A 66,433-nucleotide genomic window follows, 5' to 3' on the forward strand; every position below is an offset into this window, starting at 1 on the left:
GTGTTTACATCTCGAAAGTTGACTTGAACATGTTCTAGAAGTCCTCCCAATGACCAATGGGAGATTGTAAGCAAGAAACAAAGGTGGGAGAGAGTATATTTATTTCTTTGTAATGTTGGAAGCTGATGTAAAACAATCTCCATTGCCATGGATATGAATGGTGGAGTTCTTGATAGTCCAAATTCCTCCTCCATTGGAACGAAGGAAGGAAGAAGACAACTCAATTCCCCTTTCAGCTCACCTTCTTGTACCCATGCATGCAGTCATTTTGGTTGTTCTGAAAGGGCCAAAGCTTTCGACTATGCCCGGTTCTAGGGGTGGCTTCTTTACCTTACCCGCCCTACACCACATACCTTTAGAACCTGACCATGCACCGAAATAGAGTAACCTAATAATAAGATCAGGTCGCCGAGGCATATAGAATGTTTCGGTTCTGCAGCATATTTTGTATCTCTTATGAAGTTTCTCCCGTTCTTGCTTTATTTGTCATCTGATAATTGCTGGAAGTTTGGGTATATGGTTGGAAGTATTTATTCTTGGTTCGCCCCTTATTTTCATCCATTACGGCAGGCGTCGACCACAAACTTAACCTAGTGAATGTGGTAGAAATTGGGGGTAGTCTTTATGGCGCACGTAGTGGTAGTTATTCGTGCAAGTCGGGTGAGAAGGAGGATTTTCTCTCTCGAACCCTATTGGGGGTGGTTTTTATGGCACACGTAATGGCAGTTACTCGCGCGAGTCGAGTGAGAAGGAGAACTTTCTCACTCTCGCCCCCCCCTATCTAGTCTAGTAAGTAAGGTTTTGACAGCGGGGGAAGATGGTAAGAAAAAACATCAAAAAAACCTAGCTCTGGGGGATGGGGGATTTGTCGAGTTGTATCAAGTTCAGAATAACAGATAACGTTCGAGCTTATTTATTCTAAAAGATTTATTTAATTGAAACTAATGAGTTCATAGAGATATGTGTTCTTTTTTTTTATTAATGTGTAACATTTAAGATCTTGATTTTCTTTTTCTAAATTTGATTAGAAATCATATGATAAAAATGCCAAAAATGAAAAAGGAGAGAGAAAGGAGAAAGGCGAAAATAACCTTCAATAATTGATCATGGAGTTGCCGCCAAACCATCAAATATAAAGGGGCAATTTGGTCAACTGGCAAGTCTTATTGAAATTTGGTTAATTTATTACATTATTGATCGATCACAATTAATATGCTCCAATATTTATTTTCACACCAAAGTAATAAATATGGATAGATATTTTTGGGAAATTATAGAATTAAAAAAATTATAAAAAAAACACTTTTTTTTTTTTTTTTTATAAATAAGTTATTAATTACTTTTTTTTTAATTTAGTTTTATTTTAAATTTTGGTGTTTTTATTTCATTTATTTGATAAAATTATTGGCATTATAAAGTGTTTTGTTTCTTTAATTTTTTATTATTTTTGACACGTTTTAAATTTTATTAATCTAAATTATAGTACATATTCCTAAATTTTATATTTTAATTATACCTCTAAAAAACGATTAGTACTCTATTTCATAAATATGTTGGTTTTTTTTTTTTAAGTTTTAAAAAATATTTCGTATATAAATAAAATCATTAATACTAATTAAAGCTCTCCGTAATGGTATGATATTGTCTACGGTGGAGCTTGCCCAAAAGTTTGAGCATAAGTGTACATGGCTTTGCTTTGGGCTTGCGGGCTTGTCCAAAAGGCCTCGTACTAGCTCACATGGCTTTGCTTTGGGCTTGCGGGCTTGCCCAAAAGGCATCGTACCAGCTCACATGGCTTTGCTTTAGGCTTGCCCAAAAGGCATCGTGAGCTCAGCTCACATGGTTTTGCTTTAGGCTTGCCCAAAAGGCATCGTACCAGCTCACATGGCTTTGCTTTAGGCTTGCCCAAAAGGCCTCGTTTTTTTTATTATAAACTCATGATCATTCCCTAGCGGAGGAGGTGGGACTTTCATGATCCAACCATGTCTATTGAAGTGTGGTAAACAAATTTCCTAATTAATTTATTTGAGGAGGAGAAAAAAAAAAAAAAAAAAAAAGAGGGTTAATTGTGGAGCGTGGTATACACGCGCTTCTCCCCGCGTGAAAGCAGCACGTGTTTTGTTTTCCGTTACTCTCGTTAGTTCCCGCTAAAGACTTGTTCCAGGATCGCCCACTTCGAAAACCCGACTCTCTTCTATTTCACCGTTCTTCTCCCAAATCCTTCTTCCATCTCTCTGAATCTTACTCTTTCACAGGTTAGCTGTTGCAGCCATGGATGAAGAATACGACGTCATCGTTCTTGGTACTGGCCTTAAAGAATGCATTCTCAGCGGCCTTCTCTCCGTCGATGGCCTCAAAGTATTCTCTCTTCTCTATTATAACCTTTTTTTTCTTTTAATGCTTCTGTATCAAAATCAGTTTCGAATACAATTTTTTTCGAATCTCTGCTTATCCGATGGCTTTAGGAAGAAATTGCATGTGGTTTGTGTGAAATGTAAATTCGTGGTATTCGATTTAGGAAGGTACATATGTTGAATTTGTCGATCGTTGTTCGGTTTTGAATTTCGGTGATCCGTGAAATATATCTGTTTATGGACTTGGCGTTTGGTAATCTGGTGATGTTAAGCGAAATATTCTTGCATCGTTGATATAGTAGAGTGATTCAGCTCCCGAGGCTTCGAATAAATGTTAACCATGAAGCAATTTTCTTTCACTTCTCGCTAATGGTTTGAGGAGCTTTGTTCGCTATTGTTTTGTGTAATTAATTTTTGTTCATCACTGCAGAGTTTTGGTGTTTTGAGTATTAACCTTGAGAAGCCTTGTTTTTATGATCTTTTTTTATTCCAATCATAATAATTATTTGTTTGAGAATTGAACAGTATTATGTCCATGCCTGAATCTTTTTCTTTTGAGTTGCTGGTTTTTTTTCCCCAAAGTATAGCTCAGAATCATTTGGGAGTATTTTTGAAAACAGAGTTTCTGTTTTTGATAAATGATTTTTCGGAAGTAAATTTTCCTAGAACAATTCTAAAATCATCTCTTCTCTGATTTTGAAGAACGGTTTCAAGCGCACATAATCTTTTGTTTCATTGTTCTTAATGAATATTATAAGAAACACCAAAGGAAGAAATTATTTCCGGAACACTACTTTTGGGACATTTCCTTGTCTAAGAAAAAGTTCCATACCTGCTCTGGTCTTGAACACGGAGACATCTATTTTTCCCACCCTTGATTTTGTGATTAAACCAGTAATCTTCTGGAACAGGTACTTCATATGGATAGAAATGATTATTATGGAGGAGCATCGACCTCTCTTAATCTCATACAGGTTTATTATAATCAAATTCATGGTTTAAGTTTTCACTTGATTAAAGTCATATTCCCTTGGTCAAATTTTCTGTTCTTATATTACATATGTTTCTCTACCCTCCTACAGCTTTGGAAACGTTTCAGGGGGAATGATAAGCCTCCTGAACAGTTGGGCATGAGCAAAGAGTACAATGTTGATATGATACCCAAGGTACATTACGAAATTAAATAAAGAGTACAATGTTGATATTAAACAGACTTGATTTCTAAAAAGAGAACTAAAAACAAATTGGTTATCAAAAGGGACTTAAATGTTAAGGTCGATTTGAGAGCTTCTGTCCATTTTTTCCTCCATAGTTCATGATGGCCAATGGTGGTTTGGTACGAGTACTCATCCATACAGATGTTACCAAATACCTACACTTCAAGGCGGTTGATGGTAGTTTTGTGTACAACAAGGGAAAGGTAAGCTGAGTGGTTATAGAACGCTCCCCTATCTTTGTTTCTTTCTTAATAGTAACAAGAAACGTTAGGCTGTTCGTGTATCTGAGCGTCTTTTTCGTTTCTTTTCAGATTTACAAAGTTCCAGCTACTGATGTTGAAGCTCTGAAGTCACCACTGATGGGACTTTTCGAGAAACGTCGTGCTCGAAAGTTCTTCATTTATGTTCAAGATTATGACGAAAAAGATCCAAAATCTCACGAAGGTTTAGATTTAACCAAAGTTACAGCTAGAGAACTCATCACGTGAGCATGTCTTGTCCCCCATACTAGTTTATATACTAGAATTGATGCCACTTTTATTTAATTTGAAGAGTGTCTTTTCATTCATTCTCCTGCATTTGGTATTGCAGGAAGTATGGGCTAGAAGATGATACAATTGACTTTATTGGGCATGCTTTGGCACTACATTTTGACGATAGTTATTTGGATGGTCCAGCATTCGATTTTGTGAAGAAAATGAAGGTAAAACCGTCTTTTATGCTTTGTACTCTTTTCTTTCGTCTTAATATATGTTCTATAATAAGAAAAGAAAATTGGAAGTCTTGCACTGCATTAAACTGGTAAGCTGTTTGTATTCAAAGGAATTGGCATTTGTTGTATATAGCTTTACGCAGAATCTTTGGCACGCTTCCAAGGAGGATCTCCCTATATCTATCCACTCTACGGACTTGGAGAGTTGCCTCAGGTATGTTTAGAGTTTAAATCTTTAATATCATACAAAGAAAATTTTCTTATCTTATTATAACATTATTGTCAGGCATTTGCCCGTTTAAGTGCCGTTTATGGTGGAACTTACATGCTCAACAAGCCAGAATGTAAGGTAAACTGAAGAGTGTACCTCGCTAACAGTTCGCTTGTATCCTAAGCTCTGTAAATTTCTTGATCCTCATCATGTTCGCCATAAATCATTGATTACTATGTAACTTAAAATCTAAAAGTAACCCCTTTTGAGATTTATTGATTTTCGAATAACAGGTCGAGTTTGATGGCGATGGGAAAGCTTATGGTGTGACTTCCGAAGGAGAAACTGCTAAATGCAAAAAAGTTGTTTGTGACCCATCGTATCTGCCAAACAAGGTACTCAACATCCAAAAAGTATTAACCAATGGTTTATTGTGTCGAGTCAAGTTCATTTGTTATGAACCATTAGCCAGGAGGCCAAAGACTTATATGTACATATATGTATATATCAATTTGGACTGGTACCACGATCTCGTCCTAGACAGGCAGACTTAATTTTAACAGGGCACGGTAACAATGAAAATGGTTCATTTTTAGTAAGATTATAAGAGCAAACCCTGAACCAAAATAAGTTATTATTATGGGAGTATATACAATTACAGAAAGGATGTTCAGTACCAATTCTTATAGTACTATTCGGGAATTCGGTGAGCCGATAAATTAATTCTTGTCGATGTGTATTTTTTGGGTTGTCCACCTAAATCCAAGGCTGATATAGATGCATATATATTTATATATATGGTAGAGAACTCATTATGTTTTATCTGCCGATTTTGCTTTCTTGATTCAACAGGTTCAGAAGGTTGGAAAAGTAGCTCGTGCAGTTTGTATAATGAGTCATCCAATCCCGAACACCCATGATTCTCATTCAGCTCAGGTTATCCTACCGCAAAAGCAACTTGGCCGTAAATCAGACATGTAAGTGCTATGCCAAAACATTACAAACTACCTAGATGCCATTCTTGATGACCTCTTGTATTTCATAAAATTGGGGGGCAATATAATCCCTACGCAAGAGTTATCCTACCTAACTTTCAGGCATTAAGATATGTCTTAGACGTGGATGATTATCATAAAAAATTCCCTAACATATCATAAGATTAAATCCGCACTTTTTCAAACCCAGAAAACAAATGGAATTCTGAATTTATCGCATACCTCTTCTGATTGATCTATACCATACTCTCTCGTAAAATGATACACACTAGCTAGCCAGTGATACATCATAACCACATAAAGTAATGGTTTGAAGTCTCATAAACTAATTAGTTGTTTTCCTTTTTCTTTTTTCCTAGGTACCTCTTCTGTTGCTCATACGCACACAACGTTGCTCCAAAAGGGAAATTTATTGCTTTCGTTTCCACAGAAGCAGAGACTGACAATCCTGAGATAGAATTGAAGCCTGGGATTGACCTCCTTGGACCTGTTGATGAGATATTCTATGAAACTTATGACAGATTTATTCCCGCAAATAATCATGAAACAGACAATTGCTTCATATCTATGGTAAGTTCAAAAATCTATTTCTTCCATTCTCATAAAAGAAATTGTTGGAGACAAATGGAAAGCATAGATACAAAACCGAACATGCAATACTGAAATAACGAACGCCTTTTATTTGGCCGTTTTCTGGATGTTAAATACCATTGGATGAGTTACTTTTTATTGGCACTAGAAGCCCATCACATTATGGCAAGGTAACGTTTTACCGTTTAATGAATCTTCCACTTATTTGATGGGATGGTTAAGAGATTATCTATGGTTAAACTCTTCCCAACTTATCAATGGATATAATCCTTTTGGATATGAATAGTTTATCAGTCGCGTAGATGTTCTTATTTGGACATCTTGTTTTGGCTTTATGTTCTTAATTTCCTAGCGTGGATATTGACACACCTTTGGTATTCGATGCATTGTGCAAGCAGGATTAGTTGGATTAAACCACTTTGATTTTTTTTTTTTTTTTTTTTTTTTTCATTTCTGTTTAACAAATCAATGGTTGAGATTCAATCTGTTTATATTCTCCACTTCGACACGTTTTGGTCTTAATGCAGAGTTACGATGCAAGCACCCATTTTGAGTCTACAGTAGCAGATGTGCTTGCGATGTACAGCAACATCACTGGAAAGGTACACAACAATCATTTTGAAATAGTTCAAATTCCTTTTGGCAAATATTTGACTAGAATTTTCAGATAATTTCTGCAAAGCATTTTCAAAAAAAGCAAAAAAGTTATGAAAAATGATATGTTATTTGCTAAATGATTTGAAACGAAATCCTCTGGTATGATATCTGCCAACAACTCTCTCTTAAATTGTGGCAGGCTCTCGATCTTTCTGTGGATCTCAGTGCTGCAAGTGCTTCAGCTGATGATGATTGAGATATATATAATAATTGCGTCAATTCTTAAGAGCAAAGGCAACATTTTTGTTTGATTGTTTGATTGTTTCTAATTAATTTTTTTTAGCAAGCACTTACTGCATCCGAGTGTGTTGCTGATTTCATTAATGGATTCCCAATATATATATATATATATTCAGATGTGGATTCCAATGCATTACTGTCTTCCTTAAATTTCAGAGATAAGTTTCTTTATGCTTCCTAGTGGCTGCCATTACCTATATGGGCTTGTTTCTTATTTATTGAAAATTTTCTAGTACCTCCAAAACTTTCCGTATTTACTCTTCTAAACAACTTTTTCTATAAAAATAGACACCAAAATTATGTTAAAATAAGTAAATATTTCCTCGCATATAGGCTTTAAGGACATCGTGGCATAACCGTCGAGGTGAAGTAGGGACCTAAAAGATCGAAATGGAACGATACAAAGAGATGAAAGGTATGATCCATGAATATACCGTCGAGGTGAAGTAGGGACCTAAAAGATCGAATGGAACGATACAAAGAGATGAAAGGTATGATCCATGAATATACCGTCGAGGTGAAGTAGGGACCTAAAAGATCGAATGGACCATGAATATACCGTCAAAGTGAAGTGGAACGATACAAAGAGATGAAAGGTATGATCCATGAATATTGGTATGTATATTCCAAAAAATATATATATATATATTTAATTCCTAATTTATTTTTCTAATTCACGGCCTCTCATAATTTATTTATTTTTTTTTTTTTTTTGATTCACCAGCTCTGGTAGGTTTTTAAAAAGGATCCATTAATAAAAAAAATTTAATATCCAAAACTGAAATTGATTTTTTTTTTTTTTTTTTTTTTTTGCCAAATACTTAAAATATTTCATAGAAGTTAGAATTGTTCAAATAAGATGATCCACTAAAGCTATTAATTAACACACTTGGTTTATTTTAAGTAAAATTTTTTGACAATATAGAAAATGCAAATTTTCTGTATTATTATTATTTAGTATGCATTATAAAAATTTCCCGTTATAGAAGTAAATCCCTCCTGAATTCCAAGGCACTCCTTAATTAATTTTAATTAAGGGGATTCCCTGAATTCCAAGGCACTCCTTAATTAATTTTAATTAAGGGGATTCGTCGTTCCAAGGGAAATAAACTACTAAAAAAATTTCGCATTTCTATATTTGAATAAAGAACTCAGAGCATTTAAATAAAAAGTAAAAGGACGTGATACTGTTTACATGTTGGCTTTGACCTCAAATTTGATTGTGAATGAGGTTTCAAATGATGCCACCAATAGTTTTTAGTTGGAATCAACCGTGCCACCAATAGTTTTTAGTTGGAATCAACCGTTCATCACGGAATAAATGACTCACTGAGTCGAGATCACTAACTAATACTAATCTAATACTAATAGAATAGAAAAGAACGGTCTTTTCTGTATACTTTCCCCGGTTTCGTTGCTACTACGGGCTTTACGCAATCAATCGGATCATATAGATATCCCTTCAACACAATATAGGTCATCGAAAGGATCTCGGAGACCCACCAAAACACGAAAGTCAGAATCTTTCAGAAAATGGATTCCTATTCGAAGAGTGAGTATAATGATCCTAACCTTCGATACAGTTGAATTTTCGCATGTCTTTTACTTTTTACGGAGCTATACCACATCTATTTTTCATCAAGGTCAATTCAATAAAATATTTTAGAACAAAAGAAGGTTCTTTCTTCGATTAATTTCTAATCTCTCTAGTGAACCTCTCAACAGAATTCGAATCCATATGAAGTCCTGACTATCTCTCAGAGAAAAAAGAACGAATGGATTTTGTAGGATTCTCGAGAAATTCTTCGATTTCTTTCGGAAGCGGATGATTATTCATCTACTTCTCACGTTTCGTGAATAGCCGGGACATTGGGGAATATCCAGAAAAATATTTAGGAAATCGATCTAATTCTATTTCTGTTCGTTCCCTTCGAAAAAAAGGAAGGATCTCAAAGATATGTATTAGAAATTAAAGTAATATTTATTTAATGAATTTTAATAAATTGAAAGTTTACGATAAGTTTCTTGATATGTTGTAGATAATGGAAGTCGAATTTGAATACTCGAAAATTTAAATGTAATATAATATAGCTATAATAACACAATTCCAAATGGGGCTAATATGGTCATTTATAGCCCGCACAACATCCTAAATGCTCTCACCCGATCATCTCATCTGTTATCATTCCTATGAATACTGAATGAATAGTCGTAAACTAGACACCATATTGTATAACTTTCGGATTGAATGAGCGGTCCTAGTAAATCTTTCCTTAAATCTGTCACCGGTTCTTTTCTTAAGTTTCCTGAAGTTGAAGGTTTACTAATTTTCTTGAAAAGCTCTCGGTAGAAACTATGATGCTGATAACTTCTAGGGTAAGGGTGACATGGCCTACCCCGAGCAAAATACCACCATTTTTTTAGTTCAACCATTTTAGAGACAGATGAAATCATCCATCTTCAAGATAAGAATTGATGTCATTTTCCACTAAGCTATACTCAGATTGGTCGAGTACAGAACATAACGTATATAACCGATATACCGTTTTTTTTATAGACTTTATCGATATACTCGATATAAAATACGTATTATTTTTTTTATTTTTTATTTATTGTTACAAAGGTATTTTTTTTCATTTTGGCAAAATATTTTATTATGTTTTTGTAATTCAAGAAATTGCTACATTTTCAAAACCCCAATTTTCAACCGTTGAACGTTCAACCAATCAATTGCTTGACAAAGCGCGAATCGAATCCAAGGCAGTTCCGCGTCGTCGTAGTGGAGGAACAGAGATGGACGACGAGAGCGTCAAGGCGGAGGCTCTGCAGATTATAGGAATGTTTCAAGTTCTTCCGAGATTGGTAGTTTTCGACCTCGATTACACTCTCTGGCCATTCTATTGGTAATTTCTCCTCTGTTTTCATCTTTTGATTCACTTTTCCGATTGTTGACTCTGAAAAACGCATGTCGATGGATTTTTTTTTGTTCTTGAATTGTTTTATTGGATTCATTTCTGAGCCGATTGAATGCTGCTGTGCTTTCTTCTGCTGTTAGGGGAGTTTTGGTGAAATGAATCGGCTGTTGTGGTCTATATTTACGTTTGCTTTCATTGTTTTTCATTTTGTTCGTCTTGTAATTTGACTCGAATGAGAAGGTTCTTCTAAGAAATTGTAACGGTAAAAGTCCACGGTTAGTCGATATTGTCCTCTTTAGGCTTTCATTTCGGCTTTCCCTCAAAGTTTTTAAAACGTATCTGCTAGAGAGAGGTTGTACACACTTATAACGAATGTTTTGTTCTCACAATCCACCCCCTTCAGGGCTCAGTATCCTCACTGGCACCTGCTCTTCTCCAATCGACGTGGAACCCCCTAATCCACTCCCTTTCGGGGTCAGCCTTCTTGCTGGCACATAGCCTCGTGTGGATTGTGAGATCCCGCATTAATTGGTGAGGATAACGAAGTGTTCTTTATAAGGGTGTGATAAACTCTCTGTTGACTTGAGTAACGCAAACATTGGTGAGAATCCAATGCCCTAAAAACCTAAGGGTTCCTCCGCAAGGTTCGTCTACGGAGGGTGAGACAAGGCCTAAGATTAGGCTGAAAGGCGTAGTCGATGGACAACAGGTGAATATTGGCCTAACAGACGCGTTTTAAAAACCTTGAGAGAAAGCCCGAAAGAGAAATCCTAAAGAAAATATCTGCAAGCATTATGGATGAAATTCATTCACTAAAGACTTGCTCAATAACCATTTGATTTTTTTTTTACAGTGATTGTCTCTCAAAACGTGAACAACCATCTCTGTTTCCTCATGCCAATGGCATATTATATGCACTTAAAGACAAGGGAATTGACCTTGCCATCGCTTCTAGATCACCAACATCTGATATTGCCAACACGTTTATTGATAAATTAGGAATCAAGTCACTGTTCGTAACTCAGGTGAGAATGCGAATGCATTAGTCATTTTACATTTCTTGTTCAGTTATCAGCTTTGAAGTTTTAGTCTATTTCTTCTGTTTCTTTGTGGAATGAGAATTATCCATTTCTCCTGGTTTGAATGATGTTTTCCCAGCAGTATTCTCTATGATCCTGGCACGAATGAACCTTCAAATATTGTAGCTAAAAGAATGTTTTAGAGCCAGATATTAGGCGGTGTGTCAGCGAGGAGGCTAAGCCTCAAAGGGGGTGGGAGAACGTTGAGCCCCAAAGGGGTGGACACCGGTTGGTGTGCCAGCGAAGACGTTGGGCCTCAAAGAGGGTGGATTGTGAGATCCCATATCGATTGGAGAGAGAAACGAGTGCCAACGAACGCTCGGCCCCAAACAGGGGTGGATTGTGAGATCCTACATCGGAGAGAGGAATGAGTACCAGCAGGACGTTGGGCCCCGAAGGGGAGTGGATTGTGAGATCCCACATCGATTGGAGAGAGGAACGAGTGCCCGTGATGACACTGGGCCCTGAAGAGGGGTGAATTATGAGATCCCACATCGATTGGAGAGAGGAACGAGTGCTAGCAAGGACGTTGGGCCCCGAAGGGGAGTGGATTGTGAGATCCCACATCGATCGGAGAGAGAAACGAGTGCTAGCGAGGACACTGAGTCCCAAAGGGGGGTGGAGTGTGAGATCCTACATCAATTGGAGAGAGGAACGAGTGCCAGCGAGGACACTGAGCCTCGAAGGAAGGTGGATTGTGAGATCCCACATCGATTGAAGAGAGGAACGAGTGCCAACGAGGATACTAGGCCCCGAAGGAGGGTAGATTGTGAGATCCCACATCAATTAGAGAGAGAACGAGTGCCAGCGAGGACGCTCGGCCCCGAAGGGGGTATACTGTGAGATCCCACATTAGTTGGAGAGGGGAATGAAACATTCTTTATAAGGGTGTGAAAACCTCTCCCTAGCAGATGCGTTTTAAAAACCTTAGCCCAAAAAGAATAATATCTGCTAGCGGTGGGCTTAGGCCGTTCCAATGTACTTTATTTCTTCCAGCAACTTTCTCATATTCTTATCAAGGGTCTGATGAGCATTTCTGGCCATTATTATCTTAAATAATCAGCTTACAGCAAGAAATCTTTGCTTATGAACTCTATCCTGTTTTTCATGATGAACATTTCCAGGAGATTTTTGCTAGTTGGACACACAAAACAGATCATTTCCAGAGAATTCATTCGAGTACCGGCGTACCTTTCACGTCTATGCTATTTTTTGACGACGAGGATCGGAATATCGTAACGGTAAAACTCATACTAAACAGTTCAAGGATATCATATCTATGCATTTCCATCTTAACAAAGTTTTGTGATGGCAACAACAGGTTTCAAAAATGGGAGTCACAAGTATTCTGGTTGACAATGGAGTTAATCTTGAGGCCCTGATGCAGGGACTTACAACTTACTCCCACAATGTGAATAAAATTGAGGACAACAAGAAGAAATGGACAAACTACACTCAAAATTGAGGACGGGGTAAAAGAATGACACGGTTTATTTATAGCTTATTCAATGGTTATATTATAATAAAACTATATACGATAAATGACATATAAAGTAAATAGTTGTAATGTAGTAAACGAATCTATATCTGATAAAACTACATATGGTAGATAGTTATACGGTAGATGATTATATTTGGTAAAACTATATATATTAAACTGAATTGGGCAGTGTTTTGAAAATGTATTTTTTGTGTTTTCTGTATTCAATGTATTTTTTATGTTCTCTGTATTCTCTCCTACGGAACTTATTAGGAGTTATCAATATAAATCTTTAGCCTATATTTGTTGCATTTTCTCTTTCTTATTTTGTGTGTTCATCTAGATTGAGTGTGTGTTGTTGTGCGAGATTAACAAAGAAGCAGCCTAGGTACGAGGAGCCTCAACCTACAAAAAAGAGTTTCTAGTCAAAAAGAATAATATCTAGGTAAGAAACAATCAATCAATATCTTTTAAACTCCTTTGAACATGTGAGATTTCACATCGGTTGGAGAAGAGAATGAAACATTCTTTATAAGAGTGTGGAAATCTCTCTTTAGCAGACACGTTTTAGAAACGGTTTGAGGGAAAGCTCAAAGAAGACAATATCTGCTAGTGGTGAGCTTGAGCTTGGGCTTGGACTGTTACAAATGGTATCAGAGCCAGACACCGAGTAGTGTGCTAGTGAGGAGGCTGAATCCCGAAGGGGGGTGGATACAAGGCGGAGTGTCAGCAAGGACGTTGGGTCCGGGGTGAATTGTGAGATCTCACATCGATTGAGGAGGAGAATGAAACATTCTTTATAAGGGTGTGAAAACCTCTCTCTAGCATACACGTTTTAAAAACTTTAAGGGAAAGCCTAAGAACAATAATAGCTAGCGGTGGACTTGAACCGTTACAAAATAACATCATTGAGGACCCAAATATCCTAAACTCTGGAGATCGACCAAATGTGATTCAAAGTGTTCCGAGTTTTCCATACAAATTGAAAAATTGCATCAAAAGCCAGCTTCATTTTAGACAAAATGATAAAAGGTAGGGGACACGTAACTTAGTGTCATAACCAAAATGTTCTGATATCTAATTGTTGTAGCAGTAGCAGAAGCAAGATTGATCATACTCACACACCCACATGTTCGGAGAGAAGAAATTCACCTACAAAAACTATAACTAAAATGTTTATAAGTGTATCTCTCACACTCTCATACTATAAATTCGTCTCAATTGCCTTTTAGACAATACAAAATGACAATGACTCCACACTTCAAAACAATGCTAGACGAACTTTTATATAGGCATAACAATACTAATTCTCATGCATAAATCAAAGCAACATTAATAATGCTCATACAATCATATCAAAATCTGAACCAAAAAGAGTTAAGAACCAAAATCAGGTCTGTTTTTTTCCACAAGACACGTGGCGAGTTGAGATAGGTACAAATATTTATAGAGTTTCATTGTCTTGTTTAATGTTTTTATATATTATCAAAATTGGAGGAATATTTCTCTCCTTGCACTCGAAGATATTCGTGACTTAGGTTAAGTCGGGTTCAAATATTCTTTAAAACTTAACTTAATTGTTCGAATGGTCAACTTTTTAACTCGAACAATCGTTATTAAATAATAAACTCAACCTAATTAAAATATTGTTTGAGTTGATTCGAGTTGTTTATCTAAAATTTTTATTTATTTATTTATTTATTTGTACGATTCAATTTGAATATATATTTTGAAGATCTAGCCGACTATGGATGGGTCAAGACGTCGAGTAAAGTCTTTGTCATCTCCAAAAGCGGGGTGGTTAGGTTCGAGTCTGAATCGATCGGGTGGTCGGACGCAATCTAATAGTAGTATATATTTAGGGGTGAGAGAAGCTAAATCTCTGTCATCTGGCTCCTTCCACGCAAGACCAAATGGTTTACAATAATGCTAAGAAAGAAGAAGATCGAGACCATTCTTTTTGAGACAAAGGGTTTGACTTCTATCGGGTCAGCATCGAGGAAGAGCACACCAACTCGTTGGCTATGTAAAAAGAGAGTGGACTAAAGGGGCTCAGACCGAGAATCATGAAGATGTCGAGCGCTATGCCATACGATCTCAGGATTGTTTCGATTCCTTGACGGTATGTGGGAGAACTCAACCAAGCAATCGGTGGTTCATCAGAAGATTCCATTTTTAAAGAAAGAACTCTAGTGAATGGCTAAGAGGAAGTGCTTCGGGTATTTTTCGACATGGCCTTGATCTTCTAGTGAAGATCCAGCCCCATTTTCAACCAAGAAGCTCAGCTTCTTGCAGGTCCCAATAAGCGGGTAACTAAGGTCTACTCATCTTGGAAAGCCTCACGTTTTCCAGCGAAGACCAGAACCGTCTTTTAAATATTTAAAAATCATTTTAAGAGGGTTGGAAAATAAATTTAATCTTAAAATTTTAATTTTAATTTTAATTTTATTTATATATTTAATTAAATGTACTAGGTTCCTAATTTTTTTTTCTTTTTTAAAAAAATTAATTGATCCATTAAATATGATTTTAAATTTTAAAGACTAAATTTTAAAATTCATGTTGACACGTAACTTTTGTTGAAATTTATTAAATAAATTATATTAATTCTCATGCAAAAAAGAAAAAAGATATTAGGTGGATATATTTTAAAAATAAAATTAAATAATACAAAGAAAATAATATTTTAATCATTAATTAATGTATTTGTTTTTGGATTATACCAGAATTTGGAATATTTTTCGTAGGCTGGCGGATTGGTGATGGCGATACAGCTCAATCGTATGCTAGAATTGCTCCGCTGGTTTTACAATAATTTGTCGCATAAACCACAATTCATATAATCAATCATCATCGAGTTGTGTGTTGAATTTGATCACGCCTTCATCTCGCTCCAATTCATCGAGACCAAGAAGGGAGAGCAATGGAGAAGATCTCAAACACTGATGCTGCAAACGGAGAGCTTAACGATGGAAAAGACGCTATTAACGATGCCTCGGTCTGTGGTTACGACTCGCTTCATCAACTCCTTGCCGCAAATCTCAAACCTCAGATATTCCAGGTCGTTTTTCTCTTCTTTTTTGATCGATTTTCTTTGTGTGGATAGAGTTCACTGAAATATTAGCGATGACGGAAAATTGTTGATGATCTGTTTACGATTCGATTGTTTTTGCTCATTTTTTTCGAGTTCTGTTTGATTCCGTACTTTTAGGCGGTTGATTCTGTGAATCTGGAAATCTTTTCCTACTTTATTTGAGAGATGCTTGATTTTTTGGATGTATTAGGTTTTATCAGCTGATTAAACATTTTGATTCCGAAATTTAGTTGTTAACCGTTGATACTCTGTTTCGGCTAAAGGTTTGAAAATGACCGTGTGAACTCTATCCAAAGGAGAACGGTTTGCTGAGGAGACTTTGTTTTGTTGAAAAGAATTAATCGTAGTCGATTAGCAGTGCTGATATAATATATGTAGTGTATGTACATGCTGTTAGACGAACACGACTCTCCATAATGATATGATATTGTCCACTTTGAGCATAAGCTCTCATGGCTTTGCTTTGGGCTTCCTCATAAAACCTCAAACCAATGGAGAGTGTATTGTTTGATTATAAACCCCATGATCATTCCCTAAATTAACCAATGTGGGACACTTTCATCCAACACCTCCCCTCGAACAAAGTACGCCTCCCCTTAATCGAGGCTCGACTCCTTTGGAGTCTTAGTCTTTTTTTTTACTGCCTTCGAGGAGGCTTGACTCCTTTTTTTTTTTTGGAGTCCTTTGTTCGACATTCGAGGATTTGCCAATCTATTGGCATGACTAAGTTTAGGGCATGACTCTGATACTATGTTAGACGAACACGACTCTCCACAATGATATGATATTGTCCACTTTGAGCATAAGCTCTCATGGCTTTGCTTTGGGCTTCCCCAAAAGGCCTCAAACCAATGGAGAGTGTATTCTTTGATTATAAATCCATGACCATTCCCTAAATTAACCAACGTGGGATACTTTCATCCAACACATGCGACTTCTGAATTGATATAGATCTTTGTTCTGTTAGCATGCTTGTGGTATTTCTTTCTTTGCTTTGATCATTTGAAAATTCGACGAACTTCAAAATTGTGTTGCTAATCCCAGGAAGTTAGCCGGTTGCTATTAGGGCTTAACTGTGGAAAGCCGCTTCAAACTGTTCCTCTTGCAGAGCCTGTGAAGAGTCTTTCTCTAAAGCATGATTTTGACCTCCAGGTAGTAACTTTGTAGGAGTCGTTTCTTAAGTTTCTTTGGTAACTTTGATTATATATTACAGTTAATATTTGTGCTTGCTTTAGTAAGAACTTGATTTGGTTCCAGAGATCTGTTTTTCCAGAAACAATTAGCAATCTCTACCTTTTATTTTGTTGTTTAAACATGATATTGTCATATTGGTTTGTTAAATCACCACTAACAATCGTAAGTAGATGAATTATGAAAAATTTAATCTTATATTCCCCTCACTTGTGAACTTGGAATTCGCCGAAGGTCGAACAAGTGGATACCGATATAAATCGGGAAGAAAATAAAATTATAGAGGTTTGAACACATGACCTCTTGTTCTGGTACTGTAAAGTTATTGATGAATATAAAAAATTAGGTTGATGGATTATGGTAAATTAATTCTTATATCGAAAAACAAAGATGTAGTTCTTAATTTGTATTCATATTCTTCCTAGAGAATCGAGTTCAATATGGGTCGTGTAGTCTTTTTATAACTCACATTCATTGTTCTCTTGCCCTCTCTTTTACAAATACAAAAAGAGGAAAGATCAAAATAATTCAAAAGTATGATAGAAAGTCAGACCTCTTTATGGTCATCCTAACATATCAATTATCCAACAACGGGGAGATGATGCCTGTAACCGCTGCGGCCTCTGACCCTCCATCCCGTCTCATCTTTCTTTGGCTATACTTGTATGTAGCGAGCCATGTTAGCTTCACATGAGAGTCTTTAGAAAAAGGTTAAAAAGGCACTCATCACTCGGCCCCTTTCCTATTCTGCTTTGCCGCCTATTAAGAGAATAGGTCCCGTTGAAGTGGCCCGCCTTTATTCATCTCTAATAGATTTTGATAACATTTGAAAGCCTCTCTGCAAAATAATTACTGTGACCTACTGATCTATGTCATAGAAATTTTTATATTCACCATGCAACATTTATGTGATGAAAGGAGCTTGTGGCCCTTTTTTTTTTTAAAATAAATTTCTATGGCATTTTATTGATGTTTCTATCTATTGTTCTCTTAAATCATTCCAGGCTTTCCGCTTTATTGCTGACAAGGAATCAGTGAGAGTACCTCGAATAGTAAGGGTGGGTCTTATCCAAAATTCTATTGCTCTTCCAACAACTGCCCCCTTTTCAGACCAAAAGAGGGCTATTCTTGAGAAAGTAAAGCCAATTATTGATGCAGCAGGTGCTTCTGGAGTCAACATACTATGCTTGCAAGTAGGTTACCCTGGCCAGCTATCTTCCTGTGTATTTCTACTTATATCTCTTTTTGGGGTTTTTTTTTTTTTTTAATATTCAGACATACATATGTAGGAAGCATGGACGATGCCATTTGCTTTTTGTACCCGTGAGAAGCGGTGGTGTGAATTTGCAGAGCCAATTGATGGGGAATCGACAAGGTTTCTTCAAGATCTTGCATTAAAATACAACATGGTCATTGTAAGTTCCATTCTTGAGAGAGATGTTAGTCATGGAGAAACTTTGTGGAATACTGCTGTTGTTATTGGAAATCATGGAAACATAATTGGCAAGCATCGCAAGGTAACAGTCATTTTGAGTTAATTTTCATGTCACACTTTCTTGGCTGTCGAAAATACTTCGTTTAATGAAGTGTTGCAGAACCATATACCAAGAGTTGGCGACTTTAATGAGAGCACGTACTACATGGAAGGAAACACCGGGCATCCCGTGTTCGAGACAGCCTATGGTAAAATTGCGATAAATATATGTTATGGGAGGCACCACCCTTTAAACTGGTTAGCTTTCGGCTTAAATGGAGCTGAGATAGTTTTCAACCCTTCTGCAACTGTTGGTGAACTCAGTGAACCAATGTGGCCTATTGAGGTTAGTCTTTAACTTGTTCTTATCCATATCTTGTTTGGTCCAGGTAATCATTTCACTTTTAAGTTATACCCAAAAGTCAAACAAAGAAAATGAATGCAGATAATTGTTCCGTTTCCTTTGATTGAGAACTACGAATCACAATGATGCTTCAAACTTTGTGTTAACATTTTTTTCGCCTTTTGGCTTAGATGCTTCAACTTTGTATTGACGTTTTTTCGTCTTTGGCTTAGATGCTTCAACTTTGTGTTAACGTTTTTTCGCCTTTGGCTTAGATGCTTTAACTTTGTGTTAACATTTTTTCGCCTTTGGCTTAGATGCTTTAACTTTGTGTTAGGATTGCACAACAACAAACACTCGATCTAGATGAACACAAAGAATAGGAGAGAGAAAATGTAGAGATTGGTTGGAAGTTTATTTTCTACCGAGAATATGCAAGAAAAAATATTAATTAGAGGTTTATATTGATGACTTCAAATATATACCGTAAGAGAAAACACAGAGAACATAGAAAGTATATATTCTAAGTAGATTTTAAAGCACTCCCTAATGGAATATATATATAAGTTTATTGTATATAGCTTTACCAGGTCATCTACTATAAGTAACTATTTACCCTAGCTCTATGAACATCTACTATAAGTAACTATTTACCCTAGCTCTATGAACGTAGGTTTTTACTATATATGATGTGAGTAAGCAGTAAATAACGTACAAGCAACAACGTTTCACTATGATTGTTGTTTGAGCAGCCTTTTACTATTCAATTTCTACCAACTTCTGTAGAAAACTCATGTCCTTCATCTGCACTGCAATCTATTACCGTTAAATAATGTTGAATGGAATATTCTATGTTTGCAGGCCCGAAATGCTGCAATAGCAAATAGTTATTTTGTTGGATCGATCAATCGTGTAGGGACCGAGACGTTCCCGAACCCTTTCACTTCGGGGGACGGGAAACCGCAGCATACAGATTTTGGTCACTTCTACGGGTCCAGCCATTTCTCAGCACCAGATGCATCTTGCACTCCCTCACTCTCCCGTTCCCGAGATGGTTTATTAATCTCAGACATGGATCTTAACTTGTGTAGGCAGCTGAAAGACAAATGGGGATTCCGAATGACTGCTCGGTACGAGATGTATGCCGAAACGCTTGCTCGGTATCTAAAGCCCGAGTTTGAGCCTCAAGTCATCTCTGATCCTTTGTTGCACAAGAAGGCTTCTTGAAGGAAGTATGATCACTTGGAAAGACTGGAAAAGAAGCCTATATGTAAGGTCTCAACAAGTAAGCTCACTTTCCCTTATGTTTGTAAGCTTTGAACATGTGACTCTTTGTTCTAAGTAAGCAAATGTCGCCTTGCAAAGTGTAGTTTAGATACACAATCAAGCAGCGGAGTGATAAGAACTTTCAATGAATTTAGTATAATAATTAAGGTGATTCCCAATAAAAAAATCATATCATATGACCACATATTTACTTAGCTTATTTGCACCGATCTCATCTTTTATGGAATCGATCCCCTTTTGACCGTATAAGAATATGTAGCATGGCACCTTTCGCTCATCCATTCCGCCGGTGTTGCTCTTCAAGCTTAAAAGCGCTCTCGGAATTAAGCACCTTTCTATTTCCCTGTAAAACAATGTATCCATGGGAAAAAAGCTTGAGTAAAGCAGATTCTTTCTTGTTCACTGTACTGATAAGATTTTTTTTATCGATATAGAACACTCATGTCGATAAAAGGATTTGAGTAAATCCACATCAGTCTCCTCCCAACAATTCATTCTCAAAATCCATATGCCCAGTCCTAATACCTATATTAGGTGGATCGTGATGCAGATATGTTCATATTGGTGATGTTATTGTTGCTGTAATCAAGAAAGTCGATCGCTATGATCATGGTAGCAGCAGTGAAGTAGGCACGGGTATCAACGTCTAATATTTCATTATAGTTCTATGATTCAGAGTATCATTTCCTATTTGATCCCTTTGTTTTCAATGGCTAAAGTGCATGCGAAAAATTGAGTTACAGTCGATTATTTATTCGATATTGTTGTGAGGAATGTTTAAATTTGATGATTCCAACACGTACGATTGACAGCTACTACTAAAAAATGATTGCTCAACACATATATCAATTGAATTCAAGCATTGAAAATCAAACTTACTTGCACGAATCTCCTTTAGGCCTTGATTGCTCCACTTAAACCTTTAGAATCTAGTAAAACTTAAGAACAATGATTATCAATGAAAACTTATTCAATTAGTAAATGCCAAAATTTCTAAACTTTCGTTAGTTGATAGACGTTTTGGTTTAATCCTAATAGAGTCTCACGTCACGGATCGCTATTATTGCATAGATGTATAATTCTTATAGTTCATCAAATCCTATGAGAAATGCTTTAAAGAACTCTTGAACCAGCTCAATGAAAGCGAGAAACACTAAATCGGACCGTAATAGGATAAAAACCCCTTGAACCGGAGGAAAATTCGTTGGAACAGATCCGAGTATGTTGAACCAGTCGAAAATTGCCTTGAACCGACCCAAAATCGGGCCAAAACGTACTCACAATCGGATTGGACTGTTGCAAACCGGTCGAGAATCACCCTTAATCCAATCGAAAGCACGTTGAACCGGGTTGAAGATATGCTGAACCAGCATTGAAACTCGTTGAACCGACGGCGAAGACCCACCAAGAGGATAGCTCCGGCGCAAACTGCGTCTCTGTCAGAGCCGTTGTCAGATTTTATAAATAATTATAAAACTAACGAAGAGAATTTCATCAATCAGAGTGGCGCAGCGGAAGCGTGGTGGGCCCATAACCCACAGGTCCCAGGATCGAAACCTGGCTCTGATAAGAGTGGCTTCCGTTTATTTTTTTTTTTTCTTTTTCTCTTCCTGATTGACATTATTAAATTCCTTTCCAACAATCAGAGTGGCGCAGCGGAAGCGTGGTGGGCCCATAACCCACAGGTCCCAGGATCGAAACCTGGCTCTGTTAAGAGTGGCTTCCGTTTATTTTTTTTTTCTTTCTTTTTCTCTTGCTGATTGACATTATTAAATTCCTTTCCAACAATCAGAGTGGCGCAGCGGAAGCGTGGTGGGCCCATAACCCACAGGTCCCAGGATCGAAACCTGGCTCTGATAAGATTGGCTTCCGTTTATTTTTTTTTTTCCTTTTCTCTTGCTGTCTGATAGTAAAGTTTGTGATCCCTTTCCAAAAATCTGAGTGGCGCAGCGGTAGCGTAGTGGCCCCATGTTCCACAGGTCCCAGGATCGAAACCTGGCTCTGATAAGAGTGGCTTCCGTTTATTTTTTTTTTCTTTCTTTTTCTCTTGCTGATTGACATTATTAAATTCCTTTCCAACAATCAGAGTGGCGCAGCGGAAGCGTGGTGGGCCCATAACCCACAGGTCCCAGGATCGAAACCTGGCTCTGATAAGAGTGGCTTCCGTTTATTTTTTTTTTCTTTCTTTTTCTCTTGCTGATTGACATTATTAAATTCCTTTCCAACAATCAGAGTGGCGCAGCGGAAGCGTGGTGGGCCCATAACCCACAGGTCCCAGGATCGAAACCTGGCTCTGATAAGAGTGGCTTCCGTTTATTTTTTTTTTCTTTCTTTTTCTCTTGCTGATTGACATTATTAAATTCCTTTCCAACAATCAGAGTGGCGCAGCGGAAGCGTGGTGGGCCCATAACCCACAGGTCCCAGGATCGAAACCTGGCTCTGATAAGAGTGGCTTCCGTTTATTTTTTTTTTCTTTCTTTTTCTCTTGCTGATTGACATTATTAAATTCCTTTCCAACAATCAGAGTGGCGCAGCGGAAGCGTGGTGGGCCCATAACCCACAGGTCCCAGGATCGAAACCTGGCTCTGATAAGAGTGGCTTCCGTTTATTTTTTTTTTCTTTCTTTTTCTCTTGCTGATTGACATTATTAAATTCCTTTCCAACAATCAGAGTGGCGCAGCGGAAGCGTGGTGGGCCCATAACCCACAGGTCCCAGGATCGAAACCTGGCTCTGATAAGAGTGGCTTCCGTTTATTTTTTTTTTCTTTCTTTTTCTCTTGCTGATTGACATTATTAAATTCCTTTCCAACAATCAGAGTGGCGCAGCGGAAGCGTGGTGGGCCCATAACCCACAGGTCCCAGGATCGAAACCTGGCTCTGATAAGAGTGGCTTCCGTTTATTTTTTTTTTTCCTTTTCTCTTGCTGTCTGATAGTAAAGTTTGTGATCCCTTTCCAAAAATCTGAGTGGCGCAGCGGTAGCGTAGTGGCCCCATGTTCCACAGGTCCCAGGATCGAAACCTAGCGTTATAGAAGAGTTGTTTCTTTCTTTTCTTTTTTTTTTTGGTCCAAACCCACAGGTCCCGGGATCCTATGAGACCTGAAAATATAGTTTTTGATGAAATGAGTCAACAAATTTGAAGGAAAAGAGAAGAAAAAAAATCCCATATTTTTGTGTTTTGAGTTTCAACCCATAAACATCCTTATCCTCTCTCTTTCTTGGTATAAATACAGACATGAAATCACAAGTTCATCAAATGGGTATGCCCAATTTCGCGTTTTTCCACTCACCCATCTTTTAGTTTCTAGCCTTTCACTCCCCAGATACGGTCTCATCCATCCATGGCTTCCATTTCTCCACCCACTCCTCACCATCTCTTCTTCTCCACTCCCAAATTCCATTCCCCAACTCCATTTCTGAAACCATATTCATCTTCTGCACCTCCTCCGCCATCCCAATTCCATACCATCTGCCACTGCCACAACCCTGATTCTCCCTCTCCCTCTGATCCTTCCCCTCCATGGGGTTGGGGCTCTTCACTTCAAGACCTCTTTCAAACTGCCGTTAGACGCTTCGACTCTCTCGTGAACCACCGTAGCGACGGCGAAAAGGACAATCGTTCTGACGGTGGGGTTCTGCACGAGAAAGATGTGGACGATGATCGGAGCTGGGATTGGGATCGCTGGCGCAAGCATTTTGATGAGGTCGACGAACAGGAGCGCCTCGTTTCTTTTCTTAAGGTTATTTTTATTTTGATTTCCTAGTAATTTGTTCGAGTTTGATGTGTTGTAGTTTGGGTTTTTCTCGGATCTTTGTAATTTAGGTTTTGAAATTATTAGAATTAGAATAAGATGAATGAGTTTTGTGCAATTTAATAGGAAGATAAGGATAGGGCAGTTAGTGGAATTCCGAGGAAAAAGGTTCATAAAGAATATGGCAAGAACAATGAAGAATTCCTTTACTAATTTTGTTTCGTTTTTCCTTTCCTGCGCAGTCGCGTTTAAGTCATGCGGTATATGCAGAGGATTATAAGGATGCTGCTAAACTCAAGGTGGCGATTGCGGCTTTGGCTACAAACGATACTGTTGGCAGAGCGATGTCTCATCTTCATGTTAGAAAATTTCTTACACTGCTCTGGAACATATTTCCAATATTCCAGAAGTATTCATCAGCTGGAATTTGATTTGTTTTTCAACTTGGTTGGATCACCTAAGAACTAGAAGTATTCCATTTATTGCTTCAATGATGTAGTTGTCCTTTTCTTACACGTCCTCTTTTTTCTGTTGTAGAGAGCTATAGAGGAGGAGCGGTATCGGGATGCAGCCTTCATTCGGGACAATGCCGGTGCTGGGTTGGTGAGATATTCAAAGAGTTTGAAATAAATTGCTTGTATTTTAGTTCCCTTTTCGCTGTAATATGTTCATCCCCACCCTCTTTACTCAGTTGTTTGGAACTTGCAATTTGCATATACCCCGAAGACGTTTTGGTCTATCGGTTTTAGAAGTTCATGTAGTTCAAGCTGGGTGTACTTGCTTGTAACTCGCGAACCCTCTCACCGTAGCCAGCCATTTTCTAATGTATTGAGAGTTTTGTAATTAAAATATAAGAGATAATTTTGAATTTCCAGTGATCTTTTTCCAATTTTGTTTACATGTTATGCTGGTCTTCCATGATTGAGTAATTAAACCTCGATACTCCTAAACAATCTGAAACAATTTTTATATTACAATGTACATGTATGATTTTCTCCATTCGGTTTCTTCTTCTTAGGTTGGCTGGTGGTCTGGCACTTCAAAAGAAAATCACAATCCTCGTGGTCTAATTATTCGAATAACTGCTGAACATGGTAGATACATTGCAAGAAGTTACAGTCCTCGGTATGAAGCATTCTTTGTAGTATTGCAGTACTCTCAACTTTTTTTTTCTTTCTCTATCTCTCTAGCAATTATGCATGTGGTTTTTGTTTAACTCTCATCTTGAGGAGGTCATCTACTTTATAAAACCACACCTAATTGTGCTTTAGTTCCTGAATGCTATTCTGCAGTAAGAAAGGGTTGTTTTTTTTAGTGTGTTAATGCTATCTTTGTGGCAAGCTGGTGTGTGGGGTCTGTGCGGTGCGAGAAACAATAGAATCTATTCATCAAGTGATGATTAGCATTTTGCTAGATTCTCAGTTTCTCTCTTGGCCTCGGTGTCTAGGCCTTATTGTAAGTTCTTATTAGGACTTATTTTACTTGATTGGAGCCCCTTCTTGTATTTGGCTTCTTTTTGTGGGTTTTCTTTCTTCCTTTGTATGCCTGTGTATTCTTTTATTTCACCCAATGGAAGTCTGGTATTTCATACAAAAGGAAAGAAGGAGCTATTGTTTTCTGTAAAGTCTCCATGATCCTTGTTCTTAAAGACATTTCATTAATTTACTGCTGCAGCTGAAAATATTGATTTTTTGTTTCTCAACTTTCTCAGGCAGCTTACTACGGCTGCAGATGGTGTTCCCTTGTTTGAGATTTTTCTTAGAGTGAATAAAAAGGGCGAATACAAACAGCAGGTATCTATCTTACAGCATCTAATGTTATGTGCTGTACAAATCAAAATTTTCCTTTCGTATGATTACTAACAAAATATGTTTATTTAAACCAACTGATATGATATGGTGGGCTAGCTGTGAGTGTTGTAGAAAGGGTCCTAGTGTGTTGGTCCAATGAGTTCCGAAATCTATTAAATTAGGCACCTATTAGATAGTTGATTCAAAATTTGGTGGCATCCTGTTTTAGGGTTTAACTTTAGTGGCTGGCAGTCATCATAGTAAGAATATTATTGGCCCCTTGGAAAATGATCGTGCGCTTACAGGAGGATGGAGAGATTGAGGGGGAGATCCTATCATTCTATGCCTCTCTCTTGATTCAACGTATAGAGGCTAGACCCTTTTTGGAAGGATTGGACTAGATTCTATCACTACCCAAGGTTTGTCTACTTTAGATGGGGAGAAAGGGGAGCTTTCTCCCCAGAGGAAATCAAAAAGGTGATTTCGATATTGATAGGAATAGAGCCCTAGGCTTGGATGGCCTTAATATGGCCTTCTTCAAGGATATTTGGTAGAGGGGGACCTTTGGAAGGTCGTTTGTGAGTTTTATGAGAGGGGGGTCTTCAACAACTCCCTTAATGAAACTTTCATCTATCTTAATCTTAAGAAGGATTGAGAAAGAAGGGCGAGAGATTTCATACCTATTAGCCTGGTGACTGGTGTCTATAAAATTATTACGGAAGCGTTGGCTAATAGATTGAGAAATTTCCTCCCCTCTACAATCGTTGAAGCTCAGGGTGTGTTCCTTTAGGGCAGACAAATTCTCAATCAGGCTCTTAATTCTCATAACGTGATTCAAGATTGTAGAGCTTGTAAGAAATAAGGGGTTATCTTTAAGATTGATTTTGAGAAGGCATATGACCACGTGGACTGGAAGGTGTTAGCTAGAAAGGGATAGAGATCCTGAATTGGACTTGCTTTTGTTTTTTGAAATATTCGATACCTATCAATGGTCGGCTGAGGGGTAGGATTGTGCTTGAGGGCTTAGACAGGGGACCCTCTCTCGCTATTCCTTTTCTTGCTTGTGGTGCATGTTCTAAGTAGGATCATCTCAAAAGGTGTGGTATCTAACATTCTTGAAGGGTGTGAACCTGATAAATTATTTAGGTGGGCTGCTTTGGTTGGGTATGAGGTTGGTTCATTGCCTTCTTCACCTGGTCACCCTTGGCATAATTCGACTAGTCGTCCTTAGTGGGATCCTATTGTGGAAAAGATTCTGAAAAAGGTTGGCCTTGTGGAAAACAAGTTTTTTCGCAAAAGGTGATGACTACTCTCATCATCCAATCAGTGAAGTGGTATTCCTCTTTACTTCCTTTCTCTCTTTACAATTCATGTGTCCGTGACTAATACTACGGAGAAGCTTATGAGAGATTTTCTTCGGGAGGGCGTGGAGGAAGGGACTGGGGTTTCCTCTTTTCTGTCTGTTAATTTTTAGATTAATTGGACTTAGTTTCTATGAGTTCTAATTTTTTCAAAAATTAAAGTTTAGTCCCTTGAACTTAGTTTGTGTTTGCTTGATTTTGGATCTTAGTGTTGGTTTTAGTAGCATTGTTCGGTAGATTGAAGTTGTTCTCGAATGATTTAAATCTTGAAAGGTTCCTTTTATTTGAGTATTAGGGTACACTTAGGTACTTAGGTTGAAGCAGTTAAACGTTGAAGCTTTAGTTGGTTCAGTTTCCTTGAGCAAAGAGGGTTAGTATGTGTTAAACGACATTGTTGTCGAACTTCAAGTTAATGAATGAAATTTAGTGTGTTCTCTAATTTAGGCTGAAATTTGGGAGCATTACGTTATTGTTAAGGGTTGACAGGTCTAACGATGTGGCCGTTGTTAGGTTCTATGTCTCTCTTTGGGCGTTGGTGGGTAAAGTTTTACGAAATTATCCTTATATCTTTTTTTTTTTTTTTTATCGGAGCCATTTTTACTTTGGTTTGGCTCCTTTTGTTTGCAACCTTTTTTTTCATCATGGTTAGTTTTAGGTTGAATCACTTAGAATCTGTTTCCAAATGTCATAATGGCTACAATTGGTTACTTAAGGTACTTTTTTGGGATGTTCAGGCTGTGTACTTGAAGCGGAAAGGAGTTTTCTCAGATAGTTCAAATGGTTCATCTAAAGGATTAGATTCACCTAGTCTATCGAATCCTTTAGACCCCGTTGAAGAAAAGGATGATCTTTTCATCGTAGGTGGCGAAGAAGCTGAAGATGGTGACATCAGGAATGGAGATTCTGATATAGCCGTTGGATTTCCCGTCTTTCAGGATATTCTGAGAGATATGATTCCTGGTGTGAAGGTCAAGGTTTTGAAGCTGACGACCCCTGGAAAGATGGACAAAGACATGATATCTAAGGCGATCGAGCAAATAATTGAGGAGGAAGAAGACGAAGAAGAGGAAGATGAAGAGGATGGAGAAAGTGAGAAAGATAGCGATTTTGAAGATTTGGAAGTAGAAGCTAAGACTAAGGATGGCCAACAAGAGAGAGATGCTGAATTGGATGTTGATGACGGTTTCCTTGAAAATCAGGGACGAAACGAACTTGCTGTCAAAATCATTGTTAGCGGCTTAGTGCAGAAGCTTTCTAGTGGGTTTTCTTCTAAAAATGTACTCCGAGTACCTGCGAAGTTAGAAAAGAAGGGACGTTATTCATTTTCTTTCTCTATTGAGAATGATGTGAACAAACAGGAATCGATCGAAAGGGAACTAAGTCCAATGGATAGGAAGTCCAAGCCTCGAGGTCAAAGTAGTATTGACCATGTTATGCTCGATTTAGCCAAATTCGTCGGCAAAGAAAAGATACCGTTGAAGGTCGGTTTGAAATTCTTGCATGTTAATATTGTAGTTGTTGGTTCGTTTTCCAATGCTTAGGTGCCAAATTTTATTACTTATTTACTTTTGTGCATTATGAACTTGTTTTTTCAGGTACTTAAGGATTTGAGTGAGTTAATAAAGGTATCCATCAGCCAGGCACAAAACTATCAACCTCTTTCTGGATCGACAAGTTTCAATCGCATTGAAATACCGACTTCTTCCGATCCTCTAAATGGTATTATTTTTCTACGGTTCTTATTCCATTCAAGTATAGAAAAAAGCTCAAGTGGAAGCATCAACGAGAATTCATTCCTTTTCAGGCCTGTACATCGGTGCACATGGAATATATACATCAGAAATTATTCATCTACGACGCCAATTTGGTCGATGGCAAGAGGACGGAGGAGGGGATAAGGAGCCTTCAAAGCTTGAATTTTATGAATATGTAGAAGCCTGGAAAGTTATTGGGGATCCATATGTACCAGCTGGAAAGGTAATTGGTTTACTTTGACTTTCCATTCAATGTCCTGTGGTATTGACGGGATGGTCATGGTTTTCCAGGTGGCGTTTCGTGCAAAGGTTGGAAAAGGATACCAGCTTCCTCATAAAGGGATCATTCCCGAAGAATTTGGAGTGGTAACTTTTATTCTTAATCGACTATTATTTTAAACCGTTATCCTTATCTGCTCCGTTTTGATCTTCCTCTTTCTCCTCTCTTTACTGAATGATCTTGTGGCACCTTCGTTCTTTTAGATTGCTAGATATAAAGGACAAGGAAGGCTAGCTGAGCCAGGCTTTCGCAATCCTCGATGGGTCGATGGCGAACTTGTTATTCTTGATGGAAAGGTATGGAGTTCTCCATTTTTCTTGTCTTCGTGATTGCTCAATCAACGGCTGTTATCTATTCGGATGATTTTGCTCGATCTGTTACCGAGCTTGAGAGTAATCTATGTTCTTATGCAGTACATCAAAGGGGGACCTGTTGTTGGATTTATTTATTGGGCACCTGAATTTCATTTCCTGGTGTTCTTCAATCGGCTGAGGCTACAAGAGTAGATTTCATTTTATTTTAAACTGAAATCTCAAGTTCGTCCATTCATTTGTGCTTCCATCGATTCTGTAAGGGTAAGATAATCTCTCTAACCTCAAAACATCTTCACTATGCATGGTTCGGGTTCCTTTCGTAACTCGTTAAAATACGCTTTTTATTTTTTGCTCTTTAAATTTATCAAGTTTTTCGACATATTACTAGGAAGTACGAACACACTCCAACACATGTCAGTGATGCTAAACAATGTGTGTCGTAGTTGTGTTTCATGTTTGTGTCGATGCTTGTTAGATGTTTAAAATGTGTGTCGAGGCACTTGTCTAGGTGTAGTTCCTTGGATAGCGAGGGATCGAAGTGAGGCATGCTCACTAAAACACACAGAGATGCCTTAGTGAAAGCGCGCACACACATCAATGTGCTTTCGAGTGTCCATTTTATTTTATTTTTTTATGAGGAAACTCTTTTAAAGACCTCAACTTCCCTGTAAAATGATACCCTTCCCATGTACCAAGAATCGTAGCATTTCACCACATTGGCATGTGGGATTTAAAGGAAGGATGCTCTAGCCAAATGTTCTCTAAACGAAAGGGGTTTGGACCCCATTTTCTAAGACCTAGGTCAGTGATTCGATATCAATCTCGGACCCATCAATTGTCTAACCTCCCCAAAACTTTCTGTAAGGCAACCCTAATCCTCAACCCAACGATTCAAGCTTTTGTTGAAGCAAGAATCTTTGAATCAAAGAAATTAACACCTCCCTATACAAAATTTGGATTAACAAGAGATAAGGCTAGAATTAGATTACCTCTTAAGATCAAAGATCTAAAAGCAAGATTTGGAACCTTGTTCTAAATTGAGTCATTCCACAATCGAACTTGATCCAGGTTTGATTGAATGACTCAGATGCAATCTACCACAAGAATGGCTTGAAACCATAATCGAACTTGATTCAGGAATTAGATTACCTCTTAAGATCAAAGATCTAAAAACAAGATTTGGAACCTTGTTCTAAATTGAGTCATTCCACAATCGAACTTGATCCAGGTTTGATTGAATGACTCAGATGCAATCTACCACAAGAATGGCTTGAAACCATAATCGAACTTGATTCAGGTTTGATTGAATGACTCAGATGCAATCTACCATAAGAATGGCTTGAAACTTAGAAATCTCATTATGAGGAGAAAAGTCTCAATTTGAGAGCTCAATTTCATTTATCAAAATCTGTCTTTTACCTAGTAATTTTATTTATACTTTCTCCACAAAAAAAAAAAACTTACAGCTCTTCAAAAGCCCAATAGAGAAATTTAGAATCATTCAAGCTTGACATGATCAATCTTGTTTGTAGAGTGATTCAAATCTCAGACAAGTGTTCTTGCCTTGAGATATTTGGTCAACAAAGTAGTTCGAAACTTACTTTTCTTGTAGTGATTCCTTATCACTGGTCTAAAAAAAAATGCACTCTAGGGTTATGGAGGCATGCCTAGATACATCAGGTAATGATGTAACTTTACAGCCTACCCGACTGGTGCAAGTCCTAGGCTTGTCCTCATCACTATTCACAACCATGATTGAACTTTTTTTTCCCTATTTACCTGGTTGAAGTAAAACCATTCTTTCCCAAAACACAAGAAAATAGAGCCCACAAGCTTGCATTGAGTAAGATGATTCCCTTTCGGGCTTCCCTCCAAGGTTTTTAAAGCACGTCTGCCAGGGAAAGGTTTTCACACCCTTACAAAGAATGTTTCGTTCTCCTCCCTAACCGATGTGGGATCTTACACATACAATCTCTTATATATAAGAAATAAGGTCTAACAAGGTATGCTAATCCTGTCTAACTTTCCTAATTTGCTTTCTTACCGACGTACCCTAACTTTGACACTTATTTTCGACACTCTCCTTTAAAGATGGGTTGTATATTTGCAGCAATCTGATACCGATCATTTTCTCCCCCATTTTTTTCTAATGCAGTTATAGCAATTTCAGATGTTCTAAAGCCCTTGTTTAAAGATAAGCAGTGTAGCAAGCAAAGCAAGCGATTTTGTGTTTATCCAACTTGATCACCAAAGCTTGGTTCACGCCAACGCTCGAGTCTCGTAATCACTTCTCCTTTTCGGGGCAATTCTTTCCATGATTGTACATATTATTAATCTGTTCTGTTGCTTAATCAATTCTTAACCATCAAGTTTTGTGGTGATATATAAAAACAATGCTTGTGATATCATTTGCTTTAGCTGTACTTATTTACAGTTGTAGATATAGATATCATTTTTAAGACAGGATATCCAGTTTGGAGTCTGGAACAAGAACACCATTAGATTCATCTGTTCATACCATGACAACTGTTGTATTAGTATGAACACAATGTTTACCCCTTTTGTAATCTTCTCTCCTTGTTTATATTCATCTTTGGTTTCTGCAGAGATATATATATATCATGTTCTTGATGTTTCTTGTTAAAATAAACAGGTTTAAGTTCAATTCTTGTTGAACTTTTCAGAAGTTGATTCATTTTAGTTTGTGTTAATTATGGAACAAATTGATAACAGGGCTTCAAATTTGTATTAATTAACATGTTCACATGGGCAGACTAAGCTGTGGTAGATAATGTTGATGACCCATGTGATCAACTTTTTAGGCACAAATATCATCATTGCAAAATGCACCAACCCAGGTATCAAACCCGGGTATGTACCATGGCAGGGTACTATTCTACCACTAGATCACTAGTGCTTCTTGTTCCAAAGAGTGTTGCTTATGGCCACGTGTCGAATGTCTCGGTCATGCTTGTCCAGAGCGTGTTGCTCATGGCCACATGTTCATTCAAAATTCTTTCTACTTGCATTCGCATTGCTTAGATCTTTACTATTTTGGTTATGTCAACACGAGGGTGGATGACCGTTCACCAAAATCATGTATACACTTGATTAGAGCTAAGGGGCTTGGGACATACTAAATGCGACTCGAGGCTCCATCATACGTTAACATTCTCCGCAAAGTTTGACTTTTATTCGATTAACTTATTCGTTGGGTTAGAATAAGTGCGTGTGCATTTTTCAATTAATCTTTAAATCTTTTTAAATTTCATTTTGTTTTTCTAATATATTTGAAAATTTTCAATAAAATCGATAAAATAATCGATATCAAAGCTCGGAGCTTGAGAATCTGTTAAAAACAAAATCCCATTACCTCACTATTATTAAATTTTTTTTGTTCACCTAATCTTTGGGATAGCTTAGTTTTATTTATTTATTTATTATTTTTATTTTTGATATATATATATATATATATATATATATATATATATATATTATGTATATATTATTATATAATCCCATTACCACCGTGTTCATCTTACCCAACCATGAAAATCCCAATCCTTCGCGCATTATGATCCCATCAACTTCCGTCAAATCCCAAAACCAATCCCTTCAGTTTATACTATGCAATCCACAAGCATTCTCCCTTTCAATCCCCCCCTTTCTTTTCCCCCAAATCTTCCTCGTTTCGCCCCAATAATCCGCCATTTCCCCTCTCCTTCCAAGCTTCGCCTGCCCATATCTATGGCTTCTTCGCCTTCTGGGCTCGCCGTCGGGTCGCGAACAGAGACTATTTCGAGCAGGGCCGCCTTTGATGGCCTCTATACTTTGACCGACTTTGTGGGAAAGGACGGGATTGGTTTGGGAGATGATTTGGTGCTGCTGTTGACTCATATTCAGTATGCTTGCAAGAGAATTGCCGCTCTCGTCGCTTCTCCCTTCAGTTCCGATCTTCAAAATCCGGCGGGTTTGGCTGTCGGCGGTGGAGTGGCTGTTGGAGCGGAGAGGGATGCACCCAAGCCGCTCGACATTGTGTCTGTAAGCAAATTTCCATCGATTCTGGATATTGATTGAACTATGAATGTTTGTTACTCTGTTTTTAGTGGTTGAATTTAGAATGCATTATTGTCTGAATCTTATAGTCCTCGAGGTTGAATTTCATCGATTGTTCTGGTTAAGGTCAAGATTAGTTCCATCAGCTGAAGAACAATGGATCTTTCAGTTTCCATTATATGAGCTCAAGTTCAGCTTTAGCAGTCTCGTTGCCTCTGTCTAGTAGTTGAATTTTGAATCCACTGTTTACTAAAGCTAATAAACGTTAAGGTTGACTCTGTTTCAGTGTCCAAATTGTTCTGGTTAATGCCATTTACTTAGATAATGCACCGCTCGTAGATATTGTTTACTTAGATAATGCACCGCTCGTAGATATTGTCCTCTTTAACCCCATCCTAGTAATGCACCGCTTGTAGATATTGTCCTCTTTGAGTTTTTCCTTTCGGGCTTCCTCTCAAGGTTTTTAAAACGCGTTTGCTACAGAGAGGTTTCCAAACCCTTATAAAGAATGTGGGATCTTACAATCCACCTCCTTCGGGGTCCAGTGTCCTCACTGACACTCGTTCCCTTCTCCAATCGACGTGGGACCCCCAATCCACCCCCGAGTCTGATAAGGAGAGGTTTCCACACCCTTATAAAGAATGTTTTGTTCTCCTCTCCAACCGATATGGGATCTCACAATCCACCCCTCTTTGGGGCCCAGTATCCTCGTTGGCACTCGTTCCCTTCTCCAATGGATGTGGGACCCCCCAATCCACCCCCTTCGAGGCCTAGCATCCTTGCTAGCACACCGCCTCGTGTCCACCTCCCTTCGGGGCTCAGCCTCCTCGCTAACACATCGCCCGATGTCTGGCTCTGATACCATTTGTAGCAGTCCAAACCTACCGCTAATAGATATTGTCTTCTTTAGGCTTTCCCTCCAGGTTTTTAAAACACGTTTGATAGGGAGAGATTTCCACACCCTTATAAAGAATGTTTCGTTCTCCTCCCCAACCGATGTGAGATCTCACAGCTTTCAAACTTACTAATCGTTCTTAAACTGTCCTTAATCTTAAAATTGTTTAGAGAAGTGATTGTTTGATTTGTACTCAGAAAGACCATCCTAGATATATTATAACATGAAGATGCATAAAGGTTACATGATCTTGTATGATATTTTGAGGAATTCTTAGACATAGAGGCCTAAATTCCAAACTTATAACTTGCCAAAATATTCAAGATATTACTGCTTGGGCTTTCTAGTTTAGCAACTCAGGTGTTCGGTTTTCTTTGCAAATACATCCTGGAGAAAGAAAAACTAAATTCTGGGAAACAATCTCTCTTTTTTTACAGAATGAAATCATCTTATCATCCCTTAAAAAGTCTGGAAAAGTTGCTGTGATGGCTTCAGAAGAAGATGATGAGCCAGTTTGGATTAGAGATGATGGTCCATTTGTGGTGGTAACGGATCCGCTCGATGGTTCTCGAAACATCGATGCATCGATACCTACTGGCACAATTTTCGGGGTTTATAAACGTCTTGTTGAACTTGATAACTTACCGAGAGAAGAGAAGGCCGTGCTTAATTCTCTACAGAGTGGAACTAAACTTTTGGCAGCTGGATATGTTCTCTACTCATCAGCTACAATACTCTGTGCCAGCTTTGGTTCTGGGACACATGCATTTACACTGGACCATTCTACTGGGGACTTCATTCTTACTCATCCTCATATCAAAATCCCTCCTCGAGGTAACGTGTCAAGTTCCATGGTTCGAAATATAACATAATATTGATATGACGGTTAGAAACCACGACCTCCATAATGGTATGGTCCACTTTGAGCATAAGCTCTCGTAGCTTTACTTTTGATTTTCCCAAAAGGATTCGTATCAATGGAGATGTATTCCTTACTTATAAACCCATGATCGTTCCCTTAATTAGCCAACAACAATCCTTAACCATGACTGCCAATATACCTAAGCAGTGTTGAAATAAGGAGAATTAGAATGGTCTTTTGTTGTGGGGTTTCCATATATTGCATTCTTTTTACCATATGATTCGTCTTCTTTTAGTCCAAAAAATGATTCCAGGTAGAACCCCTTTTGCTTCAACTTGCTTTTCTATTGATAATTCATTGACTTGGTGATTCATTTTCTGTTACTTATCGGCGTTGGGGAATGATGTTGTGGACCTCTACGTGTAACGGCCCAAGTTCACTGCTAGCAGATATTGTCCTCCTTGAATTTTTCTTTTCGAGCTTCCCCTCAAAGTTTTTAAAACGTGTCTGCTAGGGAAAGGTTTCTACACCCTTATAAAAAAGGTTTCATCTTCCTCTAGGATCTCACTACGTGTGTAAATGTCAAATATTTGGACATCATTAGATAAGGAGTTTGTTAATGTTAATAGAATGATTATATTAAAAGTAGATTGGAGAACTTTTAGGCTAGCAGATTTTTGGATTATTAGAATGTAAATTAGAATGTAACAGTCCGAGTCCACCGCTAACAGATATTGTCCTCTTTAGGCTTTCCTGTTTGGACTTCCCTTCAAGGTTTTTAAAACGTGTCTGCTAAGAAGAGGTTTCCACACCCTTATATAGAATGTTAGTTCTCTCGTTCGAACGAGGTGGGATTTCACATATATTTATTTCCTATTCTATTATTGAATTATAATCATTCAAGAGACAACATGGGGATCTTTGGACCTTGTTTCAACTGCTTTCTTTTTCTTTTCTCTTCAGGGCAAATATATTCCGTAAACGATGCGAGATATTTTGATTGGCCGGAAGGATTGCGGCGATATATCGACACAATCAGACAGGGAAAAGGCAAAAATCCAAAGAAGTACTCCGCCCGTTACATATGTTCTCTGGTTGCCGATCTCCATCGAACTTTATTGTACGGCGGAGTGGCAATGAATCCAAGAGACCATCTTCGTCTAGTATATGAGGCGAACCCTCTTAGCCTCCTTGTCGAGCAAGCCGGAGGCCGAGGCTCAGATGGTAAAAACCGAATTCTTTCAATGCAGCCGGGTAAGCTGCATCAAAGGCTGCCTTTGTTCATGGGGAGTTTGGAGGACATGGAGGAGCTTGAAAGCTATGGAGATGTACAGCAGAAAGTGAATCCTGGTTATGAAGTTTGAATGAAGTTTCAAATGTTAGAATCAAGCTTCAAAAAGGTCAGTCAGTCTCTAGATTTTGTGTTCTTCATCACTTATATTCCAGTGTCTTTGCATATGCTTTACTTGAAGGTGTATATATATATATATATATATATATATATATATATATATATATATATAAACTGTAGAATATTAACAGTAACTTCTGAGAGCATGTGAATAATAGTTACTTGCATGATAATATTGACTTCAAATGAATATTGATATACATGTAATATACAAATATTGTCTCGATACACATAAAATATACAATATTTCGTACCTATACAATTTATAATATAAACTATATTTGATATATTATTGATGCTGATACACGTAAAATATATACAATATTTCGTACCTATACAATTTATAATATAAACTATATTTGATATATTATTGATGCATTCGATATAGGAAATGATACAAGAAACATGAAAATATGAAAATAGTATAATTAAAAAACACAAATATAATGGTATATATATATTTTTCTATTCATTACAATTTTACTTATAATCATACCTTCCAATATTTTAATTACAAAAGCAAAATAAATAATTTTTAGTTACATTTATGTTTTTCCTCACATTCAAATACTAGATTTTTAGACCGCTCATACTTTTAGTCGTCGCATAAATCGATTGATCCAAAATTGTGTAGACATGAGAATTTTGTAGCCTCATGACAATGTATTTATGACAATTATGCAGCTGAATAGAATGGTATAATCGGGTGTATGTTGTTTGGCTGAAACAATTGTGTAAACTGAACTGAAATTGTGCGAAAAGTCATCGCAAAGATATTGTTGCAAGTTTTACAGAAGATAGATTAGAATTTACTTTACCAAAGATGTTAGTCCAAAGGTGTCATCCTACCGTTCGTGAGGTCGGGCCAAGGAACCTGTTGTTGTAAATGTACTACGACACTGGAGTTGACGGTTAGCTCTTAACTGACATCGTAGCTAAAATTCAATCGTTCAAAAATATCTCAAAGAATTTGGAAGGTTTCAATTATGGTTCAGAAAAATACCCTTTTCTCACTTTATCCCTAAAATTTAACAGTGATCGTTTTCTCCCATCATCAAAATGAATACAGATATCCATGACTAACTTTTATTCTCCAAAACCACCGTCATTTCAACTTTCAAGTATACTATATTCCTAACTACACGTATAAATGTCGAGAAATGAGTCAACCATAACGTCGAGGTTTCACCTGTGCTTGTGTTCATGGAGATTGCAGATGTTGCACTCTCTTAGTGGTTGGCTAACCATCAACGCTTCTCAGGCGAGCAATTAAGTCATCCTGCACCAGGTTGGTTGGTCAAAGAATTCTCAAACACACCATGATCAATAAAGCTTGGAACTTGGAACATGTTCGAGTAATTTTGCAAAATGTCACTCCAAACCAATTTTGATGATATGAAAATTGCATTTAAAAGTATAAAATTAAACAATAACTCGATTTGAAAGGGAGTGATCTTAAACAACGTTTTAACTATTTCAGTCTTACTTATTTAACTAGATTAATTACAATATAATATATACTTGCCTTCCTTCCTTTCAGCGAAAGGCCTTTGGCCTTGAGAAGGGCACGCAGCCTCTCTACGGTCAAACTCTGTAGATCCTTACTCGGTGTTGCACTGCTTGATGCTCCTGGATGCATCATAGCCACTATAATCATCACATTTGGAACACAATTCTAATGAAACTATAAACTGATATGTTTTTTTAAAAAGAAAAAATAGTCGAAAGATATCATCCCTTGAATGGCTTTCTGTTAGGAATCACATATCTCCACAATGGTATGATATTGTCCACTTTGAGCATAAGCTCTTGTGGCTTTGCTTTTGGGCTTCCCCACAAGGCACCATACCAATGGAGATATATTTCTTACTTGTAAACACATGATCATTCCCTACTTAGTCAATGTGAGACTCTCTCCCAACAATCCTCCCATCGAACAAAGTACACCATAGAGTCTCCCCTGAGATCTATGTAGCCCTCGAATAATTTTCAGATATATCATGTTGGACATATTTCTAGACGTTAATCACCAGAGGTATGATATGCTGGGTTCTTGGGGTGGGACCTTTTCTCTTTAATATGTAGAACAACCATTATCTATAATACGGGAAAAGTATCACTACCTATATATTATAGGTACAGAACTTTTTACATGTGGTGGATAATGGTTCTACATGTTAAAGAGAACAAGTCCCCACCCGGCTAGGGGAAATTTCTCTTGTTCTTTCACTCAGGAGGAGTCAGCACATAGGTATCACCTTTTTTCTCTATACACAATTAATATAGGAGTCCAGGAAAGCACCTGATCTGTATAATGCTTAAGAAAAAAAAAATGTTGGGATGTCGAGATAATTCGGGAGGGGGGTTTAGGAGGAGGTTTAATACTTTTGTTTGGGCATCAGTCACTAGACTGTTCCGTAATTATGACATTGGTCTTGTTCTTTTATGTAGGAGTCCTTTTTGTAGTTAGCATCCGACCGTGTTTTTTTTTTTTTTACTTGTTTTATTGTACCAACACATATTTTCAATAAAAGTCCAGTTTCTTACCAAATATATATAACTCTTATGAAAAATATTGGGATTACATGGGAAAATAATTTTAGGTAAATAAAAAAGACACAAAAGCAGGATTTAGTTAGCTCTCGTGAAGAACATCTACAATGAGTAATGAGTCAGTCAACCAGGCGCTACTTACTTTCTGAACACGATCGACCACAACATACCTTTGGTTGAACGTACTTGTACGGCCCTCTTTGCTCTGCTATCTGAAATTTTTTCACCAGCCCTGGAAATATCAGGGTAGCATAACTAAGACTCAATACTATGTAGATACCAAAACCAAATTATGTATTAAGCACATGTGAAGAAACGCCAATCCATTGTTTGTTTCCAATGCCACATAAGAAAATGCAACAAATCCAACAGTTTCAACTAAAAATGACCAACTAGCAACCTAAAAAGATCATCCTTTTATTTTCATAGAAGGATCGCGGTACCTCTTTCGAGAAGACTCGGCTGCAGCTACTCCCTTTCCATCCTTTGAACTGGAATTTTTAAGCATTAAAGATCTAATAAGTATATTCTGCTGGTTTGTCTTTATTTCTTGATCCTCTGGATGCAAAATGGGTGTAAAGGTTTACCACGTTTTGCTGTGTTCATAATAGGTAACTTGGCAAAATAAATATAGCTCTTGCAAAAAGGAATATAGCTGCATCAGCAAGAACGATTCGAGGACACAGTTGTACAGCCTATAGAACCGATCTTGTTCAAATAAGGTCATGAATTAGCGAGAACTATTCAGTAGGATCATTATTTAAGATGAATCTCAGATTTCATGCCTGATAATGTGACTGTAACATCCACAAATACTTGTTGGTTTCTCCGCGTACGTTCATAAAATCTATAAATTAACAAATCAGCAACCCTAACTATAAGAAACAAATTTCCAGTTCCAAAGTTCGTAGCGCTCTGCACAAGCACTATGATTATCCTTGTTATTTTCTTCCTCAATTCTTGTGTACATCAAATATCTGATGAATAATGGTTCGTTCTTAAATACTTATGTGTTGCGTTATGGTATGTCTACAGGCTTATGTACTTAAATTGTTACATTATGTTTAGTAAAACGAATATTTGGAGAAATAAAAGATAACCTGGGGGTGAGGTATCATGAAGGCAGATATAGACTCGCATACTTCCCTGCACGAACATATTGAAAAACATATCGTTTCAATATAGATATGAACCACAATAAATACACACAAATGACTAGAAAGTACCAAAGGTAAAAAGAACAAGGAAAAGAAAGAAAGTTGATTTTTAGGCAATGATAACACAAAAAATACCTTTATACCATAATGTGGTTATAAATCTTCCAACATAATGGCACGCATACATCCTACAGTTGAGACTAGATCGAAAACGAACTCAAGAACTCAAACACTCTAATCACCAAAATGCATTATAACAAAACCTAGCCATGGATAGATTCAAAACTTCTGAAGTTCTTATACCTGCAAACAACTGGTCCTTGATCACTAACATTATGGAAGCCTAAAAATGGCATTAGGCAACCTAACAGCATCCCTTAAAAGCACGAGAGAAGCTTAAAGCAATCTTTTATAATTTAAAACGTAGATAAATTCACTCACTCCTGAATGTGCGAACAGACTCAAATGCAACACAAAATTGTATAATATCCGTGGCTTCAGGTCAAAATGATCGATTAAACTATACATAATTGTCCACTAACTAAAATTTTCCTAATGTAAACGTATCAAATATGAGAAGAGGATACACAAATTTGGAACAGAACAGAACAGAAAACAAAAGAGCATGATTTCAAAAGAGAAAAAAGTGCAAGAAGCATTACCGGATTGGAGGACGGAACGGTGGAGGAGAAGTAGCCATGGGAAGGAAGGTCGCCAAGGAACTTGGAAGCGCCGGGAGCGGAAGAAGAAGCGGAAGACGCCATGGCGAGAAACCCTTGGACAGTAGAATCTAGAAAGAAAGCAAGATGATCAGTCAAATCTGTGTTAAGAACTTTGCGGCCTGCTCGCTCTTATTTATATCAAATCATTACATTTATTACATCATTATTTGGGATAATACAATATTTTTAGCACAAAAAAATAAAATCAATTGATAATTGATATAATAATAAATATGAATTACAAATATTGTGGAATTTAGTATCGTATAAGAATATCAAACCCAACGAATGAAAAGGCACGGGTGGTCGTAAATCACGAGCTCAATGATTAATGAAGAACTGGGTCAATCGAGCTACTTTTGAAGAACTCGATCTTTAAAATTAGCTGAAAACTGGTTGTGAGGTTGCGTTGATAAACGAATTGGGTCGTGGGTGTACTAAACATAACTGAAGGGTCGGGTTGTTGTTGGAGTTGACTAGGTTGTGAATTGAGCAGCTCGATTGTTGGATCTACTAGACGAGGCTAATCTTCGCTCGTGGGTTGTTGGGTTGACCTGATCTAGTAGATCCTTTCATCTTTGCTCGATCGTTCGGTTCTATTTTCTCTTCTAATGTTCCTTTGATGATACTTCAACGAATTTCTGTCTTACAACGTTTCTCATTGGTGTACCACCACAACTGTGACGGAGAGAGTGAAGCATTGAAATCGACTTTGATTTTATTTAGAATTAAATAATTCTAGACATTAAGCAAACTTATACCGAAAGAAATATGGAGAAAGTTCTTGCTCTAGCTCCTTTAACAAACTCTCTCTACCGCTCTCCTCATCAAGTCCCACGTTTGCCGTTAAAAGTCAACCGGTCTTCTTCCTATGCAGGTAACACCCTACTTGTATTACCATGGTCTTCCGAGTCGGATATGTAATACGTCCGACTTCACACCAGACATCCGACTTTCACTTCCCCAACTCCAGGGGCACATTCTCACCCCTGACTCACCTCTTCAACATCTATAAAAAAGCTTGCAGCTCATACCCTTTTTAATTTGATTCGATAGGGCTCTTCCAGAGTCAGAGCCCCCGGACTTAAAAGCTTAAAAGGGTAGTTGCCCTAATTGATCCACCATCCCCGTGGACGCTATGTTATCCGAACTCCCAGCATCAATGATCATCTTTGCACTGGCCAATTCCGACATAGATTCGGAATACTGCCTTTCATCTCCTCCTCCTTTCTGTTAACGTTGGCTCACGTTCTTGAAAATTCCGTTTCAGTAGGCTTCACATGTATTGACCTTGTGTTTGAGTTATAGCGAGGAAGACTTTATAGAAAAAAATAAATAAATTAATCATTAGAGAAGCTAGAGCAAGAAGATTAAATAACCGACAAATATTTCTCCATGTAAGTTTGTTTAACCTTTAGTTTTGTTTAATTATAAATAAAACTAAAGTTGGTTCCATGTTTTTCGCTGCATGAGCGAAACGTTCATTCCCAATAGTATAAATCATATAGTGGAGACGTTCATAAGAAATAATAACGTTATCGGTAATTAGTCTATCAATAATAAAAGCACTTTGGTTGACAAATATGACTTGATCAAGAACGTCATGTATCCTAATTAGTAAGTCTCACCTCGTCCATTTTTCCTTTATATATGTCGTTCGGTTGGATTTTTTGGACATGTTTTCTAGTGCCGTTTTTGATGTTATCGGAGGTAATTGAGATGAGTACAGCTACTCTTTCATCAATTTAAAGTGAGATGTCTCACGTTAGTTGGGGAGGAGAACAAAACACTATTTACAGCGGTGTGGAAACCTTCCCCTAGCAGACGCATTTTAAAGCCTTAAGGGGAAGCCCGAAAGGGAAAGACCAAAGAGGACAATATCTGATAGCAGTGAATCTAGACCGTTACAAATGGTATCAGAGCCAGACACTGGACGATGTGCCAGCCTTCTTGCTATTCCCCGAAGGGGGTAGACACGAGACGGTGTGTGCCGGTAAGGACGCTGGGCCTCGAAGGGGGTGGATTTGGTGGGGTCCCATATCGATTGAAGAAATGAAAGAGTGTCAGTGAGAACGCTGGCCCCCAAAAGGGGTGGATTGTGATGTCCCATAATGGTGGAGAGGAGAACAAAACACCATTTATAAGGGTGTGGAAACCTTCCCAAGCAGACACGTTTTAAACCCTTGAGGGGAAGCCCGAAAGGGAAAGCCCAAAGAGGACAATATCTACTAGCTTCCGGAAAGCCGAAAGAGGACAATACCTGCCAGCGGTGGATCTCGATGTCGTGGACCCATCTAAGTTGACTCAAATTACAAAAGATAGATCTAGACTAACACAATGATAATTTTGCGACTCTAGCTTAAGTGAACCAACTAAGACAATAGTAAAGTCACTTAGTTGGATAAATTGAATGAAGTATGAACAACATGTGCTCTAATGTTCTGTGTTATTCTATGACTTATGTTATGTTGATTTATATTATGACCTATGTTATGATATGTTATATTGTAATTTAGGCTATATGAGATGCTTATATCGGGGATTTTGTTGTGACTTCCATGTCATATGATACATAATACCTCTATATGATATCTCATGCACACTATGTTAGCATGTTGACTTTAGGATTACGAAATAATGTTACACAACGTATGTATTCATGAAACTATTATTTATGAAAGAACGAATGTACAACTAGCATCATACATTTATGTCATGATTTAAAGTTATGAGGACTTCGTGTATTTTTGTATATCACGTGCATTAGGATGTTTATCTGTTATGATAAATAAGGACGCGTACAATACAATATCTATCAACGTCATGATATTATGCGGGCTCATTTCTCTTGTGGGTTCGACGGACGACATAAGCGTGCACTAGCTGATGGACAAACCGAGCGGGTACGTATGCATCTGCCTTGGGGATCCATGTTGATATGTGGAAATCACTACAAGGGGAGTAAGATTCAGATTACCTTGTTGATCGAATATCTCAAGGCAAGAACATTGTTTGAGATTTGAATCACTCCACAAGCAAGATCGATCATATCTAGCTTGAGTGATTTTTATTGATCAAATATCTCAAGACAATAACACTTGATTGAGATTCGAATCACTCCACAAGTAAGATTGATCATGTCGAGCTTGAATGATTCTACATACAACCTAAACTACATAGAATTGCAAAGAAACTTAGCCATTAGCTAACGAAGAGCACAAATGCTTCTTCTACTCACAAATACAACGTACATGGCTTTATATAGCCTCAAAATGAAACTATTAGAGGCATTCCAAACCTAAACTATATATAATTGCAAATAAACTTAGCTATTGGCTAGAGAAAAGTATAATTGCTTCTTTTACTTGCAAATACAACGTAGGCTTTATATAGCCTCAAAATGAAACTATTAAAGGCATTCTAAGAATTGTAACATTCATACTTAATGACGATAATTAACCTAATTGTAACTTAAATAAATAAAAAGTCTTAAAATACATTAATGAAATACAATAACTATAAATTGTAATCCATCCAAAATTTATAACATGAAACTTCATTTTCTGAATGTAGCACTTTTGATAATTTTAACAATATTTTATTCGCATCTTCGTTCAAACATGTTGTATGATTAATGTCTCTTTGTTCATATCACATGTGCACAAACATGAGCGTGTGTAGAAAAGTACTATACATCCAACATATTTTTGAACGAAGTATTTATCATAGATTACAAGTATTTTTGGATTTTTTTTAATTGATATTATTAAAAATTTTAAAAGTTGAAAAAGTATATTTGAGATAAATTTAAACTAGTTTTATTTATTTAGCAAAAAAAAAAAAAAAAAAAAAAGAAAAAGAAAAAAAAGCAGAAAGCCGAATCCAGTGTAACGCGCGCAGGCGTGGTACCCTGCGTCTCGGAGTCTTCTCTTTCGCCCATTATTGTCTTCCAATCCAGCAAAGAACCCTATTTCCCGTCTTCTCTCTGTTCCACTCCTTCTGTAACAGTCACAGAAAACACCAAAATTCGATCCAATGTTCAGTTAAGATTGTTCCATTCTTCCACATTTGTTTGCAATAATTGTACTCAGTTTCTTCAACAAAATTCTGTTGGTTTCAAATAAGGAGGGAAGAGATTGAGAGATGGGAAGTAACTTTCCCTCTCTTCCATTGAAGCGATCAGTATTACACATGCCGGCGACTGGAATGGCTGATACACACGTCGGCATGGCCAATGGTTCATCTAAGTCGAAGAGGTCCAAGCAACCTCCGCCGCTCATCATTCCTCCGGGCCATATCGCGTTTCGAATGCTCTGCCACGCTTCAAGAATCGGTGGGGTTATTGGGAAGTCGGGCTTTGTGATAAAGCAACTTCAGCAGTCCACCGGAGCGAAGATTCGCGTTGAGGAAGCTCCCAGCGAATCGCCGGACCGGGTTGTTACTGTGATTGGTCCGCCGGCACTTACCTCCAGGGTGTTCCTGGATCAAAACCCTAGCGGCCCTGGGGCTAATGGGGAGGAATTCGAGGCGTCGAAGGTCCAAGAGGGGCTTCTGAAGGTGTTTGAGAGGATTTTGGAGGTAGCAGCTGAGAGTGAGGGGGTTGGAGTTGGTGTCGAAGTTGGAGTTGTTTCTTGTAGATTGTTGGCGGACGTAGCTCAGGTTGGGTCAGTTATTGGCAAGGGAGGGAAGGTCGTTGAGAAGATAAGGAAGGAGAGTGGGTGTAAGATCAGGATTTTAACAGATAATTTGCCGGCTTGTGCAGGACCTTCTGACGAGATGATTGAGGTAAAGAAGAAAAAACATGTTCCTTTTCTTTTGGCTTTATCTCTCAGGTTGGAGGTTGCTGTAGTTAGATGAATTTATGGGTTTGATCTTGTGACACGGTGTCATGTCAAGAGTAAAATTAGCTCATTGCTTACGCTGAATTCAAACTTCTCCTAAGTTTTTTGGTATGGGTTTTAGCTATCCGGTGCATTAGGCTTAGCTTCATTCTTTTGGTTATTTGATTTGATTGCATCAGACGCGAAATGAAGAAGAAAGGAAGGAGGTGGGTAATTACAAAAAAAAATTAGGAAGGAAAGTTCTGAGATCCCACATCGGTTGGAGAGGAGAACGAATCATTCTTTGTAAAAGTGTGGAAACCTCTCCCTAGCAGACGTATTTTAAAAATCTTGAGGGGAAGCCTGAAAAGGAAAGCCTAAAGAGAACAATATCTGCCAGCGGTGATTATATTTCTCCTTAGTTGTAATGAGATAATTTAGAAACCACTACGGTATAGATTTGCCCGGCGTGAGATATGAGAGTTTTTAGAGGGGTAGAAATGGATGACAGTGAAGTTCAATGCTTCTCGTCATGGTTTGTAGATATTAGTTATGTCTGTTTCAGTAATTGGAGCCATTATTTTGTGACCTTATTTGTTTTTTGTGTGTTCGTTATTAGTTAGCCGTATAGCCTCCATCTTCAATTTTTTTCAATTGCTTGACATTTTATTAAAAAGGAAACCCATGTTCATATAGATGATAGATGTTGAACTTGACAGTGTATAGATGGGGAAAAAACAACAAAATTATTGTTCTCCAAAGGGTTGATACTTAATCAATGTCTCTTGTTGAAACTAATATAAGGGACTGATAATACTTTCCTTGCTCCCAATCTCATTCCCTTATTTTGTCCATTCTTGAATATCTTTGATCTTAATTTGTCCATTCCATTCCTTTCCTTTGGTTCGTGTAAGATGCTTAGTTGATACACATGCATTTTACCACATAATGGAAAATAAGCTGAATGGTTTGCTTATAAAGGAAAAAATTTATAGGAAGGTTGAGCTCCTGTAGATTTTCATTATTTTTTTCAGTCAATCAATGTGATCTTAATGGAATTTGCTGTCTGCCATGGTGGAAGTGTTTTTTTTTTTTTTTTTTTTCCGGATTGTTTTTCTGAAAGAGTTAGTTATTTTATTTTATATTTTTGCTCAGAAACAAAAATGTATGACTGTCAGAAAGAAACGAAACAGCCTAGGAGCTGGGGAAAGAGGAATCCCACCCAAGGAAGCTAAAGGAGAGCTTTCAGTTAATTATTATGGAAAGGCTGAATTTAGAAAAGAATTTTGTGTGACTAGTACGCCACCCAGAGGAGGTGAGTTGTAATTTCTCTACAAAAAATATTAAAAAAAAAAAAAGGACCTATCTTCCAATGTTTTTGTTCCCGTCTAATCACATATCGTGAGTGCTTAAACCTCAACAAACCATAGACCACAAAATAAATTTAACTTCCTTTGGAATTTTTCTCTTCCAGATTGAGATAATAAGGGAGTACTTCAGTCTTGGGGCTGTTTCCATGAGTTTCATGAAGGCAGACTTCAAAGAGAATTTTCCCCTGCCTCGAGAGACCAAAAAACTCTGACGTTTCCTTCTTCCAGATGCTATATATCCTGCAATTCAACCAAACCAATCTAGCTTTCTACTTCCCTGTCAAAAAGGCCTATTTCAGGCCTAAATCCCAGTCCTTTCAATCCTCTTTCCAGCAATCCGCTATGGTGGCCTCCTCCTTGGTCGGTTTATTGATTTTTTTTTTTTTTAAAAAAAAAAAAAAAAAAAAAAATTCTCAAGGAATCTTTCCCTAGGCATCTATCTTTCCTGACTTCGATTTTACTCCATGGTTAGCTTTGAAATCCCGAAAATGGAAAAACGAAACCATTATTCGGGCTATATCAAAGCATAGTCTATCTTTGGATCTATCGTTAGGAGGGAGAGTCCTCCACTCTTGAGGATTCTCATCATAAATGCTTGAGATCACCTTCCTCCACGTAGCCTCTTTATCTCCGCTTGAGGAGGAGGGCAATATTTTTTTCTTGACGCAAAGCCCAATCCCATATTGAAGGGGAAGGGAAGTCTTACCCCAATTCACTAGGTGGTTGTAAGGCCGGCAACTACTACCATTCCAGAGAAAATTCCTCACGGATTTGTCGAGCTCATCAGTAACTTCCTTTGATGCTTGAAAACTGGTTGAGCAAGCATCAGACACACTCCCGTTGAAAGCGTTAAATTACTGCAATTGTCTATTGTTTTCTAGACTTGTCTATCATATGCTCCCAAAAGTTTGTGAAGTCTTGGAACCTTATTAGTGAGAAGAAGTAGAACTGAAGTAGATAGACTGGGATGCAGATTGGTTCCTGTTTTCCTATTTGATGAAAATCTCCTTTTAGACCAATAGAAATTTTGTATTTTACCCGTATTTTTTGTCGGTTGATATAATTTTTATGATGGTAGACTAGTTTTCTTTTGCAGTGGGATATTCCATTTTGTTTTATTTGTTTCGGTGTGCGTGTAAACATAGTACTTGGTTTGTGAGGAGTACCGAAGTAAAGAAGGTAGATCACCATGCAGCTTTACCCATGATCTCTTTAAAGAAAAATTTCCTTTTGGTCCTGATTTTGTTTCATCAAATATATATATATATATATATTGCAAACGATTTGTTTCCTAGAATGAGTATGAGTTGACCTCTAAATGAGTTTAAATTATGGTGGTCTTGTACCCCATATTTAAAATCCTATGCCCTTGACCGTGAGATTACTCAAGGTGTGTTAAAGTTGGCTTGGACACTTATGGGTACAAAAAGAAATTGTGACTTATGAAGGTTTGGTAGATCTTTTACTTTCATCAACTATGTTCCTTTGTTTATAGGTTTTTCATTCGCAAAATTTTGTTTTAGAAAATGAGTTTCTTGTGTTAATCCAATCATGACATGCGTGAGACACTTCTCACAAGTCATAAAAACTAAGTTTCAATTCATCTTATCACTTTCATATTCAGTTTACTACTGTTGAATGTATAATTTTTTTTAGTAGGAAATTACTTAGAATATGTAGAAGATGTTGGTATCTGCCGAACTATTTGCTTAAGACTACGTATTTGCTGTTGTGAATATACTATGTTTTCTGGCAGATAGAAGGGGATGTTTTGGCGATTAAGAAAGCGCTTCTTGCTGTATCTCGCTGTCTTCAAGACTGTCCTCCAAGTGACCAGATGAGAACATTTGCAAGTAGACCTTCAGAAGCAGTCATCCATGAGACTTTACCTGATCTGCATATGGATCATATTTTGCAGCGGAATTCAATTCCACCCATCTTTCCAAGCAGTTCAAGCATTTTTGCTTCAGGAATTCATTCATTCTCTCTAGATGCTGATGTTCTGTCCCCAGGAGGCACGAACATTTCGCAGCAGGAAGTTGTTTTTAGGATTCTTTGTGCCAGCGACAGGATTGGGGGTGTGATTGGCAAGGGTGGTACAATTATTAGAGCTCTACAGAATGAATCCGGTGCTACTGTAAGTGTTGGACCATCAGTAGTTGGTTGTGATGAAAGACTGATTAGTATTACTGCTTCTGAGGTGTGACATTCTTTTGTAGTCATTTATCCATCAGCAATTCCTTGTTACATCTGCAATCCTTTGTTACTATTATGTACCAACACTAATCTTTTTATTGTTTCAACTTGGGAAGAACATTGAATCGCGATACTCGCCAGCGCAAAAGGCTGTTGTTCTTGTTTTCTCTAGGTCTGTAGATGTGGCAATTGAGAAGGGGCAAGACATGAGCTCAGGGAAGGGATCGCCTGTTGTGGCACGGCTTGTTGTTCCATCAAATCAAGTTGGCTGTGTGTTGGGAAAAGGAGGTGTTATAATCTCTGAGATCAGGAAGGTTACAGGTACAAACATAAGAATAATATCGAGTGAGCAGGTCCCGAAGTGTGCTGCAGAGAATGATGAAATAGTGCAGGTGAGAATGAAATACACTTCGTTTTTGCTGGTGCTAAATAGTTATTCCTTCACTACCCCTACTTTCTTTGAACTTTTCACCCAGCCTCCCCTCCCAGGCGGCCCATGTTCAAATCCTCTGCGTTTATATAAGATATATTTTCCTTCTTGATTAAATAGTTTTCAGATGAGCTTGTGACTAACACGGGCTTTCCCGCATCCTTTGTTGGTATCCCCAACCACCCATTTACATGCGTTAATAATGGATTGAAGGCGATGCTAAATTTTGCAATGAATCTTGATGTTGTGCCCTTTATTTTTTTAGCTATTACATATTTTCCTTCTGACAGATTTCAGGAGAGTTTTCGAATGTTCAAGATGCTTTGTACAACGTAACTGGTCGACTGCGGGATAACCTTTTTTCTAGTGCGCTGAGTAATTCTGGAACAAGGAATGGCGCTGGTACCTCTATTTATCATGAGACCAGCCCATATGGAAGAGTAAGGGACCCCGCACCTCTAGTTCGGACAACTCCAGTTGCCACTTCTCATGGTAGTTTTATACAACATACTACAGCTCAAAATACAGATGACTTGGGTCTTTCTCATAGTTTAGACAGTCCATCATCACCTGGGTTTTGGGCATCGCAGGTAGATTCTCCTTACCACACCCCCCCCTCCGAAAGGGATGAAAAAACGGTTAGCCTTTGCCAATTCCAATTCTCTGTTCTTCTTTGTACATGATTGCAGTCTTTATCTGGAGTAAGTTCTAGGGACATGTCAGATGCTGGGAGAGGTTTGCCATCTCATAGGGGCGGAGTACAACATGGCAGGTTGGTAACACACATTCTGACAGTTTGAATATCTTTGAAATTTTAAAATATGGGCACTGGATCATCTTGTTGCTACATGTTCTCTCGGCATCCTCAATTTACCACGAACATGGGAACGCCGAAAGGCGAGAACCATCAAATTATATTTTAACGCTTACTGGATTTCTTTGGATTCTGTCTAGCTTGCGTGTAACTGGCATAGGAGTAGCACTCTGATGTTGCTTCCCAAAATTTCAAATCATCATTTCAAGACTTCTAACTTTTTCATTCATGTTGGCAGTGGGAGCAAAACTGCTGTAGTGACGAACACGATGGTCGAAATTGTAGTTCCTGGCGATGTTATCAGCTTAGTGTATGGAGAGAATGGCACAAATTTAGCTCGTCTAAGACAGGTAAAGACAATGTTTCAAGTGTGAGTTTCTTAATAGAATGACGAACTTCACTAATCTTGGTTATGGTTCTTTAAGTTACCTAAAATAGAGTCAGGTGTGTATAGTTAGTTAATAGAGATCCTGTTGAACAACATTTAGAGATGGCCAACATAAATGCATTTGGATCTAACAACCGTAATTAGAAAGTGATAAGAATTCATTAAACCACAACCGTAATTAGAAACGAGAAAATGTATTTATTACGAATGATGCGGGTCGGGTCGGGTCCATGGAATAAAATGGTACATCATTTATGTGCCGTTTGGAAATCTATTTGTTTGTTTTTTTTATATTTTCTTTGGGGGTTAATTACAAATCTAGTTCATAAATTTTGACGATGATGTCTGCTTAGTATATAAACTTTTAATAGTTTTGTCTCGAAAGTTTAAATTGCGATTTTATGGCGTCTATATTGTGAATTACATGATGATGTGACATGTCTATTTGATAAATATCGACTAATTTAGCCGAATATAGTAGCAGAAAGAGTTAGACTTAGAAGTAGCACGTCGAAATACACGTAACTATCCAAGAAATGAAAGACCCTTTACGTGTGCCTTTCTCGGATCGTCTTTTTTTCCTTTTGTATTTCTATTGTATTCTACAAACCATTTGTATGATGTAAGCTACTGCAGAATGTTGGTTCGTATATGAATGAATGATTAAACACATTCACTCCACTGCTGTCATTTTGTAGAACTGATATATGGTTAAATATCTATCTACGGTTTCCCTCTGGTTTGATCAGATATCTGGGGCGAAGGTGACGGTGCACGAACCCGATCCCATAACGAGTGATCGGCTTATCGTGATATCTGGAGCACCTGATGAAACCCAGGCAGCACAAAGCCTCCTCCACGCATTCATTCTCACTGGATCCTCATGACAAAATTTTATGCATAGCAGGTTTTTGAATCCCTCCCTCCCTGAAAATGTTGTACACTTTAAATTTCAACTCAGGGCGATAAGTTTATTGCAATCGTGTTAGTTTATTTTGTTTCCTGCAGCAGCCTACACGCCAAATTATAAATAGATAACCCTCTGACGCCCTCCCTTGAAGGAAAACAAAAAGAAGACAAGCTTGAGAACGTATTAATACATTTGTATGATTGTTCATTACTTGATCTTAACGAATTCTTTGTGATTGACTTTCCAAAGGGAAAAAAATGTAAGTAAAAAAAAAAAAAAAACCCTTTTGGTCTATGAATAGGGATGTTCGTGCGGTGGGAGTCCATGAATAGATATGTTCGTGCGGTGGGAATGGGGAAGGGGAAGCCTTCTCTGTTCTCATCCCCCGTACTTATTTCATTCCATCTCTGCAAAATTTTCTATTTTTCTTTGTGAGGATCGAGACGGGATTCCATGTAGTGAATTGACAGGGATCGGGTTCTCGGTTAAGAATTTTTACTATTCTTTTGGAAACATAGTTCTTTTAGTGTGTACATTTTATTTTTCAATATAAACTATTAATTGATTAGGGTTGATTCACTTATGTTATTAGAAATTTGAATTAAACTATTATCGATGGTGATTCACTCGTTATTTTAATAGGAGTTGAACCCAGATTGTTGTAAATTATTATTTGTGGATAAAATGATTTTAATACAATATTAAATTAATGTATGTCTAAATTGTTAGGACAAAATTAGATTACTTAGTTTTCGAAAATAAGAAAAACACTACAAAAACAAAAAAAAAAAAATCAGTTTTATCGACTAATAATTTAGTAGTTGATGCAATCCCCCAAAAATAAAATAACTCAAATGATATAAATAAGTTAGTCAAATTAATAAAAAAGAAAAACGGGATAAGAAGAATAATCTCTAACCCCATTTATCTAACGGAGATTAAATAGAAATTATGTCTCTTTTTTCATTACTATATAAATGAAAAAGAATAAATGATGAAAAGAGGTAAGAGTTGTTAGCGTCAATTCTTTTTTTTTTTTTTTTTAAGTCTCTAATTTAGGAAATGATCATGAGTTTATAACAAAAAAAAAAAAAAAAAAAAAAACTCTCTAAAAAAGAGACAGCTGAAACCAAAGTGATGAGATATGTTGTTATTTATTTTCAAGTTATTTTGAGAGTGAAAAAATATGTAAGATTGTGTTCTAATGGTTGAATTTAGAGAAATATTAGCAAAAAAATGGCATATGTTGATATGAATGCTTCCACCACCATTGGATCTGCAACTAAGATCAAGATGAAGCAACCCTTTGTTGCAGCACCTTCTTCCCCATTTCTGCTTTTCGTCGTCTCGCCGGCGCTGTTTCGCCGCCGGTTTTTCTATCGTTCCGGCGACCTTGAACTGAAGTGGAGTGGAGTGGAGTGGCATCAACCGTAAAAAACCCCCAAATTCAAGGTCATTTTCCAGCCCATGTTATCTTCCTCCTTTTTCCCTATGAAAATTTAGATTCCCAATTTTCCATATCAATCTTCGAATATCCTCTTCCTGCTGCTGATTTTTTTTGTCCAACGCTTTTCACTTTCACTCTGCTTTCTTCTTCACCCTTCTGATATTTACTTGGATTTTCTAGGGTTTACTTTACTTGAATTTTTTGTTGCATTTTTCGCGATTGAATTTGGATTTGGAATCGCTTGCTTTTACTTCAATTCCAGTTTCTTTTGTGTTATTGGGCGGGGTTGATTAATTCCCCTCTCTTTTTGTTGAGCTATCCTGTTCGAAATTTGAAATCCAGGGCTTTGAATTGTCTGTTTCTCATACATAATTTTTCTGCTGACCTTTTCGATCGTCCGTCGTGTTTGGTCAATAAGTTTCTGGAATTTTTTGGTTCCTTGTTAAATTAGCGTGTTCTTGGCCTTCCTATGTAATTCTTGAAGAAATGCCGGACTCCAATTTCCAAGACGCGATGTACGGTTCCGCCGTCGTGAACAACGGTGGCCGGGTTTTGGATAGCATCCAGAACCGAGTTGGCGATGAAGGTGACGACATTACTGTCGGGGAAGAGTCCATGGACAATCCTCAGATGCGCTTCGAAGATTCTGGGGGAATGAACCGAGTCCAGGACATTGTTCCTTCGTCGTATGTTTCCGGCTCCGATTACAACCCTTTGACTGGAAACGGTGGTGCTGACCAACTTACACTGTCGTTCCGCGGGGAGGTTTACGCTTTTGACTCTGTATCGCCGGACAAGGTTTGGTTTTCAATTGGGTGTCCATACTCTTCGTAAATTATGCACTAGTTGTGTAATTCTTCTTCTACTTACTGAAGATATATTGTATTTGAAGCTGGGTTTGAGTAATTTGCGAACAATATGATGAACTTCGAACAATTTGACTCAATGCTTCGTTATGACATTCAACTTCAAGATCATTCAAATTGGGGAGGGATTTTGTAAAATGTAATATTGTTGGTTTAAAGGATTTTCTGAACTGTTATAGAATGGGTATAATTTTAAAACCCTGTTTTAGTTTCCTACAGGGACCTAACTGTGTTGTGTTGCTGTATTGTTGGAAATTTGGACGATGAATGGAAAGCTTTTTCTTTTGAAATATGATTGAAAAAGAAGAAAGGAATATGATGATAAATGAACAGATTGTGCCAGTTGAACTGAATACTACTGTTGTCAAATTAGATGTATGAAGGTTTTGGTGCGAAGTATACATATATGCCATGGCATGCCATACTATATGAAGGAGTTGTTTTGAGGTTCGAGTACATGAATACGATCACGATAGATTTAGGAAGGATTTGGTGCGAAGTATACGTATATGCCATGCCATGCCATGCCATACTATTATGAAGGAGTTGTTTTGAGGTTTGAGTACATGAATTCGAACACGAGGGGTTTTAAGTTTTTCGTGGTTAAATTTGACAGGTTCAAGCCGTGCTTTTGCTTTTAGGTGGATATGAAATTCCTTCTGGGATTCCTGCTGTTGGAAGCGTTCCCGTCAACCAACAGGTATACGTGCACGTTATTATTTTAATGGTGTATTGATTGAAACCATCTGGTGTTCTTGATTTCCTACCTCAGTTAACTTTTGTTCTAATTCTTACAGGGTACCAATGGCTTTCCTGTCAGGTCGGTTCAACCACAAAGAGCTGCTTCATTGAATAGGTTTAGGGAGAAGAGAAAAGAAAGGTGTTTTGAGAAGAAAATTCGTTACACCGTGCGAAAAGAAGTTGCACTCAGGTATAACTTACAATAGATGCCTGTTTATTTATTTATTAGATGGTTGAAGTTAAGTCAAGGGAGCGCTCCCTTCCTCTCCCGCTCTCACTCAGAGATCTAAGTAAAAAATTACCAAAAAGATATCCGATGAGATCCCACATCAATTGGGGAGGAGAACGAAACATTCTTTGTAAGGGTGTGGAAACCTCTCCCTAGCAGACGTGTTTTAAAAATCTTGAGGGGAAGCCCGAAAGGGAAAGCCCAAAGAGGACAATATCTACTAGCGGTGGGCTTGGGCTTGGGCTGTTACATATCCTTTGCCAGACTCTCTCCTCTCTATATTCCCTCTTTGTCAGCCTTACTAACTAATACGCTTGAGTCGTGCACAAACTATGACATCATCCTACATGTCTCACCCTTTCCTCGTTTACCAGCATACACTTCAGTGATTGGGGCCTATCAGTATATTAAGTAGAGTCAACAATTAGAAAACAGCAGGGATAGGATAGTGTGAAACAGCTATATTATGATTTTGTGGATCGTCTCCGATCTTGGTTGTGGTCAAATGGGATTTTCTAAAACATTAGTTTTTTGAGGCAGGTAGCATTTCAATTTTAGATCTTCAGATGAGAAAAGGTGAAGGAAGTTTCTTGTAACAGCCCAATCCCACCGCTAACAGATATTGTCATTTTTGAGCTTTCCCTTCTGGCTTCCCCCTCAAAGTTTTAAAACGCATCTGTTAGGGAAAAATTTCTACACTCTTGTAAAGAGAGCTTTGTTCCCCTCTCCAACCATTGTAGGATCTCACAATCCACTCTCTTTGGGGGCCCAACGTTCATCGTTGGCACACCGCCCGATAACCAACTTCGTGAGACTGACGGTAATACGTAATGGGCCAAAGCGGACAATATCTGTTAGCGATGTGCTTGGGTTGTTACATTTCTAACGTGGGAAAAATGCTTTATTGATGTAACTTAGAGGTGTTATAGATGTTCGATGGGCCGCTCATAATATTTAAGTTTTTTTTTACTTGAAATAAAGAAAATAAGAGCTGCTAATAGAAAGGAAATTACATATCTGAAGAAGATGGAAGTTGATAGGAATAACTTTCTTTAATCTTGTGAAATATATATATTTCTAATAACTTTCAGAAAAAGAGAGATGAATTTATAACTGTGATGATATAGTGCAAAAAGCATATCTTTAGTGTACTTCGAAAGATTTCTTTTAATCAATTCAATGTTGTTTCTGTTGTATGCAATTCAACGTGATATATTCGTCTCCTTCATCATCCAGAGTATATAAACTAAGTTACTTTATTGCATTATTCCATTCTTATTGTTTGTAGTGCTCAGCATGTGACAATTCAAGAATTTAAACTAGCTCTAGTCAAATGCTCAAATCATCAAAGGACAGAAAAAATCATTTTGTTCTCGAGACATGTTCTAACAACTCTTGTCTGGATTCATCAGAATGCAGCGGAAGAAGGGCCAGTTTATATCCTCTAAAGCTAATGCAGATGAAGTGGGCTCATCTTCACTTTTGTCTCAAACGTTGGATCCTGGACACGATGATGGCTTGTTGGAAACCTCGTAAGTATTGATCGATCCTCACAAGTCCCATTTTCTAACTTTGAATGACCCTGCTGGTAGTCTGAGGCTCATCAATTTGTCACCTTACGCTTGAGTTGCGAGTTGGTTTTGCATCCAACTGGAATACCAAAATTCTAGAAGGAATAGAAAAATTCTCAATTCTCATTCATACTGGAACAAATTCAGTGATCTGTTTTCCTAATAATGTCTTTCATTATTTGTTTATGCAGATGTACACATTGTGGAACCAGTTCAAAATCTACTCCGATGATGCGTCGTGGGCCTGCTGGCCCTAGGACTCTGTGCAATGCATGTGGGCTCAAGTGGGCGAATAAGGTTTGTTAATCGAGTCCTTTAGGTGATATAACATCGTCCATGAAATCGAGTCCTTTAGGTGATATAACATCGTCCATGAAATCGAGTCCTTTACAGTTGTCTTGGGCTGAAACTTGCATAATTATTTGGAGATCAGTGATGGGAGCGAAGTATGTTGTGTTTAACATTTCATTATCAAAGACCTGCGGTTTTGATTCAGGAGATTCTTACAGTTGGTTGATGATGGTTTTAAGTTAGTTTTGCAGATCAGTCTTGGTTTTTAGATTTTCATTGGTTAGGAAGGAATACCAATAGGAACCGAACCTCGAGACGGTTTCTTCCTTTGCGAGTCTTTTCCCGTATGCCAGTAGAAAGACTTGGATGCAATCGGTTGCCTTAAATATTTAACTTTGTTCTTGACTATTGAGTTCCACCACACCACCTCTTGCCTTAAAATCTGCAGTAGAGAGTTTAGTTCATAGAGTATGTTTTTTCCCACAACTTTTCGAATGAGCTTTTCGATTGCGATTCACAGAGATGCATTAGCTGTTGTAGCAAACTAAATGTTCGACGACTTGTCAATGGCCTCGAGTTCTCATTAGTGAACTTTGAATGCAATAGGGAAACCTGCAGGAAATAGTTAAGTTCATAGAGTATGTCTGTTTTTTCCCACAACTTCTCAAATGAGCTTTTTGATTGCCATTCACCGAGATCTATTACCTGTTGTAGCAAACTAAATGTTCGACGACTTGTCAATGGCCTCGAGTTCTCATTAGTGAACTTTGAATGCAATAGGGAAACCTGCAGTAAATGGTTAAGTTCATAGAGTATGTCTGTTTTTTCCCACAACTTTTCAAATGAGCTTTTCGATTGCCATTCACCGAGATATATTACCTGTCGTAGCAAACTAAATGTTCGACGACTTGTCAATGGCCTCGAGTTCTCATTAGTGAACTTTGAATGCAATAGGGAAACCTGCAGTAAATGGTTAAGTTCATAGAGTATGTCTGTTTTTTCCCACAACTTTTCGATTGCGATTCACCGTGATATATTTACCTGTTGTAGCAAACTAAATGTTCGACGACCTGTCAATGGCCTCGAGTTCTAATTAGTGAACTTTGAATGCTATAGGGAATTTTGAGGGATCTTTCCAAGGTTTCGAACACTGGCGTCCAGGAACTCTCCGTGAAGGATACCGAACAGGTAGACATTTAAACGGAGTTAAGAAAGACTCAATAGTCAAATAATATCATACTTCCATACATTTTAATACTGTTTTGGTGTCTGTTATTCCTATCCATTTTTTCGTATATCAGAGCGATGGCGAAGCTAATGAATCCGACGCTGCAGTTAGCTAATGTGGATATTCTCGCTTCTAATGGCGATAATTAGGCCATAAACCACAAAAATTGATCAACTAACTCTCTGATAAGTTCGTGCTGTGGTTGAAGTTGGATCATTTGAGTATTCCAACAAATTATATGGAAATTCATGCTATGCTCTGTGCAGTTTAGAGAGTATGAGAAGAACCATAAGCAATGGTAGAATGGGTTCCCCATTTGTCACCAATCATGTAGCTGAAAATAGATGGGATTCAGAAGGTGGGTTTCAATGGCGGCCCTTTGGTCGAAGTATGAAAGAACAAAAGCTCTGATCAAAAGGGCTGGTGAGGTGAGTTGCTGCCTCCACTTTATGATATGATCTTGTTCTTGTTCTACAATGTTTGGTTAAGATTTGTGCAATCTTCCCCATGTAAAAGGGCTGCTGTTAAGTGCTTCAGATCGCATTTTTTTTAGCTTATTTATGGCTTTGTATTTAAGGGAATTTTGTGTTGTGTTTTGATTTTGTGGAATTTTGAAAATTATAGTATTATGATCGAGTGATCAAGTTAAGGTAGAGAGTAAAGTTGTGTTAAGTATAGAGCTTATTGTGCGAGAACAATTGTGGAGCTTTCGGTATCTGCATCTTTGAATCTCCAACGAGTTTAGATCATGATTTTAAAGAAAAGTAAGTTCATTTTAACTTGTGAGATCCTATATCAATTGAAGAGGGAAATGAGTTCCAATGAGGATGCTGAGCCCCAAAGAAGGGTAGATTGTGAGATTGCATGTTAGTTGGTGAGGAGAACGAAACATTATTTATAAGGGTGTGAAAACCTTGAGCAAAAACTCGAAAATGAAAGCCTAAAGAGGACAATATCCCTCGACACGGTGGAGGTTTTGTAGCGCGTCATGAGCATTGGGCAAAGGGGCGGTTGAGCTACTCAAGCGAACTGCCTTACCTTACTACAAAGGGACAAAAGGGAGAAGGTTGGGAAGGTGGCCTTGTTATCCACACCTCTGGTTGGATGAATGGAGGACCGACTCGGGTTTTCATGAACGTTGGCAGGTCTTGGAGTGCATGCTAGTGGTGGGGCCTAAGTCGTTACATAACTTGTTTATCTCTTCTACCATTAATTTTTTTTTTTTTAAAAGAATAACTCGGTAACCCAACTCAACCCATTTTAGATTCAACAACATGATGCCGTAAATAATAGAACATATATCATCTAATTTTACGGATTTCTATTTTAAATTACATTTCTTTTTCAAAAGTATCTTTTTTAGCGGATTGTCACGGTTCTATGAAGGGATAGGTAGTGGAAATATACGATCGCCATTGAATCTACTCGGGCAATCGATCTCCACAAATTCTCCGTGAAAAATTTCATCTTCGATCTCCATAAATATAAATATTTTTTTTTAACTAAGATAAAAGAACTGAAATAAGAAGTAAAAAGAGGAAAGTTTTACTGTGTCATGACGGTAACTTCCTAGGTCTCAGCTCTGTCCTTCTCTGCTCTCTCTTCCCCATCGTTGCCGGCTTTCTCCTCTTCGCCGCTCTTTGCTGCTCATCGCGTTCCCTAGTTCCGCCGCCGCCGCCGCCGCTGCCGCTGCCGGATCTATCTCAGTCGCGAGTGGTTCGGTTCGGATGGTTCAGCCTCGAACCGAACCGTGACGAACCGATATAACCGCCGCCACTCACGCGATGCTTATGCCCTCAATTGGATTGTGGGAACGAATTAGGGCACACATTCTTTGCTCTTTCCCTCTCCTTAGTGCATTTCCTTCTTCTCACCGCTTCTTTCAACAGATATATATATCTGATGACACAGTTCTGACTCCAACACACCTCCGCGTGGTGCTCTGTGGTCTCTTTTTGAATCGATAGCGGCACGTAGCAACTCCCAAGTATTCGTCTTCTTTTCCCTCTCTTTTGTGAGTTTTCGCCTTCACTTCTTACGTTCTTGCTAGTTGATCAAGCTTGATTTCTCTTCTTTTATATGTTTTATCGATTAAACTTATAGATTAGGTGTTTTGTTTCTCCTTCCTCTTGTGAGTTTTGATCTTCTTTTGCCATTTCATCACTACCCATGTCGCCATTTTGCTAATTGAACTGGAAATATTTCTGTTCTTTTATATCTTTTTACCGATTAAACTGATAGATGATCTGTTTCTTGTCTAATTATTCTTTTGTATGTTTTTATAGAATCTTTCTTCGCCATTTTATGACCACCCTTGTCGCCATCTTACTGGAACTAGGCCTTCATCTCTATTCTTGGCAAGTTTTCTTTCTTTGTTGCAATTAGATTTATAGATGTGGTGTTTCTATGGGTAGCAACGTCCGATTGGGGATGGTTTCCAATTTATATAAATAGCCCCTTCTTAAGAAACTTGTTTACGGTTGGAGAAACCTAAAATTGGTGTAAGAAACAAGAACCTCCCACTTTTCCTTTCCGGTGGCGATCCCAGCTGGGCCCGGTACTGGGAAAGAACAAAAGAAAAAAAAAAGGAATATACGAATACAAGATCAAAGAGAGAACAAAACAACAAAAAGAGTACATAAATTGATCAAATGGGTGTTTCAGAAAGAAGAGAACAGTAAGGAATGGAGATTGTCAGGCAATAAAGAAGAAGTACTGAAGCAAGAGAGGGGAAAGAGAGAAAATAAGAGGTTGGAAGATGGGGCATAAAAAATGGCAGAATGAGAGAGAGAGTTGAGTTAGCAAGTTGTAGATAGTAATGGAATCATGTTCGATTAATGTTATATGCTCTATGTTGAGATAAATGCATGGGCTCCTACTATTCTTGATCTATTGCAAACTAGAGGGCTATAGACTCATGTTGTCAACGAGCCACTTAGTTAAATTCCCATTTGATAAAACTTTCCTTTTTTAGTTCAATTTTTTTGAAATGTATTCATTTCCTTAGCATTTCTTGACTATAGATTGAACTTCTCTTAAAAGAACGCTTCAATTCTTATCTCATTACAAAACAAAAGTAAGTTCTTTAGTTTTCCAAATTCGGCTTGGATCTTAAAAAAAAAGTATAATACGTAGATAACAAAACAAATAAATTTATAGGTAGAGGTGGTGTTTAGAAGATTAATTTTTATAAACCAAAAACATAAAATGAAATGGTTATCAAATGGGACATAAGATGGATAGAAAATGTCATACTGGTGAAATTTGCTCTTTCAATAATTGCACTAATGGAAGGTTTTTTCCTATGAAATTTCTATACTTAATAAATCATGGCTTTATTGACAGGCGTCTGGTGCTACACATCAAGCAATCAAAACAGAATGGGAGTTGGAAATGTGTGGATAAATTTTTGGGTTGTACTTAATCAGATCTTCGAACGTGTTACTAGTTTCCTTAGGAGATGTGCCTTCAATGTTCTATCGATGGGTTCAATTCCCCTTCATGTTGCTTTCATCATGGATGGGAATAGGAGATTTGCAAAGAAAAAAAAGTTGGCAGAAGGGGCTGGCCATAGGTTTGGGTATTTGTCTTTGGTGTCCATGCTCAAGTACTGCTTTGAATTTGGTGTGAAGTACGTGACGATCTACGCCTTCAGCATCGATAATTTTCGAAGAAGTCCAGAAGAAGTTCAAAGTGTGATGGATCTGATGTTGGAAAAAGTTGAATTGTTGATTAGAGAAGAAAGCCTTGTGAATCAATATGGAGTTAGACTTCACTTCTTAGGAAACTTAGGTTTGTTGAGTGAACCCGTCAGGAAAGCGCTTGAAAAAGCGGCGACAGCCACATGCAACAATAACAGAGCAGTACTTGCTATCTGTGTTGCTTACACTTCCACTGATGAAATTGTTCGTGCCGTTGAAAAGTCTTGTGAAGAGAAATGGGATGAGATGAATTTGAAAAGTGCAAATGGAGAAGGAAATGATTTAGGCAAAAAGTTAGTGATGGCTGAAAATGGTGAGAACTTCATAACATTAGCTGATGTTGAGAAGCATATGTATACCACGGTTACTCCCGACCCCGATATGCTAATTCGCACGTCTGGAGAGGCCCGCTTGAGCAATTTCCTTTTGTGGCAGACCTCTTCATGTTATTTGTATTCTCCCTCAGTACTTTGGCCAGAAATTAATTTTTGGCATTTGCTGTGGGCAATCTTGAATTTTCAAAGAAACAATCTTCGTTTGGTAAAGAAAAGGAAACAGTTATAATCTTGTAAGAGCAGAATTAACTTTTGGCATTTGCTGTGGGCAATCTTGAATATTCAAAGAAACTATCTTCATTTGGTAAAGAAAAGGCAACAGTTGTAATCTTGTATGAGGATTCGTTCGTAATGGTCTCCATAAGGAAATAGATTTGATTAAATATCGAGGTTCGTTCCTTTTCCCCTTCGTATTATAAAGTTATATTTCTCAGTGTAGCTCCATTATGTGTTCTTTTCCCCTTCGTATATGTTGTGTATGAGATTCAAAAATTTATGGTAGTTTGCTTGGACACTGTCTAAATAATAGGTATTCTGAATTACAATTGATATGAAATGTGATTCAGAGCTCATTTTGTTACTGAAATTGGTTCATTTAGTTGGCTGCTTCTGCATTTATGTTGCTGAAAGCCTTCAAGGGTTGTCATGTTTAGTCCTTTCTAGAAAGGCTACATGGGTAGTGGGACGTTGATTCGAACCTCTAAGCACTTGGGTCATATTCGATTCAGTCGATACCATATAAGGATTTGAAGGATTGTTGTCACAGACATTAGTATTTATTGGATTGTTTTGCGAGGAGAGATTGTTTGAACTATTTTGTTTCATTCAAATAGGCTGTGTTTGTGCATTTACTGAAGTTTGCTAATGGTATTATGGTCTCTCCTGCTATAGGGAACACATTTAGAAGAGGAACTAATACCAGAGGGGATGGCCTTTGAAGGGATCTTGCATACGATGACCAAGACCCACTCGGAGGGAAGACACCATATTTACTTGCTATGAACCTATGGCATAAAGCTTAACCATTCTCAAAAACGTCCTTAGAATTTGTAGGCAATGTTTGAAAGCATTTCTGTCAGTTCACTCAAAATTTACATGTTTGCAAGTAATATAAATTGCTTAGAGAAAATTTGGAAGTACACATATGCGAGAGGGAAGTCGAGGGACTGGGAAGTCCCTGTGGAGAAGTTTTCACTCATAAGGAATACTTCGTTTCTCTCTCCAACCGATGTGGATCTTACAATCCACCCCTTGGAGGTCTAGCGTCCTCACTGGCACACCATCCGGTGTTTGACTCTAATTCCAGTAGTAGCAGTTCAAGCTCATCGCTAGCAAATATTATCAGATGAACACAACTCTTCGCAATGGTATGATATTTTGTCCACTTTGAGCATAAGCTCTCATGGATTTGCTTTAGACTTTCCTAAAAGACCTCAAACCAATGGAGAGTATTCTTTGATTGCTTTAGACTTCCCCAAAAGGCCTCAAACCAATGGAGAGTATTCTTTGATTATAAACTTATGATCATTCCTAAATTAGCCAATGTAGAACTTTCATCCAACACCACCCTCGAACAAAGTACACCTCCCCTTAATCGAGGCTCCGTGTTTCTGTGGGTCTTAGTGTAACGGGTTTGTCTGGAAATATATGTACCCATATTTTTTTGCCGCGTCATGCATTTCATGTCATTGCCCTTCGTCCCGCTTCGATTTGTCTAGATGTGATCCAAGCAGGTTCAAGTGCTTGAATAGCGTATCTACCGAAGCAAATTGATTGCCTCGATAAGATATTCCTTTCATTCTTCCTCTATGGTATTTATGAAATTTGATTCTTTTTGAGTTATAGTTGATGGTTATTTCTCAATTTCATCTCTAGTACAGAACTCGACATGAGAGTTTCTTCTCATCCAACTCCTTTCAAAAAAATGTATATATATTTACTGAATAATAGATTGAATTATGGGATTCTTTGAAATTTAATTTAATTAATAACTCCGAGGATTCTATTGACATTTAATTTAATTAATAACTCCTTTTCTTTTGGAGTCTTAGTCATTCTTTGAGGATCCTTTTCTTTTGGAGTCTTAGTCATTCTTAAGACTTTGATACCATGTTAGATGAACACAACTCTCCACAATGGTAAGATATTATCCACTTTGAGCATAAGCTCTCATCGATTTGCTTTAGGCTTCCCCTCAAGGTTTAAAAAACGGTCTACCAAAAGTTTTCACACCCTTATCGATTTGCTTTAGGCTTCCCCTCAAGGTTTAAAAAACGGTGTACCAAAAGTTTTCACACCCTTATTTTTGCACGGGGAATAAAAAATTAAAAGATAAAGCTGAGTGAGATTTCATAAGAGAGAGAAAGAGAGAAAGCTCTGCAGCCTTATCAAAATTGCAATTACAAAAGTTTGTGCTGGAAAGTTCCAACTCTATCATCCAAACATACATAACCCCTCAGTAATATATGATGAGGAGCAGCATATTTACATATGTAAAGTGAATCAGAAACAGGTCAAAGAACAACTGATGAACTATAGCAGCTGCAAAATCAGCCATTGATTCCAAAATCTGAACAGTTTCGACTGGCATTACATTTTTACAACCAGATGGCTTCCAAAAATGGAGTGACTAGTTCGTCTGCTCCCTATTTATTTTAATAGCACCTTCATAAATAATGCAATCTAACGCTAAAACATATCAAGAAGAACACAGAAGAAGGAAGAGATACTTTTATCTTGATTTAATCTTAGTAGAAAGAGCTAGCTTCACTACAGTTAAGTTCTGGATGGTAAAATTCCAAAACCTGGTCGAGCAGTAAATCAAATATATTGCCTTCATTCAGTAATAACTGGACTCTTGTGCACATTCAGAAGTCTTTAAAGATCGGTAGATGGTTACTTTCCTGGCGTTTACAGGAATCCGCTTCCATTAGAATCAGCATTAGGATGGAATGGAGACGAGAGCTCCCCCGAATGAGGCGACTTGCGAGATTTTAGATGCCTTGGGGAAGCAGAATATGAATCGCCGGAACTGGATGTAGAATACATCGACGACGTTGGCAGTCCATGGATCCTCGGTAATCCCGTTGGATCGGCACCCACATTGTATCCCTTTTCAACTGTTTCAGCCTCCAAAGGTAACTCATCCAGTGTCTGCAATCATTGAAAAGATGATATATTTATAGAACTTCATTCATGCTAATGTCACGATCATACAGCAAACTGAACTGAACAACGATAGAAATCTCAATAAAGTTTGTTCTTTAGTCATCAATCTACTCAATATCTGGCGACTCTGGGCGTTTTTTGTTCGATGAACGATTTCATCTTGTTATGATGATTATGAATTCCTCTGTCTAGATGTTTTATAACCCTACCCCTTTTATAGCTTGTGAGATTCATTCTACCTATTATGTCATTATATAGTTTTTTCTCGTTCTTTCGCGTCCTTGCGTTTATCTGCATACCCTTATTGAACTCATCATCCAATTGGTTATTTTATTTTATGTTATTTTAACGCTGATTAGTTTCCAGCATGATAGATCTTTCATCATATCAAGATGCAAGCATCGCCACGAGCAGGAAAACCATACCCGAAAAGCCTGCTGAAGTACACGAAGGGTTTCCCTTGTACGCTTTCTCTTCATTGCCACTTCATCAGGCTCCTGCAACATCTCTTCAAACAGGTTCTCTCTGTTTGACAACATTACACCAAAAAAAAAAAAAAAAAAAAAAAAAACATCTCTTCAGGAAGTTCTAAAGAAACAAGATCAGGAGCATCAATTGAGATAATAAAAGAAAGATACGTACCGGTAGAGTTTTTTGATGAATACATTGTGCAGATCTCGTTTGGTATGGTTTACCTGAATCAAACCAACCAAAACATAAGCAATAAATATGACTATATTTAGTTAAGACAGCATGTTCTTGGACTGGAACCAAAGAACAAGAACAAAAATAGGCAGAAAGTAAATATATATATCACTAGGTAGGTAAAGTACGGCAAAACATGTCATTAACTTGTCTAATCAACTATGCTCCTGACGAATTCGAGTTCACCCACTCGGCCATGCTCAAAAGTGAATGCCGTTCGAAGGGGTAAGTATACCTATTGCAAGTTCATTGGTTGGATTGTAGGGCTGCTAAGTTAGATTATCAGTTGTCTCATAAACTTGTGCTTCGATTCATTTGAAAATCCAGACTACATACCAAATCCAACCTACAATGGGATCCACACCGTCTGCAAACTTAAGAACCTCCTCCATGAGCTCTTTAATTAAGCTTGAAGCTCAACTAAGTCCACATATCTGTCAAGATGCCACCAGATATAAACAAGAGGACACTGCCAGA

At 37.7% G+C, this 66,433-nt stretch overlaps 10 protein-coding genes and 8 non-coding genes across 29 annotated transcripts in view; 16 read left to right on the top strand and 2 right to left on the bottom strand.

The window, feature by feature from the left end:
• The first annotated feature begins 2,188 nt into the window (after positions 1-2,188).
• Positions 2,189-7,212, top strand: LOC111776225 (guanosine nucleotide diphosphate dissociation inhibitor At5g09550-like). The gene is made up of 13 exons (XM_023655622.2): positions 2,189-2,358; positions 3,266-3,328; positions 3,437-3,520; positions 3,667-3,774; positions 3,883-4,055; positions 4,163-4,274; positions 4,417-4,497; positions 4,570-4,632; positions 4,788-4,889; positions 5,347-5,471; positions 5,849-6,059; positions 6,608-6,682; positions 6,877-7,212. The coding sequence occupies exons 1-13, from the start codon at positions 2,272-2,274 to the stop codon at positions 6,931-6,933; spliced, it is 1,341 nt and encodes a 446-aa protein (XP_023511390.2). The 5' UTR covers positions 2,189-2,271; the 3' UTR covers positions 6,934-7,212.
• A 2,459-nt stretch (positions 7,213-9,671) lies between these two features.
• Positions 9,672-12,634, top strand: LOC111811939 (uncharacterized). The gene is made up of 4 exons (XM_023699013.2): positions 9,672-9,880; positions 10,746-10,917; positions 12,096-12,212; positions 12,293-12,634. The coding sequence occupies exons 1-4, from the start codon at positions 9,771-9,773 to the stop codon at positions 12,434-12,436; spliced, it is 543 nt and encodes a 180-aa protein (XP_023554781.2). The 5' UTR covers positions 9,672-9,770; the 3' UTR covers positions 12,437-12,634.
• Positions 12,635-15,173: 2,539 nt separating this feature from the next.
• Positions 15,174-20,034, top strand: BETA-UP (beta-ureidopropionase). Of its 2 annotated transcripts, XM_023698121.2 has the most exons (6): positions 15,176-15,512; positions 16,590-16,697; positions 17,741-17,929; positions 18,026-18,253; positions 18,332-18,556; positions 19,415-20,034. In XM_023698121.2, exons 1-6 carry the CDS (start codon positions 15,375-15,377, stop codon positions 19,778-19,780), a joined length of 1,254 nt encoding a protein of 417 aa, XP_023553889.2. In that variant the 5' UTR covers positions 15,176-15,374; the 3' UTR covers positions 19,781-20,034. The 2 variants fall into 2 exon arrangements, with proteins under 2 accessions (XP_086974401.1, XP_023553889.2); XM_087118275.1 differs by lacking the exon at positions 16,590-16,697 and having other exon boundaries at positions 15,174-15,512.
• Positions 20,035-21,337: 1,303 nt separating this feature from the next.
• Positions 21,338-21,409, top strand: TRNAM-CAU (transfer RNA methionine (anticodon CAU)). The gene has a single exon. It is a non-coding gene; the product is annotated as a tRNA-Met (tRNA).
• A 218-nt stretch (positions 21,410-21,627) lies between these two features.
• TRNAM-CAU (transfer RNA methionine (anticodon CAU)) lies at positions 21,628-21,699 on the top strand. Its single transcript has one exon. It is a non-coding gene; the product is annotated as a tRNA-Met (tRNA).
• Positions 21,700-21,921: 222 nt separating this feature from the next.
• On the top strand, positions 21,922-21,993 carry TRNAM-CAU (transfer RNA methionine (anticodon CAU)). Its single transcript has one exon. It is a non-coding gene; the product is annotated as a tRNA-Met (tRNA).
• Positions 21,994-22,067: 74 nt separating this feature from the next.
• Positions 22,068-22,139, top strand: TRNAM-CAU (transfer RNA methionine (anticodon CAU)). Its single transcript has one exon. It is a non-coding gene; the product is annotated as a tRNA-Met (tRNA).
• Positions 22,140-22,213: 74 nt separating this feature from the next.
• Positions 22,214-22,285, top strand: TRNAM-CAU (transfer RNA methionine (anticodon CAU)). Its single transcript has one exon. It is a non-coding gene; the product is annotated as a tRNA-Met (tRNA).
• A 74-nt stretch (positions 22,286-22,359) lies between these two features.
• Positions 22,360-22,431, top strand: TRNAM-CAU (transfer RNA methionine (anticodon CAU)). Its single transcript has one exon. It is a non-coding gene; the product is annotated as a tRNA-Met (tRNA).
• Positions 22,432-22,505: 74 nt separating this feature from the next.
• On the top strand, positions 22,506-22,577 carry TRNAM-CAU (transfer RNA methionine (anticodon CAU)). Its single transcript has one exon. It is a non-coding gene; the product is annotated as a tRNA-Met (tRNA).
• A 74-nt stretch (positions 22,578-22,651) lies between these two features.
• TRNAM-CAU (transfer RNA methionine (anticodon CAU)) lies at positions 22,652-22,723 on the top strand. Its single transcript has one exon. It is a non-coding gene; the product is annotated as a tRNA-Met (tRNA).
• A 293-nt stretch (positions 22,724-23,016) lies between these two features.
• LOC111811332 (protein EXECUTER 1, chloroplastic) lies at positions 23,017-31,657 on the top strand. 3 transcript variants are annotated; one of them, XM_023698120.2, is made up of 12 exons: positions 23,017-23,579; positions 23,834-23,950; positions 24,129-24,194; positions 24,610-24,716; positions 25,303-25,384; positions 27,477-28,223; positions 28,338-28,461; positions 28,547-28,719; positions 28,788-28,862; positions 28,980-29,072; positions 29,190-29,351; positions 31,261-31,657. In XM_023698120.2, exons 1-11 carry the CDS (start codon positions 23,181-23,183, stop codon positions 29,280-29,282), a joined length of 2,076 nt encoding a protein of 691 aa, XP_023553888.2. In that variant the 5' UTR covers positions 23,017-23,180; the 3' UTR covers positions 29,283-29,351; positions 31,261-31,657. The 3 variants fall into 3 exon arrangements, with proteins under 3 accessions (XP_023553888.2, XP_023553885.2, XP_086974275.1); XM_023698117.2 differs by having other exon boundaries at positions 23,018-23,579; positions 31,246-31,657; XM_087118149.1 differs by having other exon boundaries at positions 23,438-23,579; positions 23,834-24,038; positions 31,246-31,657.
• Positions 31,658-32,612: 955 nt separating this feature from the next.
• LOC111811144 (Inositol monophosphatase family protein) lies at positions 32,613-36,529 on the top strand. The gene is made up of 3 exons (XM_023697885.2): positions 32,613-33,131; positions 34,479-34,875; positions 35,867-36,529. The coding sequence occupies exons 1-3, from the start codon at positions 32,718-32,720 to the stop codon at positions 36,265-36,267; spliced, it is 1,212 nt and encodes a 403-aa protein (XP_023553653.2). The 5' UTR covers positions 32,613-32,717; the 3' UTR covers positions 36,268-36,529.
• Positions 36,530-37,271: 742 nt separating this feature from the next.
• On the bottom strand, positions 37,272-40,863 carry LOC111811137 (protein LOWER TEMPERATURE 1). Of its 3 annotated transcripts, none has more exons than XR_015411978.1 (6): positions 40,687-40,863; positions 39,968-40,013; positions 39,311-39,425; positions 39,010-39,099; positions 37,840-37,961; positions 37,272-37,593 (listed from the first exon to the last, which is right to left on the bottom strand). XR_015411978.1 is itself a non-coding variant. In XM_023697878.2 (6 exons), the coding sequence occupies exons 1-6, from the start codon at positions 40,786-40,788 to the stop codon at positions 37,555-37,557; spliced, it is 486 nt and encodes a 161-aa protein (XP_023553646.1). In that variant the 5' UTR covers positions 40,789-40,862; the 3' UTR covers positions 37,272-37,554. The 3 variants fall into 3 exon arrangements, 2 of the variants coding, with proteins under 2 accessions (XP_023553646.1, XP_023553647.1); XM_023697878.2 differs by having other exon boundaries at positions 39,038-39,099; positions 40,687-40,862; XM_023697879.2 differs by having other exon boundaries at positions 37,840-37,943; positions 39,038-39,099; positions 40,687-40,861.
• Positions 40,864-44,668: 3,805 nt separating this feature from the next.
• LOC111811608 (KH domain-containing protein HEN4) lies at positions 44,669-52,187 on the top strand. The gene is made up of 7 exons (XM_023698538.2): positions 44,669-45,531; positions 48,693-49,136; positions 49,249-49,524; positions 49,853-50,152; positions 50,252-50,334; positions 50,615-50,726; positions 51,514-52,187. The coding sequence occupies exons 1-7, from the start codon at positions 44,890-44,892 to the stop codon at positions 51,649-51,651; spliced, it is 1,995 nt and encodes a 664-aa protein (XP_023554306.2). The 5' UTR covers positions 44,669-44,889; the 3' UTR covers positions 51,652-52,187.
• Positions 52,188-52,873: 686 nt separating this feature from the next.
• Positions 52,874-58,700, top strand: LOC111776478 (GATA transcription factor 24). Its single transcript, XM_023655928.2, is given in 9 exon segments — positions 52,874-53,126; positions 53,573-53,919; positions 54,604-54,687; positions 54,785-54,918; positions 56,370-56,489; positions 56,720-56,825; positions 57,936-58,007; positions 58,121-58,156; positions 58,158-58,700. Coding segments are annotated over 8 exon segments (903 nt in total). The 5' UTR covers positions 52,874-53,126; positions 53,573-53,607; the 3' UTR covers positions 58,197-58,700.
• Positions 58,701-59,751: 1,051 nt separating this feature from the next.
• Positions 59,752-63,222, top strand: CPT1 (Undecaprenyl pyrophosphate synthetase family protein). 6 transcript variants are annotated; one of them, XR_002812234.2, is made up of 3 exons: positions 59,752-60,061; positions 61,393-62,473; positions 62,975-63,222. XR_002812234.2 is itself a non-coding variant. In XM_087118205.1 (3 exons), the coding sequence occupies exon 3, from the start codon at positions 61,428-61,430 to the stop codon at positions 62,310-62,312; it is 885 nt and encodes a 294-aa protein (XP_086974331.1). In that variant the 5' UTR covers positions 59,752-60,061; positions 60,333-60,404; positions 61,393-61,427; the 3' UTR covers positions 62,313-62,485. The 6 variants fall into 6 exon arrangements, 4 of the variants coding, with proteins under 4 accessions (XP_086974331.1, XP_086974332.1, XP_086974335.1 ...); XR_002812236.2 differs by having other exon boundaries at positions 61,393-62,398; XM_087118205.1 differs by lacking the exon at positions 62,975-63,222 and adding an exon at positions 60,333-60,404 and having other exon boundaries at positions 61,393-62,485.
• Positions 63,223-64,448: 1,226 nt separating this feature from the next.
• The window catches only part of LOC111811579 (dynamin-related protein 3A), a 14,067-nt gene continuing 12,082 nt past the window's right edge, over positions 64,449-66,433 (bottom strand). For both annotated transcript variants that reach the window (XM_023698500.2, XM_023698499.2), the window contains exons 18-20: positions 65,894-65,946; positions 65,677-65,776; positions 64,449-65,236 (exon numbers count right to left, since the gene is read on the bottom strand). In XM_023698500.2, the coding sequence (XP_023554268.1) occupies positions 64,994-65,236; positions 65,677-65,776; positions 65,894-65,946 (396 nt within the window). In that variant the 3' untranslated portion in view covers positions 64,449-64,993. The remainder of the gene's footprint in view (positions 65,237-65,676; positions 65,777-65,893; positions 65,947-66,433) is intronic.

The sequence above is a fragment of the Cucurbita pepo genome, chromosome 15 (assembly GCF_057944985.1).
Source record: "Cucurbita pepo subsp. pepo isolate OVF chromosome 15, ASM5794498v1, whole genome shotgun sequence".
NCBI classification, from domain to species: domain Eukaryota; kingdom Viridiplantae; phylum Streptophyta; class Magnoliopsida; order Cucurbitales; family Cucurbitaceae; genus Cucurbita; species Cucurbita pepo.

Excerpts from the sequence above, each read along its gene's own strand:
- LOC111776225 (XM_023655622.2), top strand. The coding sequence starts at position 2,272 with ATGGATGAAGAATACGACGTCATCGTTCTTGGTACTGGCCTTAAAGAA. Across the intron at positions 3,329-3,436 it reads CCTCTCTTAATCTCATACAG|CTTTGGAAACGTTTCAGGGG; the intron begins GTTTATTATAAT and ends ACCCTCCTACAG. Across the intron at positions 4,275-4,416 it reads ATTTTGTGAAGAAAATGAAG|CTTTACGCAGAATCTTTGGC; the intron begins GTAAAACCGTCT and ends TGTTGTATATAG.
- LOC111811939 (XM_023699013.2), top strand. The coding sequence starts at position 9,771 with ATGGACGACGAGAGCGTCAAGGCGGAGGCTCTGCAGATTATAGGAATG. Across the intron at positions 9,881-10,745 it reads ACTCTCTGGCCATTCTATTG|TGATTGTCTCTCAAAACGTG; the intron begins GTAATTTCTCCT and ends TTTTTTTTACAG. Across the intron at positions 12,213-12,292 it reads AGGATCGGAATATCGTAACG|GTTTCAAAAATGGGAGTCAC; the intron begins GTAAAACTCATA and ends TGGCAACAACAG.
- BETA-UP (XM_023698121.2), top strand. The coding sequence starts at position 15,375 with ATGGAGAAGATCTCAAACACTGATGCTGCAAACGGAGAGCTTAACGAT. Across the intron at positions 15,513-16,589 it reads TCAAACCTCAGATATTCCAG|GAAGTTAGCCGGTTGCTATT; the intron begins GTCGTTTTTCTC and ends TGCTAATCCCAG. Across the intron at positions 17,930-18,025 it reads TCAACATACTATGCTTGCAA|GAAGCATGGACGATGCCATT; the intron begins GTAGGTTACCCT and ends ATACATATGTAG.
- LOC111811332 (XM_023698120.2), top strand. The coding sequence starts at position 23,181 with ATGGCTTCCATTTCTCCACCCACTCCTCACCATCTCTTCTTCTCCACT. Across the intron at positions 23,580-23,833 it reads GCCTCGTTTCTTTTCTTAAG|TCGCGTTTAAGTCATGCGGT; the intron begins GTTATTTTTATT and ends TTTCCTGCGCAG. Across the intron at positions 28,462-28,546 it reads TTCTTCCGATCCTCTAAATG|GCCTGTACATCGGTGCACAT; the intron begins GTATTATTTTTC and ends ATTCCTTTTCAG.
- LOC111811144 (XM_023697885.2), top strand. The coding sequence starts at position 32,718 with ATGCAATCCACAAGCATTCTCCCTTTCAATCCCCCCCTTTCTTTTCCC. Across the intron at positions 33,132-34,478 it reads AGCCGCTCGACATTGTGTCT|AATGAAATCATCTTATCATC; the intron begins GTAAGCAAATTT and ends CTTTTTTTACAG. Across the intron at positions 34,876-35,866 it reads TATCAAAATCCCTCCTCGAG|GGCAAATATATTCCGTAAAC; the intron begins GTAACGTGTCAA and ends TTTTCTCTTCAG.
- LOC111811137 (XM_023697878.2), bottom strand. The coding sequence starts at position 40,788 with ATGGCGTCTTCCGCTTCTTCTTCCGCTCCCGGCGCTTCCAAGTTCCTT. Across the intron at positions 40,014-40,686 it reads CCGTTCCGTCCTCCAATCCG|GGAAGTATGCGAGTCTATAT; the intron begins GTAATGCTTCTT and ends ATGTTCGTGCAG. Across the intron at positions 37,594-37,839 it reads TTTCGCTGAAAGGAAGGAAG|GATGACTTAATTGCTCGCCT; the intron begins GCAAGTATATAT and ends AACCTGGTGCAG.
- LOC111811608 (XM_023698538.2), top strand. The coding sequence starts at position 44,890 with ATGGGAAGTAACTTTCCCTCTCTTCCATTGAAGCGATCAGTATTACAC. Across the intron at positions 45,532-48,692 it reads CTTCTGACGAGATGATTGAG|ATAGAAGGGGATGTTTTGGC; the intron begins GTAAAGAAGAAA and ends GTTTTCTGGCAG. Across the intron at positions 50,335-50,614 it reads GGCGGAGTACAACATGGCAG|TGGGAGCAAAACTGCTGTAG; the intron begins GTTGGTAACACA and ends TCATGTTGGCAG.
- CPT1 (XM_087118205.1), top strand. The coding sequence starts at position 61,428 with ATGGGAGTTGGAAATGTGTGGATAAATTTTTGGGTTGTACTTAATCAG.